The sequence below is a fragment of the Triticum aestivum genome, chromosome 7B (genome assembly GCF_018294505.1).
Source record: "Triticum aestivum cultivar Chinese Spring chromosome 7B, IWGSC CS RefSeq v2.1, whole genome shotgun sequence".
In the NCBI taxonomy this organism is placed as follows: domain Eukaryota; kingdom Viridiplantae; phylum Streptophyta; class Magnoliopsida; order Poales; family Poaceae; genus Triticum; species Triticum aestivum.
This window is the reverse complement of record NC_057813.1, coordinates 486,511,207-486,583,295: the sequence shown is the minus strand read 5'-3', so window position 1 is coordinate 486,583,295 and position 72,089 is coordinate 486,511,207. Positions and strand designations below refer to the sequence as shown.

At 46.1% G+C, this 72,089-nt stretch overlaps 2 protein-coding genes and 1 pseudogene across 2 annotated transcripts; 1 reads left to right on the top strand and 2 right to left on the bottom strand.

The window, feature by feature from the left end:
* The first annotated feature begins 14,368 nt into the window (after positions 1–14,368).
* LOC123161028 (probable LRR receptor-like serine/threonine-protein kinase At3g47570) lies at positions 14,369–18,082 on the top strand (annotated as a pseudogene).
* Positions 18,083–51,183: 33,101 nt separating this feature from the next.
* Positions 51,184–53,280, bottom strand: LOC123159614 (uncharacterized). Its single transcript, XM_044577430.1, has 3 exons — positions 52,891–53,280; positions 51,646–52,496; positions 51,184–51,533 (listed from the first exon to the last, which is right to left on the bottom strand). Exons 2-3 carry the CDS (start codon positions 52,473–52,475, stop codon positions 51,509–51,511), a joined length of 855 nt encoding a protein of 284 aa, XP_044433365.1. The 5' UTR covers positions 52,476–52,496; positions 52,891–53,280; the 3' UTR covers positions 51,184–51,508.
* Positions 53,281–55,890: 2,610 nt separating this feature from the next.
* On the bottom strand, positions 55,891–57,116 carry LOC123155918 (uncharacterized). The gene is made up of 2 exons (XM_044574071.1): positions 56,887–57,116; positions 55,891–56,791 (listed from the first exon to the last, which is right to left on the bottom strand). Exons 1-2 carry the CDS (start codon positions 57,059–57,061, stop codon positions 56,223–56,225), a joined length of 744 nt encoding a protein of 247 aa, XP_044430006.1. The 5' UTR covers positions 57,062–57,116; the 3' UTR covers positions 55,891–56,222.
* Between the last annotated feature and the right edge of the window lie 14,973 nt (positions 57,117–72,089).

Below are 72,089 nucleotides of genomic sequence, written 5' to 3'. Positions count from 1 at the left end.
TAACCTTGGCCTTCAAAGCAAGGTTGGGCTTCTTTGCCCTTTGAGAACGGAGCACCGCATTGTCGGCGGTCTTGTCCAAGATGCTCATTGCAACGAACTCATCCAACACTTCACTTGAGGTCATGGAGTGGAAGTCCGGTCTTTGACGGATGACGGAGGACATGGCCTTGTTGTAGGGCATCATGTCCTTGAGGAACTTGCGCTTGATCCAATTTCCATCCATGTCCTTGCTTCCATGATCTCGGAGTGAGACCGCGAGTTTGGTCACTCTTTGAAAGAGCTCACGAGGTTCTTCATCTTCTTTCATTGCAAACTCATCTGCTTCATGTTGCACCACTTCATAGTTGGAGCGTTGAATGCTAGCACTTCCTTGATAGAGAGACACAACACATTGCCATGCGTCTTTAGCCATGGCATGAGGTCGAAGATGAGGGAGATCTTCGGGAAGGATTGCATCTTGGATGATGAAGAGAGCACTCTCATTGAATTGATTATCCACGGCTTCCTGAGGGGTGAAGTTGCTTGGGTCATGAGGATAGAAACCTTATTCAATGATTCTACAAAGATTAGTATTCACATGTTTTAAATGACGCTTGAAATGATAAACCCAAGAATCAAAATCTTCATTTTTCACATACTTAGGAGGAGGACCGGCATGATTCAAATGAGTAGAGGGAATCGGTCCTCCATAAATTGGGGGTTCCACATGGGCAAAGATGCCGGTGCCATTTCCACCACTAGAAGAAGGACTCTTTTCACTGTTAGCTTCCCCCTTGTTGGGGGTAGCATCCTTCACCTTGTTAGTGGGATCACCCACGTTCATCGACGAGGTGGACAGTTTAAGCCCTTCAAGAAATTTAGCAAGCATGCTTTCAACCTTGGTCGTCATGGAGTCTTTCAATGTGTCTAGAGCCACATTGAATTCCTCACGAGAGACTGAGGTTCCCCCATCGGCCGTAGATGAGATAGGATTCACACCGGAGTGCTCCTCCGCATCGTCTGTGGTGTCAACCATACTCTTCGGACGGCAAAGTCCTTAATAAAGAGACGAGGCTCTGATACCAATTGAAAGGATCGATATGGTTGACTAGAGGGGGTGAATAGGCAACTAACAATGTTTAAGCTTTTCTTTACCAATTTAAAATTTGCAACAAAATAGGTTGTCTAGATATGCCAGTATGTGAGCAACCTATATGATGCAATAACAACTAGCACATAAGCAAGCAAGGGATACAACACAAGTAGGCTTGCAAAAGTAAAGGCACGAAATAACCAAGAGTGGAGCCGGTGGAGACGAGGATGTGTTACCGAAGTTCCTTCCTTTTAAGGGGAAGTACGTCTCCGTTAGAGCGGTGTGGAGGCACAATGCTCCCCAAGAAGCCACTAGGGCCACCGTATTCTCCTCACGCCCTCACACAATGCGAGATGCCGTGATTCCACTATTGGTGCCCTTGAAGGCGGCGACCGAACCTTTACAAACAAGGTTGGGGCAATCTCCACAACAATTGAAGGCTCCGAACAACACCACGAAGCTTCACCACAATGGAGTATGACTTCGAGGTAACCTCAACCGTCTAGGGTGCTCAAACACCCAAGAGTAACAAGATCCGCTAGGGATAAGAGGGGGAATCAAATTTCTCTTGGTGGAAGTGTAGATCGGGGCCTTCTCAACCAATCCCGAGCAAATCAACAAGTTTGATTGGCTAGGGAGAGAGATCGGGCGAAAATGAAGCTTGGAGCAACAATGGAGCTTTTGGGGGAAGAGGTAGGTCAACTATGGGGAAGAAGACACATTTATATAGTGGGGGAAACAATCCAACTGTTACCCCCCAACCAGCCACGCACAGAGCGGTACTACCGCTTGGACAGGACGGTACTACCACTGATAAGCGGTACTACCGCTGCCTCCCAGCGGTACTGCCGCGCTGACGAGGGATGCAGGGTCCTGGCCCCAGAGCGGTACTACCGCGGAAGTATTGGCGGTACTACCGCTTGGAGCGGTACTACCGCTACTAGTGCCGCTACTAGTACCGTAAAACCCGACACGAGAAACAGCGGTCTCGAGTCGAGGCGGTAGTAGCCCGGAACCACTGCGGTACTACGGCCGAAGACCGCAACTGGTACTACCGCTCGTGGAGCGGTACTACCGCTCGGGGAGCGGTACTACCGCTTGACGTGCTTCGGCGGTACTACCGCTGAGGACCGCAGTACTACCGCTGGGACAGGGCAGGCACAAATAGGAAAGGAAGCTCCAATGAAGTGGAAAGAAGCATCGGGTGTGATAAGGATGTGTACGTGTTGATTCCACCCTAGCCTTACCAAAGCGGATCCCCTCTTGATAGTACGGTGAATCCTACGAAACTAGTCCACCAACAGAGAAACGAAGGAGCTACACCGTCTTGAATAACACACCGAGGGGAGGTAATCGTCTCGTGCCAAAGGATGAAACTCTGAAAGAACTCAATGCACACGATTAGTCCGCAAAAGCATTGTGATCAATCACAAAAACACTTGGGGATAAATATGCCCTTACAAATGGTATCTTTTGGAATTGTAGGGGAGCAGGAAAAAGAGGAATGAGTGTCTGCTTCTCTGACATGATTAAAGATCATTCCCTAGATTTCCTTTGTCTTCAAGAGACTATGAAAAAAGTTTCCCTCCTAAGAGTCTCAGAAAAATAGACCCTACGGCTCGATTTGATTGGAATTGGATTCCATCAATTGGCAAAGCAGGGGGAATCCTTTGTGGTGTTAAGAAGGAGACCTTAGAAGTTATTTCCTGGGTCCCTGGTAGATTTTGTTTGCAAGCCATCCTATATGATGTTAATCTTAAGATTGTCTAGGCTCTCATTACCGTATATGGAGCAGCCCACGATGACAGTAAAGATGACTTCCTGGTGGAATTAGCCTCGATGTGTGCTCACACACATGTCCCATACATAGTGGGGGTGATTTTAATATCCTTAGAGAGGCCTGTGAAAAAAACAAAACCTTGAACCGATCCCCTTATGTGGATAAATTCAAATCCATCATAAGCTCGTTAAACCTCCGAGAGATTTATATGGGGGGGTGGCAAATATACGTGAACTAATAATCAAAAACACCCTACCCTGGAGAAGCTTGATAGAGTTTTGATGAGCTTTGAATGGGAGGACCTGTTTCCTTTGGTTACAGTTCGTAAATTGGTTAGGGATGTCTCCGACCACAATCCACTCCTCTTGTCCTCGGGAGAGGAAAGACAAAATAAATCCCATCAGCACGAGGTCAGGTTTGAACTTAGTTGGTTGCGTGACGAAAACTTTTATCCCACTGCCAAGAGGATATGGGAGCAACCAGTCCGAGCTGACGATCCTATTGATATTCTTAATATCAAACTGAAACGGCTCAAAAAGTACTTTAAAGGGTGGGGCTCGAATATATTTGGACATGCCAAAAAAAGAAAAAAAGAAATCAAGCTGGAGTTGGAAGAGATTGAGTGTAAAGAAGAGGAAGAACCTCTCGAACCTGAGTTATATGAGAGGAAAACAACATTACAAATAGAACTCTGCGAGATCCTCTTTAAGAAAGAGTTGTATTGGTTACAACAATCGAATGAGCGTTGGCTCTTAAAGGGAGATCGTAACACAGCCTTTTATCATAGAGTGGTGAATGGTAAAAAGAGGAAAAATATGATCCAGTCCCTTACAAAATGTGGGCTGATAATGAGAAGCTAACTGAGGATGATAATATCCTGCTCACTAGTAAATTTACTGAAGAAGAAGTGAAAAAAGCTCTCTTCAACATGAAGAGCAACCGAGCCCCAGGCCCGGATAACATACCTACTGAGTTCTATAAACATTGCTGGGAGTTTGTGAAAAAAGATATTATGCGTTTGTTTGATGCCTTTCATAGCAACACCTTAGATGTGGCTCGGCTGAATTATGGGGTGATAACTCTTATCCCTAAGATGAATGGAGCCAAAAAAATCCAGCAATATAGGCCAATTTGTCTACTGCGATGTCCTTACAAGCTTATTACCAAAGTCTTGGACAATAGAGCAATCATGTTTGCATATATCCTCATCAACAAACATCAAAATGCCTTCATAAAACATAGGAACATTATGGATGGTATCTTGACCCTTCATGAAATTCTTCACCACACGCAAAGGAAGAAGAAAATTGGTGTGGTGTTGAAACTCGATTTCGAAAAAGCATATGATAAGATTAATTGGGATTTCCTCCTTGAGTGCCATAGCAATAGGGGTTTTGGTCCTGTGTGGTGTGGTTGGATCCAGAATATCCTTAAGAATGGGACCATTAACATCAAATTGAATAATGAAAAAGGCCCTTACTTCCAAAGCTGCAAAGGAGTGCAACAAGGGGACCCGCACTCGCCTTTTTTGTTCAATATGGCTGTGGAAGCTCTATCCAAAATGATTCTGAATGCTCAAAAAGAGAAATTGCTAACAGGCATGGCCCCGGACTTGATCAATGGGGGGGTGGCTGACGGTGTCCTGGACTAGGGGGTACTCAACGCATCGTCTCCCGATCAGTTGGATTGGGCCGAGGACCCCCATGCCCGTATACTCATGGGCCAGTCCGGACAGCTGCCGCATACAAGGAAGAATCAACAAGACTTGGCGATCAAGACAAGGACTCCTCCCCCACCGGCGTATTCGGCTAGGACTCTTGTTATCCTAGGCCTCTGGTGCATTATATAAACCGGGGCTAGGCTAGTCGATAGACATATACAACAACAATTATACCATAGGCTAGCTTCTAGGGTTTAGCCTCCTTGATCTCGTGGTAGATCCACTCTTGTACTACCCATATCATCAATATCAATCAAGCAGGAGTAGGGTTTTACCTCCATCGAGAGGGCCCGAATCTGGGTAAAAACATCGTGTCCCTTGTCTCCTGTTACCATTGATCCTAAGACGCACTGCTTGGGACCCCCTACCCGAGATCCGCTGGTTTTGACACCGACATTAGTGCTTTCATTGAGAGTTCCACTGTGTGATCGGTGAAAGGATCAATGGCTCGACTGTAGGTCAACTGCGACGTCGGCTTCTTCGTCACCAGCTCGACTGGTCACCTTGGCTTGACCGAGGACTGCGCCCTACCTCCGATCGTCATGTTCGGATGAAGGCCTTCATCAACACCAACTTCGATCTCTATCAAGATCATGTTCCGCTGTGTGATCGGTGAAAGGATCAATGGCTCGACTGCAGGTCAACTGCGACGTCGGCTTCTTCGTCACCAGCTCGACTGGTCACCTTGGCTTGACCGAGGACTGTGCCCTACCTCCGATCGTCATTGTTCGGATGAAGGCCTTCATCAACACCAACTTCGATCTCTATCAAGATCATGGAGGAGTCATCCATGGAGCTTGGGGGCTCAACGTCAACATTGCCCTCAGGCGACCGTGCTGTTTTTCGGGACAGCAAACTTGTATCCGCCGCCACCGCCTCCTCGAGTGTCGCCTAAACGATTACTTCAGTGGAATTATGCGGAATTAAGTCTACAACAACCCTGCAAAAATTTTGTCGAATTCCGATGGAGGAATCTCCGGCAATCTCCGATATACCGGAGCCCTGTTGAATCTGGACGAGAATCCGGACAAGTTTAGGGCGGGGTATCCACCATCTAGCTCGGATGTCCTTTGGAGGATCCAACCGTTGATTTGCTGCGGAATTCTTATATCTACCACCTGCCAAAAATTCAGCTCGATCCGACCATCCAAACTCCGGAAAACTTCCGATTAGTGCATCACTTTTTGGATCTATTTTCTGCGCGAGAACGAATCCGACCCGAATTCATCTTCTTTATGAACGGGATCTCGGACATCCTTTTTGAAGGAAGTTTTCGTATGGGGTGTTGTGTTTTATTCTCAAACACATCTCGGTAGTATTAAAAGTATTCTTGCAATACGAACTTCACCGTCGCGCTGGTGTCAAACCAGCCCGACAACATCACTCCACGGCGGCCGACCTGCGTTAGACACGTCGTCGCTTTGTTGAGCCGAGCTCAATTTCTTCGAATCATCATCTCGGCCAGCCGAACAGTAGTTCGGCATCGCGAAGGATAAATCGTCACCAACATCGCCGCTCCACGGATTACACGGAGTGGGCACACCTGCATCGCCACACGGTTACTTCATCAAGCCGGCATCGACCACGTCACGACCTGCATCGCTGGACCGGGGGCTTCATCATCTCTTCATCAACCTGCTCCGGAGACTTCAGCGTCGCTGGCCGACGAGCTCCGTCTTGTTAGCTGGACCGAGGGCTTGGCCTCGGCGAGCCAATCTTTGTCAGCATCGCCATGCCGTTGCTTTATCGCCCATCAGGCGATAGGTGTGCTGATCGAGTCCCAATTTTGGGGATCACCTTTCTTTGGATTGCTACAACAAATAAGCCAGGTGCTATTAATCCTAGTATTTTTTGCTTGTTAGGGTTCATTTTTCCCAATGAATTATTACTCTGGTTTGTCCGTCATATGTACGCAGGTCTATCAAATGGTGGCCGCATTAACGACGGTCGTATGGTACTTCGGTCAGTTTCCGTACATAGTCCGGCGAACGCCGCATCCGGAACTCGAACCGACCTGTGAATTCAGGCCTTGCCATGCCTTTACCGCATCGCACCGCCGCCCTGCATCGACATTTACTTCGGCGTCAGGCCATATTTATTTTATTACTCACTTTGCATAAATTTTTTGTTATGCAACGATTCTTTTTACTATTATCTCCGGTTTGCACTATTTTTTGTGCACAGGAAAATGATCCAGCCGGATTATATCCTTTGGCGTCACCTCGGCTGGACGGGGGGCATCGTCAACACTTCATTACCCCATTCCTGCGACTTCGGCATCACCCTGTCGTCCTGCATTGACCATGCTATATCACCACTTCGGAGTGTCGAGCTCTTTGCTCCGCCACCTCGGGACCGGCTCGGGGATGGAACCTTGTCCCGCATCAAGCTCGGACCGCGTCATCAATACCGAACACATTAACCAGCTAAGTTGTCTTCATGCTCAAAGTTTTAAATTTTTAACTTGTGTTCGGCTCGGCCAAGCATTATACTTTTTTCGAAAAAGTTGCTTGTAAAAATTTCCTTGTCCAAACTTTGTTTGTGACGCGCAAATTCAAATACCCAATTCATTTGGGGGCTTCCTTCACGAAGCTTTTTCCTCTTGCATATGGTTATACTTGTACGGCTTCGTTCCTTGTTCGTGTATTACGCCACAATATGCACCATATTGACTTAAGTGATTTGCAAGCTGGGTTGCCTGGCTCCTGTGCTTACCCCTACGTTCCCGATTGTTCGGCTAGGGAGTAAAGGGAGCACCTCTGCGATTGTCACGATCGGATCACCCGAGCTGGACCTCAGACTGGGTGAAGCCGAAAGCTAGCACTCTTATTGTTTTCAATCATGGTCGACACATAACGGAACTCATGAGTACAAAAAATCTATTGCACAAGTCTCATAATAACAATGAGCACCGAAGAAAGGTATCAGTGGGGTACTATTTTCTTCGAAGATGCTTCTTACTCTTCGCACTAATATAGCATAAGTTCCCTGAGCGCGCTTTGTCTGTTACAGCCTTATGGCCTGATTGCCTGGCTATTGGAAACACCGTCGATATTCTCGACAGATGGAGTACATAACACTTTTCGGTCCTTGACCGAAGAGGGAGAAGCCGACGGTCGGTTAAGACGCGTTTAAAGTTCGGTTGAACATAGATATGATATAAGTACTTCGGTACATGCAATCATTCTTTTACCCAAGTCACTTGGGGGCTCTTAAATTTATATGAGCCGTTTTATGATAAGTGTTTTTCTTCTTAGTTGTTGCAAAGTTTTTATTATTATTTATCACTCCTTTTTTCGACACAAGTGTGCAGTCACTAGCCGGGGAGCCTAATTTCTCTCTCAAAGCCGCTAGAGTTTAGTTTGCTAAACTGGCCTAGTAAGAAGTACTCCGCCTTCGGGATAGGAGGTTGAAGCCGTAGGCTGGCCCGCTTGAAGTTTTGAGATAGGATGTGTCATGTTAAAGCACGGCAGAAGCACCTTTTTTTCTAAAAGTCCAATTTTCGGATTGGCACCGAACACTTGATCTAGTTCGGACATTAACCTTTTGAATAAGTTTTTTGGCTTTTTGAGCCCATGGCACTTTTAAACTATTTGTGTGTTTTCAGCACAAGTCTCGCAGTGCAACTCCGGACACCTTTAGAGATTCGGCAAAAACATTCTCGGATATTGCTATATATGCATCGGTTTCGAATTGTGTCTTCGGTCAATAGTTGGGTTGCCCGGCTCCTGCGCTTGCCTCCTATGTTCCGCTTTGTTCGGCTAGGTGTGCAAAGGGAGAACCACTGCGATTGTGCTTCCAGATCACATGGTTAAGCACCTCAGTGGAGAAAGCCGAAAACCGACTGTCACAATAAGCGTAAACTGGTCGGCGATCCGATGACGGCGTTAAACGACGGGCCATTCATAACAATGGCCGAAGTGTTTACGGCTTGACCTCGATTGTCGTCAAACACTACCGGGGGCTATTAACTGGCCTCCCAAACTAAATCCTCGATATTTTGCTCTTACATTGGAGCTGAGGTTTCATGATCATGCTTAGCATGACAACCCAAATAAAGGAACCGATAGTGGGACTATTTTCTTTGGAAGACATTCTTCTGTTAAACAGTAATATAACACATCTCTCTACGTACCTTTGTTTATAAAACCGTATGGCCAGATTGCCTTGTTTGTCATAAATCTTTGCCCTCATAAAGGCTTTATAAAGTAGGACAAACACTCCTCGGCTACTGGCCGAGGAGGTTGAAGCCGATGGTCGGTCAGCAAAGTTTTGTACAATGCGGATCCGAGCATTAATGACGTAAAGTACTTGGATACATAGAGTCATTACACATAATTTGTGATTTTACTATGGATATCGATCCTTAATTCAGCCTCCCGTGCCCGCATTAAGGCTCGGGGGCTACTGGGCTTCGGGCTTATTATTTACAAATATTAAAGGGGCACATCGATCCCCTGATCTGGTGTTGCCACCCGACTAGTGTCTCGGGGGCTACTGCATTGCCTGTTCTATGCAGAAAACTTTAAGTGCAATACAGTTTCCGAGGAGATTTTGATCCTCAGGTTGGTCGGCCGCACCCAACCTGAGTCTCGAGGACTGAGCACGCCGCTTTTTGTGTCCCGAAGTATTCTGCCGAGCTAGGACTTGATCCTCAGGCCGATTTTGCAAATCAACCTGAGACTCAGCGGTTACTGGGATCAGCGGTCTTATGTCATCCTTCAGGTGCATCTCGGGTTTTAGACCGATACACACGTTGAGGGCTACTGGCTATATATCTCGTCAGAGAATAAATTACATCAATAAAAAATATTGACCAAAAATCAGCCCATGACCGAGGTGCTGAACCACCTCGGAAGCAGTTCGGCATATAGCTCGGATGCAAGTGGCTGGCTCCCTAGAGGGAATTTCCGGCATTAAGCTCGGCTAAACTCCTTCAACTTTTTTGGACCAAGATGATCTATGACATCTTGGATATAGTCCGGCGTTGGAGCTTGGACACAGTCCGGCGTTGGAGCACGGATACACAGTCCGGCGTTGGAGCTCGGATACAGTCTGGCGTTGGAGCTCAGATACATAGTCTGGCATACATTTGGCGTTGGTGCTCGGCTGCAAAAGATATCTCGAATGCAGTCCGGTGTTGGAGCTCGGATGCAAGAGGACACTGCCTCCCGGGAACAACTTCGAACCCGAGGTGTGGCATAAAAATAATAAGGCATTGATAAAGGCCGGAAACTTAAAGGGGCTCCTCAGATACCCGACGTATAAACTCGTCGAATGCATTTCGGCGATCCTCAAAATAGAAGATGAGAAGATTTGTTGAACCAGTTTTCAAGACCGGCAACCGAAGATGAAGAACAGTTCGGAAGAATCGAGGAGCGTCCCTAACTTGAAGACCGGTTCAGGGGGCTACTGACGGTGTCCTGGACTAGGGGGTACTCAACGCGTCGTCTCCTGATCAGTTGGATTGGGCCGAGGACTCCCATGCCCGTATACTCATGGGCCAGTGCGGACAGCTGCCGCATACAAGGAAGAATCACCAAGACTTGGCGATCAAGACAAGGACTCCTCCCCCACCGGCGTATTCGGCTAGGACTCTTGTTATTCTAGGCCTCTGGTGCATTATATAAACCGGGGCCAGGCTAGTCGATAGACATATACAACAACAATTATACTATAGGCTAGATTCTAGGGTTTAGCCTCCTTGATCTCGTGGTAGATCCACTCTTGTACTACCCATATCATCAATATCAATCAAGCAGGAGTAGGGTTTTACCTCCATCGAGAGGGCCCGAACCTGGGTAAAAACATCGTGTCCCTTGTCTCCTATTACCATTGATCCTAATACGCACTACTTGGGACCCCCTACCCGAGATCCGCCGGTTTTGACACCGACAGTGGCTATCCTCCAATATGCAGACGATACAGTTATTTGCTTTGAGAATGACAAAGAAGTCGCGGTTAATTTGAAGCTCTTGCTTTATATGTTTGAGCTTATGTCGGGGCTTAAGATTAACTTCCTGAAGAGTGAAATTTTATGCATTGGAGGGGATGATGGCATACTTGCTTTTTATTCTGAGCTATTCAATTGCCAGATTGGCCACTTTCCTATGAAATACTTAGGGGTGCCTGTGAGCTACTCTACTCTCCGTTCGGTAGACTGGGACTTTGTAGATGACAAATTCCTCAAATGTTGTGAATCCTGGATTGGTAATGCAGCATCTTCAGGAGGGAGACTGACGTTACTCAACTCCTCCCTTACTAGTATCGTCTTTTACTACATGGCTATGTTTATGCTATCTAAGAAGAATATTGATAAACTAGATAAGCATAGAAAAAAGTTTTTCTGGCAAGAGACCGATGGTCGGAGAAGATATCACTTGGTCAAGTGGTCTAGAATATGCAGATCTAGGAACAAAGGGGGATTAGGAGTTAAAGATCTGCACAGACAAAACATCAGTCTCCTCACCAAATGGTGGTGGAAACTGGAAACCCAACAAGGCCTTTGGCAGGATATTATTCGTGCTAAATACTTCAGAAACGATACGGTCCCCTCGGTGAAAAGTAAGTTTGGGGATTCTCCCATCTGGAAAGCTATTATGAAGGTAAAGGAGATATACTTGGCAGGTAGAGTAGTGATATTAAACTCTGGGAATATAGCCAGAATCTGGAATGACCCCATTAGGGGCGATGCTCCCTTGTGTGATAAATTTCTGGCCTATTCAGCATCTGTAATTATCAGGAGATTACTGTTGCTGAATTAAAAAACTTTGAGGGTAGCGATCTTTTTAGAAGAAATCTTCATCCTCCCCTTATGGATCAGTGGGACGATCTGGTTAAGGTGGTAAACTCTTGGCATTTATCCGATGAGGCGGGTCATATTAGCTGGAGGTTGGGGAGGAAAGGTAAATTCTCGACCAAATCGGTCTACACTTATTTGGAAAGAACCCTGGCTGGATGTGATTTCAGATGGATATGGAAAGCAAAAATTCCTCTCAAAATCCAAATTTTTCTTTGGCAATTGTTCCAAGACGCGGTTTTGACTCGAGAAGTCATGAGAAGGCGAAAGTGGGCAGGCAATCCTAGATGCTCGTTTTGCGTTTTGCTGTGAGGTGGAAACCTCGCAACATCTTTTCTTTACTTGTCCTGTTGCTCGGGTGGTCTGGAGGACGGTAGGGTGTGTGTTGGGCACATCGCTGTGTCCAAACAACATTTGGCAGTACTTTTCCTGGTGTTACATATTCCTTCCTGATGGAGCAAAATTTTATACCTTTGGTTTGGCAGCTATCTGTTGGGCGATTTGGAACTGTCGCAACCAGGCTACCTTTGAGCACAAAATTCTTAAAAGTCCATTTAATGTGGTATATGCTGCTTGTGGCTTTTTGACATACTGGGAAGGTTTGATGGCTGGTGAGGAGCGGGAGTCCATGGAGCGCGGAGCCAAGATGCTCAGGTCAAATGCTTCGACGATGATGAGGATCTGTGCGGCTCCGTCAACGACGAACTGATCCTCCTCTGCCAATTCGAAGTTTCAAGTTTGCGTCTGCCAGGATGGTCTATCTCACTCCTGCGCGAGTGCTTTTGTCTTCCTGTTTGTGAGCCTACGGGCATGGTGGTGTTATACTGGTATGGGTTCCTGCTGGAGTCTTCCTGTTATGTTTAGGTCTAGACGTTTGCGTGATTCTCGGTGTCACTGGGTTTTCGCCCCGCGATGGGCTGCTCGATGACGAGTGCTCATGGTGGGTTTCCCAGTGGTGCTTTGATCTTGCCTTACCCCTTTCTAGCTTCCTTATGTTTAGACGTTATTCTGGGTCTGTGGTCACTGAACTTTGTATTTCCGTTATGCTTATAATGGAAAGGGGTTAAGGCCCCGGTCAAAAAAAAATTCAGGGGAATGCTTATTTGCAAATATAATAAATATGAAAAAAGAGAAAAAGAGAAGATGGAAAAGTACTAGTCTAATGGCCAATCTTATTATGAGTATAAGTATCGTTTTAAATCTTAATGCTAATGACTCAAATGACATGAGGTCAGCATATAGCTGTCTGTAAGCTGTTATATTAGTACAGTTAGAGCGCTGGCCGCTTGCTCTGTACGTAGGTCAGAAGTCAGATCCGTGATCAAAGACGAAGTGAGCACCTACTGTGAAGAAACAATTTTGACTCCTTCTCGCGACCGCGTCGCCCCCGCGGGCGACCGGCCGCGCCTCCAGCGCCTCCTCCCCGAGCCCCCCCCCCCCTTCCCTCTCTCCTTGCCGCTGTCGCTGGCGTCCGGCCGGGCCTGGCCCGGGCGGCGCTGGCGGCGGAGGCCTCTGGCCTTTCCCCTCGCGGGTCGCTCCGATGCGGGGCGGGGCGGCGCTGCGGGGTGCTCCCAGGCGGCGGCGGTCCGGCGCGGCGGCGGTGCTCTCCGGCGTGGTGGCGGGGGATTTTCTGGGCGGTGGCGCTGCAGTTGGCGGCGGGGCGGCGCGGCGATGCGATCTGGCGGCGCCCGCTCGGCCCAGATCTGGGCCCTTCGGGCCCCATCTGGGTCTGGGCGGGCCGGCGGCGGGGAGGGTCGTCGGTGTGGCTTCCGGGAGGCAGGGGAGCGGCGATGGGTGGGTGGATGCTGGCGGCGCTGGTGCCGCCCTGCTGCAGCGTGGCCGGCGGGGCTTTACGGGCCCAAATCGGGCCTGGCTGGGCCAGGGGTGGCCGGGTATGCCCTGCTGCTGCGACCGCGACGGTGCCGGAGACTCGGGCCTCCCGCACGACTGCGGTGGAGGTAGTTTCCTCCCGCGTGGCTCCGGTGCTGCTGCTCCTGTCGCCTCGTGCGTCTCTCTCCATCCTCTTGGCCTCGTGGTGGTGATCTCGGTGAGGCGACGTGGGTGGCGTCAAGACCGCGGTGGCGCATGCTGGTGGGCGGCGAGGTGGCTGGTTGGCTTCGGCCTGGTTGGGCGGTGGGGCTTGGAGTGCGAGAGAAATCCCTTGCCGGCTCTCTTCCGGCTCCGATGCGGTAACACCTGCGGTTGCCACCATCCCTTCTTGGAGGGTGTCGGATGTATCCATCCCTCACTTCCTTTCGCGTGCCGGGGGAAACCCTAGGACACGTCCGGGCAGCAGCGTCGTCGACTTCGCATCCCTTGCTGGAGGTGCTGCTTGGTACGCGGCGGGTCGGAGCCTGGGTCTGTGGTGGGTCAATTTCGGAGGGCGCAGCAGTGGCGGGTCATCCGCGCTTTGTCGAGCTGCCGTTGTTGGCATTTCTTTTTTCTTTGTTCTTTCTCTTTCTTTTGGGCTTGTTGTGCTTCTCGCCCGAGCACTCCTCTGTATCGGTGTTGGTTGCTTTGTAATACAAAGTGGGGGAAAATCCTTTTTCGGTAAGTCAGATCCGTTATTTCAGGCGCTTCTTTCTCTGGTCTCCACTTCCGGTGTTACTGAAAATGGAATCTGGTTAACTGTCAAGTGGCAAAGCCTTGATGACTTTCAAGTCTCCAAGCTTCATTCTGCATCGCAAGTTTCAAAGATTCTCCAAGGCAAAGCCTGGATGACTTTCAAGTCTAGATGGCTCACGAAGTCACCGGTCTTATATAGACTACTGATCCACTGATCACATCGGATCAAGCATGGATGCAAGTAGTGGATCAGTACTTTATTATACAGCCAAGGGAGTAGTTGTGTAGAGTAATACTGATCCAATGTCCACATGTAGATCAAGAATTCTAGGAATGGATATGAAAGTAGCGGGCGACTATAAAGATGCACAGGATGAATCACATCAATCACAGAATTAAACGTCTCAATCCACCTTACCATTCCCCCACGGCGCCTGCATCACCATCGTGTTGCTTCTTGTGCTGCACGCAGCTCACCGTCCGTGGAGTCGCGTCGTAAGTGCTGGTGCCGTGAAAGGACGACTAGCACGCTACAGCTCCCCAGTGAGTTCTCCTTGCCCTCTTGTTCGAGAGCCTGATCAGTCGTGAGTCCATTCCTCCACGAAACTGTCCAAGTATGTGTGATAGAAAATATATGCATCCTCTTGGCACTCTCAGTTCCACACTTCCCCTAGTCCTTGTCCTCTGCTCCCTTGTCCATGCATCTTCATTAGGTGCTACGGCACTCCAAAATGATTCGAACACCGATCTCCATGCTCTCCGCTGCCTTAAACTCCATCTCACCAGCTCTGCTGGACTCTTAGCCTCCTGGAAAAATGATTCGCTGCAGTTCTGCGGTTGGTCCGGTGTTACTTGCAGCAAGAGACACGCATCTCGTGTCGTTGCACTGGACCTCGAGTCCCTTGACCTCAATGGACAGATACCGCCTTGTGTAGGCAATCTCACTTTCCTCAGGAGAATCCACATCCCAAACAATCAACTTACTGGCCAAATACCACCTGAACTTGGCCGTCTAAATAGGCTGCGGTACCTTAACCTCAGCACAAATCATCTTGGTGGCATGATCCCGAGCACTCTGTCTTCATGCTTTCGCCTTCAAATTATTGATCTTGGGAGCAACTCCCTTCATGGTGAGATCCCCCCAACCCTGAGCGGATGTTCACATATCCAACAGCTCAACTTGGGTCACAACATGCTTAGAGGAGGTATCCCACAAGGGTTGGGGATGCTCCGCAACCTTTCCATTTTGGATCTTGCTAGCAATAGTCTGACGGGCAACATTCCACTTTCACTTGGAAGCAGCTCTTATCTTCATTCTGTTGTTCTCACAAACAATAGCCTCACAGGACCTATCCCGCCTCATCTAGCTAATAGTTCATCACTTCAACTTTTATCCTTGACAAGAAATAGCCTGGGTGGAGAGATTCCTTCTGCGCTGTTTAACAGCACGTCACTTCAAAAGTTATCACTAGGACTGAACAACTTTATTGGGTCCATACCAGCTTCGTCGAACATTGATTCACCCTTACAATACCTTATCTTGCAATCAAATAATCTTTCTGGCACCATACCTCCTTCTTTAGGGAATTTTTCTTCCCTTCGCCTCCTCTCGCTAGCAGATAATAATTTCCAAGGTAGAATCCCGATGAGTATAGGCAATATTCCATACCTGCAAGTACTAGATCTCACTTATAACTTCTTGTCAGGGACTGTCCCTGGCACTCTCTACAACATGTCAGCACTTACATACCTTGGCATGGGTACAAACATACTTGTAGGGGAAATTCCATATAACATCGGGTATACCCTTCCAAATATCCAGACTTTGATTATGCAAGGAAACCAATTCCAAGGCCAAATCCCCACTTCACTAGCCAACACAACCAATCTTCAGATGATTGACCTCCGAGAGAATCAATTCCATGGTGTTGTTCCTTCTCTTGGAACTCTTATTGGTCTAGTCGATCTAGATCTAGGTGGGAATCAACTTGAAGCAGGAGATTGGTCTTTCTTATCCTCATTGAGCAATTGCACACAACTGATGAAGTTGCGTTTGGATGAAAATAACCTTCAGGGTGTCTTGCCCAAGTCCATTGGAAGCCTTTCAAAAAGCTTAGGGTTACTGCTATTGAGATCAAATAAAATATCTGGCATTATACCACAGGAGATACAGTACTTGACAAGCCTCGAACTTCTTTACATGGACCAGAATTTGCTTACTGGATATATTCCTGAATCACTTGGAAATCTTCCAAACCTGTTTGTCTTGAGCTTGTTCAAGAACAAACTTTACGGATCAGTTCCGCTTTCTGTTGGTAATCTGAGTCAACTGACTGAGCTCTATTTACAGGAAAATAATTTGAGTGGTTCTATCCCAGGAGCTTTAGCAGGCTGCAAAAAGTTGGAACAACTGAACCTCTCTTGTAACAGCTTTGATGGAAGAATACCAAAGGAGCTCTTTACTCTTGTCTCGCTTTCCCAGTGTCTGGACTTGTCTCACAACCAACTCTCTGGACAGATACCTCTGGAGATTGGCAGCCTGAAAAATCTTGGGCCACTGAATATTTCCCATAATCAACTGTCTGGACAAATACCCCCCACTCTAGGTCAGTGCGTCCGTTTGGAGTCCCTCCGCATGGAGGGTAACCTCTTTCACGGGAAAATCCCTCACTCCTTCAAAAGTTTGGGAGGAATCATTGAGATGGATCTATCTCAAAACAACTTATCTGGTGAAATCCCTGATTTCTTCAAGTTCTTCAAGTCTATGAAGCTTCTCAATTTGTCCTTCAACAATCTCGAGGGTCCAGTACCGGCAGATGGGATATTTCAGAATGGGAGCAAGGTTTTCATTCAAGGGAACGTGAAGTTATGTACCAGCATTCCATTGCAACAGCTGCCATTTTGCAATGCAGAGGCATCCAAACAAAGGAATGCCTCCAGCATTTTCAAGATAGTAGGATTTACAATTCTCTCTTTGGTCCTGTTATCATGCTTTGCAACCATTATTTTGAAGAAGAGAAAGAAACTCAAACAAGCAGCTCATCCATCCTGCAAAGAGTTGAAGAAGTTCACATATGCAAATTTAGTGAGAGCAACAAATGGTTTCTCACCAGATAACTTGGTCGGTTCAGGAAAATATGGGTCTGTGTACAGGGGTAGAATTGAATCTGAAGAACATGAAGTTGCCATCAAAGTTTTCAAACTCAATCAACTCGGAGCACCAAAAAGCTTCATTGCTGAGTGCAAGGCGTTGAGAAACACTCGTCACAGGAATCTTATAAGGGTGATTACAGCATGCTCAACCATTGATCCAACAGGACATGATTTCAAAGCTATTGTTCTTGAATATAGTGTTAACGGCGACCTGGAAAGTTGGCTCCATCCAACAGCCCATGAGGTTGGTCGGAGAAAGCCATTGAGTTTCGGTACAAGAATAGTAATAGCAGTGGACATAGCTGCTGCTTTGGATTATCTGCATAACCAATGTGTGCCTCCTATGGCACACTGTGATCTGAAGCCTAGCAATGTCCTTTTGGATGATTTCATGGGCGCCCGTGTTGGCGATTTCGGGTTGGCTAAGTTTCTGCATAGTCATAATTCTTCGGACATTCATAGTTCTACGAGCTTAGTGGGGCCAAGAGGATCGGTTGGATACATTGCACCAGGTAATAATTTCTAAAGAGAGGTTGCTTTGTTTTTAATTAAAAAATATGCAAGTTGTGTTAATTGATTGTTTGAATAACTTATGCATACTGCAGAATATGGCTTTGGGAGCAAAATCTCCACTGAGGGCGATGTATTTAGCTATGGAGTCATCATCTTAGAAATGCTAACAGGAAAGCGTCCAACTGATGAGATGTTTAAAGATGGCCTGACCCTTTACAAATTTGTTGAAAAATCATTTCCTCAAAAGATTGAGGAGATTCTAGACCCTAGAATAGTTCCAGGTTATAGAGATGAAGGTGAAGATGCAGGCGGTAATTCAGACCGGGAAACTCATCCAATGGTTGCAATGAGCTGCATCATAAAGCTCATTGAGCTTGGGTTGTTGTGCTCTGCGGAGACACCTAAAGATCGGCCAACTATGCAGGAAATATACAAGAAGTTATCGCAATCAAAGAATCATTTTCAGCATTGCAGGGCTGAGGAAAAGAAAAATGCATATGGTGCCTTGAAGAAGACTAGTTTACGTTTCTTGACTAAGTACTTCTTTTGTCCAAAAGGGAAAGTCTGTTGTGAAGCTTTTCCTAGCCTGCCCCTCCCCTGTAGCTTGTGATTTTTCTTTTGCTTTGCCGCGCCTCATGGCATCACTGTAAACCCTACCTATCTAAATATAATGAAGCAGCCCAGCTGCATTCGTCCAAAAAAAAAGTCTATTGTGTATGCAAATTTCAGCCAACCTAGCTCCATGGAATAATGTGTTCAGCCTTGAAGCTTTCCTGTCTTACTCTGTTTTTTTTTTCTGACACCTAATAATAAACTAGTAGTACTATTTATTCCGTTTCTCTGTTTTTCAATTTGCTTGCTATTGCCAGGCATGCATATATTGCTCTCTGCTTAAAAGGGTGTATTGTACTTAACATGAAGATTAAGACAGTTAAAAGTAGCACGGCAGTAGATAAAGGTAGTAAGTCCATTTCATATATTGCCAGGCATGCATATATTTCTGGTTTTTAAATAACAGAAATATTGAAGCCCGCCATCTATAGAACTGGTTATATAATCTTAACGCGTTTAATATTTGAAAACCAGGTTAAATTGCCCCCAAGGCGGTGTGGCATGGTTCGGCTAGTTAACCTCCTAATATTCCAAAACCAGGTTGAATCACAGCCTAAGGTCGTTTGGCATGGCAGTGTTGACGGGGTGGATTCAACTCAACGTGGCTTTGATGGCTTTCCAAGTCTGTACATATACAAGATATTATTTTCACCGACCTATATGTACAAAGGGGCGGTGGCTGCTCTGAAACCTTTGGTCAAACGGGTGGTGGGCGTTCATGCCGATCCAGGGTCGCCGGTCGCCGTTGGACCTGCCGGCAAGCACACCGCTGGTGGAGGGCGCGAGCGCCTGGTCGGCCACTGGTCTTTCTCACGGTCCGCGCCCAACGATCCCGCATCTAGAAGCATCCTCGAAATCGGGTTCGAGGTCAGGATTCAGGATTGAAGAGAGCGAGAGGGTGGTAATATGCTGCGAAAGCAACTACGGAGGGGAATTTTTGGTGTATGGGACCCTATATGGGAAAAAAAATTAGTAATTCAACAAAAGGTCGAAAATTCCTGAAAATATTTTTGAAATAAACTTGACCTTCTATTGTACTCGTGAGAAATAAAATCCATAAAAAGAAATATCCCTTTGACTTCTTTAAAAAAAGACAAATTTTTGGCTAAAATAGTGTGAATAATGACCTATAATAGCAAATAAATTTTGTCTTTTTTGCTGTGAGGTCAACTTTTGTTTTTTTTTCTGCGAGATTTATATACTAGTGCAAAAGTAAGTCAAGTGTTTTGTCAAAATAGTTCTTACCTATTTTGACTTTTTATTAAAATATTTAAAAAAAATCCTCATATAGGGTGCATATATGACCAGGAACCAAAGTGTATTTCCCCTATATCTGTTTGTATTCAACTCAGTTGCGTGAGTGTTACAGACGGAAGAAATTTCAGGCCAGTTGATTGACCAGTGGCGGACTGAAACCTCGAGTGCCAAATATCCTAAAAAGCCAGCACGCATGTCTAGATATATGTATAGCCAGTCTCGGTTGGGAGGAGTCCAACCTGCTACCGTGCTATGTACTACTACAAGTGGATCAGATCAACGACTCACTCCAAGGAATTCATTCAAGTCGTATCAATCCCAGAGCAGAGCACGCGTTCATGGACGATGATGGATGTCAACGTCCCATTTCCCATCGAAACGTATGTTGGCTGCATGTAGTATATGTTCTTTTTCCTCCAAAAAGATCACTAACGTACCTACTCCTACATCATACGTACCTCTCAAAACGAAAATTTAGCGCACACCTTTATTTGTTAAAGTAGATTGGAACAGTACAAAGATCAATAACATGACAGCGCTGAGATTACGGAGGTGTTTGGTTTAGGAAAGGAAACGCAAACGCAATTGCAATCAAATAGCAGCGTCACTGTAAACGGTATCGACCAAAATCGCAAAGATTGTCGCTTGCCTTCCTGTCCACCTCCCGAAGAAATCTCCTTAGCGCCTCCTCCCCGAGCATGTTTCCGCCATGGGGCTCCGGCCGCCAGAGGGAGCTCGCTACCAGTGACGGCTGGGTCGTCCAATAGGTCATTCGACGTCAACGAGCCCTCGATGCGGAAGAATGCCTGGGTGGTCGGGCTAAAATATGGAAGCGTTCCTACTCTTCAAACAGGGAGAGCCACAGGTATATATTGATATCTGACGAGAGACGTCTTGTGGCGTTACAGAGAGAGGGATCGTTGGAACGAACCCAAGAGATACATGCGGGATAGGGAGAAGAGGTAGAAAGTTAAAACAATAAATCAACTCTATCTCTAACTACCTAGACTTGCCATACAAGACATACGGCGCAAGTACAATGTATCGTGACTCTATGATGTTTAACACTCCCCCATAATCAAAACCGAACTAGGTTGAGATTACGACAAAATTCTTCAAAGCTCCTGGTCGGTAGTGCTTTTGTGAACCCGTCTGCAAGTTGATCCTTGGATGGAATGAACCGGATCTCTAACTCTTTGTTTGCAACTCTTTCTCTGACAAAATAAAAATCTATCTCTATATGTTTGGTTCTGGCATGAAAAACTGGATTATCAGACAAATAAGTTGCTCCAAGATTGTCACACCAAAGAAGTGGAGTTTCAGTTTAAAATATTCCAAGCTCTTTTAAGATAGCTTGAACCCAAATGATCTCAGCGGTAGCATTTGCCAATGCTTTGTACTCGGCTTCAGTACTGGACCTGGACACAGTAGCTTGTTTCTTTGCACACCAAAAAATCAGATTTGGTCCATGAAAGATAGCAAATCCCCCCGTGGACCGACGATCATCCACACACCCAGCCCAATCCGCATCAGAGAAGGCACTGACTCGACTGGAGGAGGATTGATTTATCATGAGACCCACACTTATTGTATTCTTTACATACCTTAGGATACGTTTTGCTGCTATCCAGTGAGCTGTGGTAGGTGCATGCAGAAATTGACAAACTTTATTGACTGCAAAGGAGATGTCAGGCCTAGTAAGAGTTAAATACTGAAGTGCACCAACAATACTCCTGTAGCTGGTACTGTCTTCCTGATTCAGGAGGTATCCTGCTGTCAGGGAGAGAGGTTCTGAGTTAGACATAGGAGTTGGTGAGGATTTGCAATCCTGCATGCCAATTCTACGCAAAAGATCAGTAACATATTTTCCTTGTGACAGATGGATGCCATGCTCAGTCTTCTGAACTTCAATACCGAGGAAGTAGTGCAAGTCTCCTAAGTCTTTGAGAGCAAAGTTTGTCCTGAGATCATTTAACGGGGCTGTCACTGCAGCACTGGATGAGCTAGTAACAATAATATCATCAACATAAATGAGAACAAATATGGCAGTATGAAACTTATTGTAAATAAACAAAGATGTGTCAGACTTGGAAGGAGCAAAACCAAGTGCTTGCAATTTCATACTCAACCGTGAGTACCATGCTCGAGGGGCTTGCTTGAGTCCGTACAGGGCCTTATCAAGCTTGCAGACATGGAACGGTGCATTTTTATCCTCAAAGCCAGGAGGTTGTTTCATGTACACCTCTTCTTTCATAACACCATGAAGAAACGTGTTTTGTACGTCTAGCTGTCTGAGACACCATCCCTTGGGAACAGCAACAGAGAGCACAAGACGAATAGTAGCTGCTTTGATGATGGGACTGAAGGTGTCCTCGTAGTCAATGCCATAGGGTTGTTTAAAACCCTTTGCAACTAGGTGAGCTTTGTAGCGATCAATAGAACCATCAGATTTCCTCTTAATTCTGTAAACCCATTTGCAGTCAATGAGATTTGTACCTTCTCGACAAGGGACAAGATGCCATGTCTTGTTACGTTTCAAAGTAGAGAATTCTTCCTCCATTGCATGTTTCCAGCGCGAGTCACCAAGAGCTGCAGCTAAAGTCTTAGGCTCACCAGATTCTCCTGTTAAACATGTGAGACCATATTTGGAAATATTTTTGTAATTGATTCTTGTAGTGACTCCCTTTTGCAACCTGGTGTGTGGTGGCGTAGGAGACGCTGCAGTGGGCGCAGCCACAGAAGATCCAGTCGGCTGGAGCGAATCAGCCGCAACGGATCCCGAAGGCGACCCAGGGGCGCTGACAGCGTCCGATCCCGAGGGCGCGTCGTGGGCCAGGCGAACCCGCCTCGAGAAAGAGCGAAGCGTCTACCACGCGCGGGTGGTCGAGCGAGACCGCGTGGGTGGAGGGCCCGGGCGTGGGAGACTGACACGTGGAGGCCTCTGGCTGGTTGAGCCGGCGTGCATGCAGCGGGTGGGAAATCCTGGTGGAGGCCCCGCCGACCGCACGGATCCTGCGGTAGCTGGGTGCCCTGCACCGGACGCGCCTGGCGCAACCTCCTGGGAGAATCCCGCGGGCGATCGCGCTGCAGGAGGCAGCGATCCCGAAGCAGATACTCCAGGGGAATCCGTGCACATAAAATGTTGCAGTGTATTTCTTCTTGATTTTCTGCTGGATTTTCATCATTTTCTTCGCTGGGTCTCGCTGAAACAGTAAACTCAGGCACACCATTAGGAGAGTTGGACAAATATTGATCATTGCAATTATTTTCTTCCCCACTAGATGCACCGAAGAGATGTGAGGGCAAGAGAAGGATTTCTTTTCTAAGGAGAGCTCCCGCATTAGGATGAAGACTGGAGAAAGGAAATTGTGTTTCATCAAAAACCACATCGCGGGAGATATACACTCGTCCGGTGGAGACATCTAAGCACTTGACTCCTTTGTGTTGTGCACTATAGCCAAGGAAAACACATCGTTTTGATCGGAACATGAGTTTCCGATTGTTATAGGGACGAAGATTGGCCCAACAAGCACGCCCAAACACACGAAGTGGTGCATAGTCAGGTTTGACATGTAAAAGGTGTTCGGTAGGAGTTTCATTCTTGATAACACGACTAGGAAGAATATTGATAAGGTGTACGGCGGTGAGAAAGGCTTCGTCCGAAAATTTCAGTGGCATAGATGCGGCAGTAAGTAATGCGAGGCCTACTTCAACAATGTGTCTCTGTTTGCGTTCAGCAGACCCATTTTGCTGATGAGCGTGAGGACATGAAACATGATGAGATATTCCCAACTTTTGAAAGAATGAGTTGAGTTTCTCATATTCGCCACCCTAGTCAGACTGGATGGCGATGATTTTGCTATCAAACTTTCTTTCAACAAGTGCTTGAAAGTTGTGGAAGACTTGAAATACATCGGATCTTTTCTTGAGAAGATAAATCCACGTATACTTGCTAAAATCATTAATGAAGCTAACATAATATGCATGTTTACCAACAGAGATAGGAGCAGGACCCCACACATCAGAAAAAATGAGTTGTAATGGTTTGGTAGAAACACTAGTTGAGACAGGATATGGTAATTGATGACTTTTGGCTCTTTCGCACGAATCACAAATTGTTTCAGAATTATGCTCTCCAACAACTGGGAGTTTATTCTTGGTAAGTACTTGCTTGACAATAGTAAAGGAAGGATGACCTAAATGGGCATGCCATCGCTCTAAGGAGAGTCTAATGGTGGTACAAACTTGTTTATTGAATCTGCTAACTTTGGGAATCAATGGGTAGAGTCCATCCACGCATCTACCTCGGTAGAGGATTTGCCTCGTGACCTGATCCTTGATCAAGAAAAAGAAGGGGTGAAACTCTAAAAACACATGATTGTCAAGAGCAATATGATGAACCGATAAGAGATTCTTTGATGAACTATGGTAGTGATGAATATTATATCTCTATGAGGGGAATGAATAACTTAATGACCAATATTGCTTATATCCATACTTGTTCCATCAGCATTGTGAACTTGATCTTGCCCATGATATCTCTCATGCATTGTGACCTTCTCGAGCTCGTGGGTGATGTGATCAGTTGCTCCAGAGTCCACATACCAATTGGTGTCTACAACATAGGATGTGTTGGCTGCCGCAACAACCTTCTTCTTCTGAGAGTTGTCTTCAGCATACCTCCACTTGCATTCGTTAGCTATATGATTAGTTTTCTTACAGATCTGACACTTGCCTTCGTACTCATCATACCCACAAAAATTGTTGTTGTTGTAGTGGTTTTGGCAGCCCCTATTGTTGGTGTAGAAGGGTCGGCCTCCTCCCTGAAGATTGTTGTTGGAGTAGTGGCTGCCACGGCCGCCACCATAGTGGTTGCTGTGGTTGCCATAGTAGCCTCCTCCGCCGCCGCCGTTGTTGGGTTAGCCTCCGCCACCACCGTTGTTGGGGTACTGGCTGTCGCCATCGTTCCCAGGGCCACGACGAGGACCGCCGCCGCAGTAGCCCTTGGACGAGCCGCCTCCACGTGCACGTGATGCAGCGTTGGCTGAAGATTTGAAGGCACCAGCACCCGTGCCCTGGAACATCTCTACCCTCTGATCGAAGGTGGCCACCATGCCGAAGAGCTCATCGACGGTGATGTCGTCTGGACGGACATCAAGTGCAGAGATGATTGGCTGATAGTCCATGTCAAGACCGGATATGATGTGGGAGACGAGTTCGTTCTCTGTGATGGGTTTTCCCGCTACAGCCAGCTCATCAGCGAGACCGCGCATATGCTCGAAGTACACATTGGCGGATTGGGTTCCCTTTTGGGCAGTGGTGAGAGATATCCGAACGTGATTGGCTTTGGATCTGGATTGGGCAGAGAACATGTTGGCAAGAGCTGACCATATGGCGGTAGAGGTTTCTAGGGATGCTACCTGAACTAATACCTCCTTGGAAAGGTTTCGGAGTAGGTAGCCAATGATCTGCTGATCTTGGATCATCCAAGGCGCATAAGCAGGATTTTGGAACAACCTGATATTTTCCCTCGGAGTTTTTGCTGGTTAGGGTTCTTGGTGGTTCGGCTATGGTTTTGTCGATGTACCTAAAGAATCCGGCCCCCATGATCTGGGAGCGGGCTTGAGCATGCCAGAGTATGTAGTTGGATCGGGTAAGTGGTTCGGAAACATTGTTGTTGAGGCCGGAGGAAACGACGGATGAAGAGGTCGACATGCTAGAGTTTGAGGAAGGGGATGGCTAGACGAGATGGAAGAAGGTGGCTCTGATTACCATGTAAAATATGGAAGTGTTCCTACTCTCCAAACAGGGACAGCCGCAGGTATATATTGATATCTGACGTCTCGTGGCGTTATAGAGAGAGGGGTCGTTGGAACGAACCCAAGAGATACATGCGGGATAGGGAGAAGAGATAGAAAGTTAAAACAATAAATCAACTCTATCTCTAACTACCTAGACTTGCCATACAAGACATACGGTGCACGTACAATGTATCGTGACTCTATGATGTTTAACAAGACGGCCGTGTCGTTATTCCATTACGACGGGTACCCAGCGTAATCAACTTTGAATGAGTATTTAACCAAAAACTACCACAATTCACGGAACCGTGACAAAAAACTACCACTTTATGATTTTGTGCGAAAAACTACCGCTTTTTTCCTAAACCGCGGCAAAAAACTACCAAGTCTGAAAAGAGCCCGATTTGGCTCTTTTAAGCGCGTTTCTGACAGAGTTGGCCCACACTTAATAAGCAGGCTAAAAAAGCAATCGGGTCCCTGTTTTTTTTCAAAAAGCAATCCAGTCCTTGTGAGGCCGTCGGCCAGGGGCGCGGCTATGGGCACGACCAGGGGCGCTGCGGGGCCAGGCGAGCGGCCACGGGCGCGGCCAGGGGCGCGGCAGGGCCAGGCGCGCGGCCAGGGGCGCGCGGCCACGGGCGCGGCCAAGCCAGGAGCGCGGCAACGGGCGCGGCCAGGGGCGCGCGGCCACGGGCGCGGCGGGCGGGGCCAGGCGCGCAGCCGCGCGGCCACGGGCGCGACCACGGGCGCGGCGGCTGCGACTACTTCGGCGGGTCGGTCATGGCAAACTCACCGGAGGCGGGGCAGGAAGGGCAGGCATGTCCTCTCTGGCGGGGATGGGCTCGACGACCCAGTACATCATGGAGCTGACGTTGTTGTCGACGCTGGCGCCGGCGTTCCAGCGGAGGAACCTGCCGTTGGCGCGGAGGTAGCGGCCGACGACGTTGTGGAGCAGGACGATGTCGTCCCCGAAGCCCGACTCACGGCTTGCCACATGACGGCCTCCACGCCCAGCTGGTCGTAGTCGCACAGCTCCACGCGGAGGCCCCGGTGGCCGAGCCTCGCCGGCGTGGCCGTGGCGGCGACCAGCGAGGTAGCGGCCGTAGGCGGCGCTGTGGAGGAGCAGACGCGGGCCGCCGAAGTAGTCGCAGCCGATTGCTTTTCCGAAGAAAAACCAGGGACCCGATTGCATTTTTAGCCTGTTTATGTGTGGGGTCGGGCAGTCAGATTCGCGTTTAACCCAGGCAAAGCGAGCAGTTTTCACACTTGGTAGTTTTTTGCCACGGATTAATAAAAAAGTGGTAGTTTTCGGGACAAAATCGTAAAGTGGTAGTTTTCTGTCACGTTTCCGCGAATTGTGGTAGTTTTTGGTTAAATACTCACTTTGAATAGAGTGGGAACCGATACCAGAGTTATCCGATTACGGAGCGATCTAAATAAACACGATTCAGCGCTATCCGTTACCACCGTTATCGAATAACGTTACAAAACTGCAAACCAAACACCTCCTACATGGCCACATAGAGGCAACACGGCGGTAACCGCAGCAAGCATTTGCTCGTAGCGCCTGAACAGTTGGCAATAATTCAATATTCTTCCGGAAGAGGAGGGCTTCTGCAGTTCGTACGGTGGGTGCCTGATGAAGGAGTACATGTTTAAGTGCCGTAGGCGAACTCTCGGGACTTGCCGGGGTCTTTAGTATCTTTGGAGGATGCTTACCGACTGCCGATTGAATTGTGCTACTACACGAAGAATTAAAAACAAATTGTTTAGATCACTAGAGTAGTGATCTAAACGTCTTATATTTATTTACAGAGGGAGCATCTTCGAGGGTGTGCAGTTGTCATGGCATGTTAACGTAGATCCATAGTTTCAAGAGTTGGGCGTGGCGGACAATCGCGACAAGATCCACGCGCACCTTCGGGAACTGGAAGATCAGAATCTTTGCAAACTTTCTGATCAGGATGTGTTTCCGGCGAAGGTTCGCAAGTTACAGGTTGATGAAGCATGCTACATGAACCTCCATGAACTGAATGCTTAGGATCTTCCACGATGTGTGCTGATGGCTCGTCGACTACATGTTTATGCACCCGGAACTGCTGCACACACGATGAACAGTCCGGACGTCAATTGCATGATGACCCATCCTAGTGATGTGTTGTCGTCTATTGCATGCATGGACGACTTGATTGTCTCGTCATGCAAACATCGTGCATATGTTGTCGTGTGTATAGCAGTACTCTTATGCATCCGACCATTAGGCTCAGAAGTCAGGTGCGTACCATCAGGAACTGAATGTTTAGAAATCGCATAGCACTACCTAATTGAGTGGGCCAGCAGCAAGTTACCTGGAGCGGCTGGAGGCTGAACGGCAGGAGCAGCCGGAGTGCCAGTTCCTGGAGCTGCAGCCGGCATGTCGCACAGGCGGCCGGTGAAAAGCTATTGTCCAGATCCGAGAAAGTGCGGTGACACTAGATGAATCTGTGATTGATGATATACCTTAATTACAGGCAGCGGAGAATGATATTCTCTCTGCACTGTTTACTGAAAAAGAGGTTCTTCAGGCAATATCACAAATGAAACCGAATAAAACACTGGGACCAGATGGATTTCCAACTGAATTCTATAAGAAATGTTGGCATATTATTAAAGATGATCTTATGCTTATGTCTCACAATTTTTTCAACGGTCATTTCGAGCTATTTCATCTTAACTTCGGTACGATAACACTGTTACCAAAGAAAGATGAGGCAGTTCGGATCGAACAATTCCGGCCCATATGTCTGCTGAATGTGAGTTTCAAAATTTTCACAAAGGTTGGAACCAATAGATTCACACAAATTGCTCATTCAGTGATCCAACCAAGCCAGACAACGTTCATGCCGGGGCGACACATACTGGAAGGGGTGGTCGTTCTGCATGAAACGCTTCATGAGATTCACTCGAAGAAACTGGATGGGGTTATCTTCAAAGTGGATTTTGAGAAGGCGTATGATAAAGTAAAGTGGCCTTTTCTTCGGCAGGCAATGCGCATGAAAGGTTTCAGTGAAGCCTGGAGGAACCAAGTGGATACCCAACTCCAGAAGGGTAGTGTCGGAATCAAGGTGAACGATGATATCAGTCATTACTTTCAGACACATAAGGGGTTGAGACAAGGGGATTCCATGTCTCCTCTTCTGTTTAATATTATGGCAGATATGTTGGCCGTCATTATTGGCAGGGCTAAGAAGCATGGCCATGTAGAGGGGTTAGTTCCTCATCTAGTCGATGGAGGGGTATCCATTCTACAGTATGCTGATGACACTATCCTATTCATGGAACATGACATGGCTAAGGCACGTAATATGAAACTTATCTTATGTCTCTTCGAACAATTGTCTGGCTTAAAAATTATTTTTCATAAGAGCGAGTTGTTTTGCTTTGGGAAGGCCAAAGACGAGGAACACACTTATAGACAATTGTTCGGATGTGAATTAGGTGCTTTACCATTCAGTTACTTGGGTATACTGATTCACCACCGTAAGTTATCCAATAAAGAATGGAAGTGTATTGAAGAATGAATTGAAAAAAAACTTAGCTGCTGGAAGGGCAAGCTTATGTCATATGGAGGTCGGCTAGTCCTGATTAACTCGGTACTGACTAGTATGCCGATGTTTCTACTTTCGTTCTCCGAAATTCCGAAAGGGGTTCAGAAGCAACTTGATTTCTTTAGATCTCGGTTCTTCTGACAGTCTGATGAGGCGAAGAGGAAATACAGTCTCGCGCGATGGGATATTCTTTGCCGACCTAAAGACCAAGGGGGTCTCGGTATTGAGAACTTAGAAATTAAGAATAAATGTTTTATGAGCAAATGGCTATACATGCTAGAGACAGAGCCTGAGGGTATGTGGTCACAAATCCTGCGCAATAAGTATTTACACTCGAAAACACTAGCCCAGGTTACCATGAGACCGACTGATTCACCATTTTGGAAGGGACTTATGAGAACGAAGGACTTGTTCTTTCGTAGGGTCAAATTCTTGGTTGGCAATGGGATGTAAACAAGATTTTGGGAGGATACGATGTTAGGAGAGACGCCCCTGGCCATCCAATATCCCACCCTTTATTATATTGTGCAACGTAAGGAGAATTACGTAGGCACAGTCCTTCAAACTGTCCCCTTGAACATTCAGTTCCGACGTGTGTTAGTTGGTGAGAGATGGACTGCCTGGATGCATTTGGTTCGGAGACTGATAGAAGTTCAACTCTCCGACCAGCCAGATTCGACACGGTGGAAGTTAACTAAGAATGCGAGTCCTACGGTGAAACCACTCTATATGGATTTGATTAATTCTGGCCCAATCTCAATATCGTTGTACATCTGGAGGGTTAAGGTTCCTTTGCGTATTAAAATCTTTATGTGGTTCGTCCACAAGCAAGTGATACTCACAAAGGACAACTTAACCAAAAGGCGATGGGTAGGAAGTTTGCGGTGCTGTTTTTGTGATCATGATGAAATAATACAACACTTATTTCTTGAATGCCCACTTGCCAAGTTACTTTGGAGAACGATTCATATAGCTTTCAACATTAATCCTCCAGTCGATATTGTGTCGTTGTTTGGGACGTGGTTAGCTGGGGTTGAACATATTACTGCGGCTCGTATTCGGATTGGAATATGTGCGCTATTATGGGCTATATGGAACTGCAGGAATGATATGACTTTTAATAGACAACACACTTTAACTTGCTTGCAGGTCATCTTCAGAGCTACAGCTTGGATCCCTACGTGGTCCTTACTCACTCCTATGGACTCCAGGGAGCCTTTGGTTACTGGGTGCAACCAATGGAAGATGGTAGCTCGGGTTATATTCAACCGGTTCGGATGGCGCTCACATAACAAGATAGGAGTCTAGGGAGCTTATCCTTCATATTACCGTATGGGTTACCTTTGTCAGCATGTAATTTTCCTTTTTTTACTTTGCTCTGCTCCGTTTGCGAGCTGTAAGACTATTATGACGATACTTCGTGGATTTCTAATAAAATGGTTGCATGCATCATCATGATGCAGAGGTCAGGGGCAATGCCTCCATTTCCAAAAAAGAGAGGAGAAGATCAAGTCCAATTTGTCTATGTGACATTTTTCTTGCCAAATCAGCGCGACTGGTGGGTCCGGCCAATTAGTTACGTCATCAAATCGCTTAGCATTTAGCATTAGTGTTCTTTTGCCACTGTCATTTTTTTGTACAGTGCAAAGTGTCACGTTTTTTAAAGTGGCGGTTTCATCCATTTTACTTTGTCCACCATCTGGTGAAGAATGGGAAGAAGATTGCTAACTTTGTGCCTAATGATGGTTGCGTGAACTTCATGTAGCAAATTGACGAGGTGCTGAATACCAGATTTGGCCTTAAGAGGCACGTCGTGGGAGATATCTCCTGTGTCAGGTTCAAAGTTGTCATGGTTTCCGGTGTCTCCCAGCGAGATTTTTTTTTATTTTGCATTTTTCATCTACTTCCATTCTTTATTATCTAGATCACCACTTAAATAAAGCCTCATAACTCAACAACATCATTTCAAATATGAAATTGCTTACCACACATACCATGTGGTGTCTCCCAGCGAGATTTGTTCCTTCTCGTAACAGTATTTTAAGAAAAAGACAATCCTACTCTTTATTATGAAGGGGTATGGGATAATTTCCACCGTCGATGTGTTTAGGGGGGTGTACCGAAGCAGAAGTGTATTTTAATACGGCCTACACATGATTTGGTAGTTTCATCTTTATGGTGTGATAAGAAGATATTTATTCCATATTTATTGACTGTATTAACAGAAATATTTTTCGCATCAATAGAAGCATTATTTATAGGGAAACGCTCCCTCTCTGTAGTCTGATACGAAACAAACGTCAGACCCCACGCGAACCATCGATGCCCGATTAATCCCACGGCCAGAGAGGTAGCACATGCATGCAATCCTTGTCGTTGCTAACCACCCGTAATTGACGCGGGCACCATCGCATGACCCCTGACCCCTCTCCTTTTTTGACTCCCCCTAATCCCTCTGCTGTTGCATCTCTCCCAGACCTTCGTTCGTCTCCCATCCCCCGTCCCTCGTCGTACCTCCCTTCGAGCACGCCGTCAACCATGTTGCCCCTGTCTGCTCCAGTTACACCGCCCAGATTTCACCTCCTGCGTGCCATTGCTTCCTTTCCACTTCGTGCCAAAGATGCAATCCATGGCCAACGCTGCAGTCGACCACACCACCCAGATCCGATTCCATGTGTGGATGTGCCGACCTACTTCTCCCAGCGACCCACCGACCCGAGTGACATTGGTACTGTGTCATTCCGGCATTAGGTGGTCGTTCTCGCCATATCCACCGGCCGGGTTGCGGGTTTGTTGCCTCGTCAGGTTGACTCGAGGTTTGAACTAGGTGTCGGAGTACCACCCGCTGGCCGAAGAACCAGTGGATCTGATCCTTTTCCTCTCTTCCACCCACCTCCGAATCAAAGGTATTGCATGCGCCCACCGTTCCATCATCATTTATCTCCACAAACGTATTATTCTCTGTCCATGCTTCATAAGCATCATATATGTGCTTCGGCATTCCAGTTTGTTTGCACAAATAGATGAATTTGGTTTGTAGATCACAAAATAATGCACACACATGTTGGTAACATTGGTTGCAAATTTCTAGTAACAATATTATATGCTTCCGTTAGGTATAAATTATGTTGAGTTAACAAGTAATTCATGCTTCTCAACATCCATGCTTCCTAATTTTACTCTATGTTTTCTTCGGTATATATAGTTTACAGCAATATAAACATACTTCTACCTTTTTATAATACCTTTTCTTACATTGTCAAGAGCAATATTTGCATTCAAACACTATCATCATGCTTCATATATTTCATATATTTGGTGATACATGGAGGCGATGGGCACCGCCTGAGACATATATGGAGCCGACCGATGCATGCACCTAGAAGTGTGATGACACCTCAATCTTCCCTACAATGAAGATGACCACACAGGAAGTGAAGCAAGCCTACAATCTATAGGAAACATGTGATATTCACTTAGAAGTAGTGGAAGTACTATTGGCGATTTCGAAGGAACTAAATGTGTATCATGCCTTAAATTTAGTGTACGAACGAATGAAGCAGTAAACAAACTTATGTTATGTTGAAGTAAAAATATTTTTATCATGGAAACATTTCTATTTGATGGAAGTAAAAAAAAATTGCGGATGGAAGCAAAGTTTATATTGTGTTGGAAACAAAATCTTGATGTGAATTCTTGTTTCATGGAAGCAAAGTACTTGGACATAATTCTTCGTTATATCAAAACCAATTTCAATTGCGACAGCAGCAAATTATCTCATCGGTGGAAGCAAAATTTTGTTGCGTTGAAAACAAAATAAAATTTTACATGGGATTAATTTTTTAATTACATCGAAGCAAATTTGTAGTACAGTAGCAGGAAGTTTTACTAATATGTAGAATAAAAGTTGAACAACGTTTCTCAAAATAAGCAAGTATACGAAGCATTATCAAGTCGTTGGACACCACATTATAGTGCATCATGTGTTAGTTGATTCATTAAGTATTTAACAAAAAATTCGCCAGAAAGATTGATGCAAATATGTATCGTGTAAGAAACATGCTATAGGAACACATGATGCACTATAATATTGACAAGTTGTTCCTGAATGAAGCTAATATGTAAACTGTTGGAAGCATGGAATGCGAATGTATGAAGCGTTGTTATTTTTCAGTAAGCATGAAATCAAATTTATTTTCTTTCAACATGGAAAGAAAATTTCATTCAGCATATGGAAGCAATTTTCGGTGCATACGGAGGCAAAATTCCAGTGGACAGAAGCATCCTTCAGATGGAAGTAAATCGCATTAAGCAGAAACCCATTATGCTAGATTAATCCCTTCTAAGTATGTAATTACTTTCCCGAAATTGCTCGGCTTCCTGAAAATCCGGGATAGTTTCCTCAAATCACATGGTAATGACTTGTATTGCAGCACCATCATTTCCAGATTAACTCAATCCATGCATCCAACGTTCCACACGCTTCTGATCCAACGACAACGCATTGGTCTGATGGAACGCTAGGGATCAATAGTCTGATCCCTAGTGCTTATTTCTAGGCTATTGTAGCATTCCTATGATATGTAAATATATTTTGATGTAGCAAAACCAGTATTTCCGTTTGACGGAACATTTATTTTTTGCAAAATAAATTGTACAGAAGCAAAATAATAATATACACAGGCACAAAATTGATTGATAAGAACTATAAGCACTTTTATTCCTAAAAACAATAATTTCACTTATTCATAGCCATCATCCTTGGACGTTGAACTAGCCGACCATGCGTGAGCTCCACGTGCATCGTCCTTGGACAAGTTTTGCCTTTTTTGGAGTTTTTTGGGTAAAAAAAAGGCCAATGAATGGTCGGACGTGTCCTAACTTGCATACTGTGTCGGAAATTGTTCAAACCCGGCATGGATTCCTACCATGAGCATGCCCACTAGGTTACAAAAGTTGAAGTCATTTGAAGCATGTCCAAAAATAGACCATGTTGAATGACGGGTGTTCGAGGGCCACAAGGCTCTGTCTGAGAGCACGTTGTTTCTCGACATCGTTGAAATGTCTCCAATTTCTTTTCATGGCCTTGTATGACCAATTCGAGTCATCATGCCAAGTTACTTGGTTTTTGACAAGTTTTGCATTTTCTGGAGTTTTTTCGGTGAAAAAAGGCCGATAAATGGCCAGATGTGTCGCAACTTCCATACGGTGTCATAAATCGTTCAAACCTAGCATGGATTGCTACCATGTGCATGCCCGCCTTGCAGCAAAAGTTGGGTTCATTTCAAGAATGTCGAAAACAAGACCATGTTCAACGTAGGGTTCATCGGTAGGTTAGAAGACTCTGTGTGATAGCACAATTTTTTGACACTTTGAAATTACCCCTCTTTTCCATGGCCTTGTATGACTAATTGAAGGCACCATGCCAAGTTGTTTTTTTTTTTGACGAGTTTGGCATTTTCTGAAGTTTTCCTGATGAAAAAAAGTCGATAAATGGCTCGATATGTCGCAACATACATACAATGTCGGAAGTAGTTCAAACCAGGCATGGATGCCTGACATGAGCATGTTCACCAGCTTACAAAACTTGAGATCATTCCTTAGATTTCCAAAAATAAAATACCATGTTCAACTAAGAGTGTTTGGGTAGGCGAAAAGGGTCCGTTTGGGAGCACCTCATTTCTCGACATTCCTTAAATAACTCCAAATTTTTTCATGGTCGTGTATGACCAATTTAAGCAACCATGCCAAGTTGTTTGGGTTTTCGACAAGTTTTATATTTTATTATTATTTTCTCCTAAAAATCCGATAAATGACCAGGCATAGATGTCTATCATGGCCATGCACACCTACTTGCAAAAGTTGGCATCATTTGAAGGATGTCCAAAATTTTGATGGTGTCCGGGTAGGGCGAAAAGCGTCCGTCTGAAAGCACGTTATTATTCGACATCCGTTAAATGGAATTCCAGAATATTTTTTAAAATTGTAAACTATATTTGAAACAAGAACATTTTTGGTATTTCAAACAATATTTTAAAATTTGAAACAGGTTCCAAAAAGAATAATAAAGTTCAAAAAAAAGAACAATGAATTAACGAAAACAGAATTTGTCACTATTTCGCATTATATGGACATGGACCGAATATAAAATATCGAAGCAGTGTGACTAAAGCAAGTTTATGAATATTAGGGAAGCATATTTTCTATGAAACCGAATCACACTAGATCGAAGCAAAGTTCAGTGGTGTCGGAAGTAACGACGTTCGAGTAACACCGGAACTAAAATATGGTTCTTGACGGAAAATATTAAAAAATTGATACAACATTTTGTTTCTAAATAAACAAAAAAATAAATTGTTACATTGGACATAAAAGTTTATTCGCTCGAAGCAAATTTAACATGTACGGGAAGCTAACTTTAATAGGAAAAGAAACAAAATTTCATCTGGTATAAAATAAAAGAATACGTCGTCGCTTGATTTGTGGGTCTGATTAGTTTGAGAAACAGAATTACATGGAAACAAAGATGGACCAACGTTACCCCGCAAAAAAAAAAGATGGACCAACGTTCCATTCCAACTAACCGTGGTTTTCGGGACCAATTAATTTAGGAAGCAGATTAGGCGGGACCAATTAATTGCTTGAAGCAGATTCTAAGGAAACTAGCTGGAGAAAGACCCGGCGAGGTTCAGATTAATCCAACGGACAGAAGCAACTTCGTCGTGCCATGTTGGGCTAGCCTGACATTGCGATTCCGTATATATTTCGTGCTTTTGGGCCGGTCGCTGCCCTATCGTCCTATTTGCCCTATTACGACCGTCAGATCCGGGTCCTTTTCCTTCCTCCCCTTGTCAAAGCGCGTGATTTGGAAACAAAAAAGAAATCCTCCATGTTCGCCGGCCGCCGCGTTCGTCCCCCTTGCAACCCACGCTCGCCGGCGACCCCAAGCCACCCATGCCCGCCGTTTTGCCGCTCCTGCTCGCCGACCACCCATGTCGACCACGCTCGTCCCCGGTGGGTGACTGCAGCTCACCCACCGGCCGGTTCCAGCTCACACCCATTGTGGTTGCAGCATCTCCACGCATCACCGCCTCCGCTCGTCGCCGTCGTCCGCTTAGACCATCATGTTCCCTTGCAAAAAAGAAAATCTCAGCCAAAGCAAAAAATCTATTGATTTTGCCTGCAGTAGCAAAAACACATGCGGGTTGTAGCAAAAATTATCCATGTTTCCGGCAATAACACATCGCCGCCGCCGGTCATAGCAAGAACTCTCACCTGCCCATCCAGCAAAAAATCTTGCTGGTTCCAGCAATTTTTTTGCCAGTTTCAGCAAAAACGAACTCGACGCCGTCCGGTTCTAGCACCCGCCAAAAGTGGTTGCAGCTTTTCTACCGTCTGGTTCCAGCAATAAAAATCTCTAGTTGCAATATCGGAGCTCGTCATCTTCACCGCTGGCCGTGCTAGTTGCAGCACGCGTCGAGCCGGGACTCTGGTTCCAGCATCTCTAGAGCCCCCCTCCCCTCCCCCCGGTCTCCCCCGCCAATAGCTGCTGGTTGCGACAAACAATGGCCGCCGATGAGGGGAGCTTGTGGTGGTTCGTGAGCAGCATAGAGGAGAGAAAATCGTGGATCTGGAGAGCAGAGGATGCCGCGGCTGGAGGTTGAAGAAAAGCCAAAAGTTCGGCCGGAGGGAAAGGATAAGGATAGGAGTGGGGGCGGTTGTGTGAGGTCCACCACGTACACATGTCTTATGCGGGGGGTTGTTTCGTGGGCATTGGAGCCAGCGTGGCTCGCGAGCCGGCCGAAAGTTCGGCCAGTCTGCCGGCTTGCAACGTTTACCTTTCTAATATCACTAGTTGCAGCATAGGGAAGTGGTAAAAGGTGTAATCAGGAATTTCCTATCGGACGCTCGTTGCGTCAAATTATCTCCCTTTCGCATAGACCTGGTGATCAGGCGATGTCATGGGCTGGCCCACTTAATGTCTTTGCAGCGTTTCCGGTTGGGAACCTTCTAGAGTTTCCTAGACACTTTTTTTTCTGGTTTTTGGAATCTTCTAGAAGGTTCCTGAACCGGCCTTTTCTTTTTTAGTTTCTTTTTCGTTTTTCTTTTTCCTACTTCTCTTCTTTTCCATTTTTTCTTTTCAATTTTCTGTTTCTTTCTTTTTCCTTTTTTTCCTTTTTCTTTTTCCTTTATTCTTTTCAAGTTTATTTTTCTTTTTCATCTTTTTTCAAAAATTTCAAATATTATTCAGAATTTCAAAAAAAATTCGTGGTTTTCAAATTTTGTTCATAAATTTGAAAAAAAAATCGTGTTTCAAAAAATGTTCTTGGTTTCAAAAAATTTGTTCCGAATTTCAAAAAATGTTCTTGTTTTTCAAATTTTATTCACAAATTCAAAAAATGTTCCTGTTTTTCAAAATTTGTTTATGAATTCAAAAATGTTCGTGTTACAAAAAATTTCTTCTGAATTTCAAAAAATGTTCTGTTTTCCAAATTTTGTTCACAAATTCAAAAAATATTCGGGAGTTTCAAGAAATGTTCGTGGTTTTCAAAAGTTGTTCAGAATTTCAAAATAAGTCAAGAAAAATTGTTGCTCTTTTTTCCCCTGTTTTTTTTCTTTTTTCCTAGTTCTGTTTCCTTTTCTTTGTTTTTTCTGTTATCTTTTTTCTTTTTTTGTTTCTCTGTTTGTTTTCTCTTTTGTTCTACTTTTTTCATTAATATGTTCAAAATTTGTTCGCGTTTCTAAAAATTGTTCAGAAGTTTCAAATATTATTTCGCAAAATTGAAAAAATGTTCCTGTTTTCGCAAAAAAATGTTTAGAAAATGAAAAAAATGTGCAAAGTAATTGAAATTTGTTTGCCTTTCCAACAAGTGCCAGGGTTTTTTCAAATAATAGATTGTATTTTTTATAAAAAAATGTTCGTGTTTCAAAAAAATTGTTCAACAATTTAAAAAATGTGCTGGAATTCAAATTTTTGTTCACATATTCAAGAAATGTTTGTGCTTTAAAGTTTTTTCGGTATTTTCAAAATTGTTCGCTGTGTTCTCAAATTTAAAAAATGTTCTTGCTTTAGAAAAAAATTCAGAAAATCAAAAATTATTCACAAATTAAAAAATGCTCAAATTTTAAAAATAATTATACGGGAATTTGAAAATGTTCTTGATTTTAGCTTGGAATGTTTTGTTTTCCAAATTTTCATAAATTTTTGAAAAATATTTGTGACTTCCAAAAATATTCAGAAATTCAAAATAGTTCACATTTAAACAAAATGTTCTTGTTTTTTAGCTTGGAATGTTTTTCTTCAAATTTTCACAACTTTTCAAAAAGTGTTCAGGATATAAAAAATTGTTCAAAAATTTAAAATTGTTCTACTTTCAAAATTTGTTCGCAAATTCATAAAATGTTCATGTTTTAAAGAAAATTTAGGGAGTTTCAAAATATGTTCATGTTTCCAATTTTTGTTCTGTAATTTTTAAAAATGTTCGCACTTCATAAAAGTTGTTCATGATTTTCAAAAAATGTTTTCTTTTTTCGAAAATGTTTCTATTCTTCAAATTGGTTCACAAATTTGGATAGTGTTCGCGTTTTCAGAACACAATGTTTTTCCAAAAAAACCTTACTTTCTGAAAGCCCAAATAATTTGGATCTGCACTACGAGTTAGTTCTTTATGATTTCGCTCTGCAACATGATCGGTAATCACCGGTAGCTCAACTTAAAGCGCGTGTTTCCGCTGTTGGTCACTACATTCATGGGCCGGCCCATTCGGAGACCCGCCTGTGCGAAACGCCATCTCTTCGCCGCAGAGAGCGGCATATAGGAGGTGATTTCCTATTAGCCGCTCATTGCGTCGAACTGTCGACGCATGTTTCCGCTGTTGGTCACTACATTCATGGGCCGGCCCATTTGGAGACCCGCCTGTGCGAAACGCCGTCTCTTCGCCGCAGAGAACGGCATATAGGAGGTGATTTCCTATTTGCCGCTCGTTGCATTGAACTGTCGACGCAACGCACAGGCGAGCCACCCGCGCGCAGAATCTGAGCCGGCCCAGTCACAACGTGAGCAGTGGGCGCCGACCGGTTTTGGGAACCTTCTAGATGGTTCCCAGAACCGGGTTCTTCTTTTCTCTTTTCTTCTACAGGTTTTTTCGTTTTTTTGCCTTTTTTTCTTTTTTTTCTTTTTACTTTTCTTTGTTCTTTTTGTTTTCTTTTTTGGTTCTAATTTTCTTTTTTTCCTGTTTAACGTTTATTTTTCTTTTCAAGCTTCTTCTAATTTCTATAATGATTATTTGGAATTAGAAAAAAAAACCTGTTTTCAAAAATTGTTCACATATTTAAAATAATGTTCGTAGTTTCAAAATTGTGTTCACGTATTTAACAAATATCTGTGTTTTCAAAAATTTTGTTCACAATTATTTTTTTTGGAAAATTCCAAAAAATTTGTTCATGTTTTAAATTTTGTTTGCAATTTCAAAAACTGTTTGTTTGTATTTTTACAAGAAGTGTAGAGTTTCAAATTTTGTTTGGTTCCTAAAGATGGTTCAATTTTTCAAAATTGTTTCAGAATTTCTAAATATGTTCATGTTTCCATAATTGGTTCAAATTTGTGATTCTCAGAAAATGTTCTAAACTTTAAGAAATGCTCTCGTTTGATAATTTGTTCAGAAGTCCAAAAATGTTCATCGTCTCTAAATTTGTTCTCGAATTCAAAAATGTCCCCTTTTTTGAAAATTTGTTCACAGATTCAAAAATGTTCCGCTTCTCAAAATTTGTTCACAAATACAAAAAAGTCCCTTTTTTGAAAAAAATTTCGCAAATTCAAAAATTGTTCACAAATTGCCAAAACTTGTTCGTGATTATCAAACATGTTCGGGATTTTTATTTTTTTTTTCAATTTGAAAGATTTGTTCACAAATTCTGAAAGAATGTTGATGTTTTTAAGTTTTTTACAAATTCAAAAGTTGTTCACATTTTTTGAAAACTTGTTCGCCTTTATCAAAACTGGTCATAATTTTTAGAAATGTTCGGGGTTTTCAAAATTTGTCCACAACTACAAAAATTGTTCCTGTTTTTAAAATTTAGTTACAAATCCAAAATTTTCTTCACATTCTTTGAAAACTCGTGTATGTGTTTCTAAAAACATTCGCAAGTTTTTTAAAAAATATTCAGAATTTTCAAAAAATAATTAAAAACAAGAAAAGATAAGCCAATCGACCGCTGTTGCTAGTTCTAAATTATTCGCGTGGTCTTCTAACCACAAGCACGGAGTTGGCGTAGTGGCTAGCTACATGCCTCCACTAGATAGTGGTTGCGTGCTTGAATCCTAGCAGATACACTTTCTTTTGTCTCATTTTTTACACCTCCCGGCCTGCATGGGCCGGCCCAGTCCGAGCAGTGCCTCGTGTGGAGCCTCGACAATTTGCCGCAGAATGCGGCAGATAGGAGGTCTCCTATAGGAGATCCCGTGTAATCAGGAGGTCGAGGTTAGGAGTTCGATTCCTTATGCAAGTTCCTCATGATTCTTACTTCACACTTTTAAATAGCAATAGGCCTCGCGCCCGGTGGGCCGACCTAGTTGTGCGCCGTATCAGCGCGTTCGGTCGTACGCAGGCCACGTAGACTTCCGGCCCACAAGTTTGCCGCATAGCTTAGCAAAAGTATTCGCCAAGATGCTTGCCAACAGAGCTCGACTGAGACTGAAGGAAATCGTCATGACGAATCAGTCCGCTTTCATCATGGGGTGTAGCTACTGTTCCTGCTCGTGCGGCAAGTGGCGCGGAAGATCCATACCAGGAAAGAGAAAGGTGTGTTCCTCAAGTTAGACATTTCTCGTGCCTTCGATTCCCTCTCCTGACCTTTTCTCTTTGAGGTACTACGCCAGAAAGGTTTCGGCTCAGCTTGGTTAAGATGGATAGCTATCCTGTTGCAAACGACGTCCACTAAGATCTTGATTAATGGATCACCGGGGAGAAGCTTTGTTCACGCTTGCGGTTTACGGCAGTGCTCTTTGTTATTGCTATGGTAGCTTTGTCGGCACTCTTCTCTAAGGCCATGGAGGAAGGGGATGTTAGCTCGTTCAATGGGGTCTCAGCTACTCAACACCTCTCAATCTACGCTAACGGCCGACCACATCGGACCTCAATTTCATTCGATCTGCCCTGCACATCTTTGGAGAGGCCTCGGGTCTGCGTGTGAACTACATGCAGTCCTCTGTGATCCTCACACATGGCTCGGGGATCGACAGCAATCAGGTGGTCAGAATTCTGCAATGCACCTTGGCTCCTTCCCTTGTAAGTATTCGGGGTTTCAACTGGCCTTCTCCAATCTCTCCAAGTAAGACTGGCAGCCGCTCCTTGATCAAGTTAGGCATCTTGTATCGGCATGGCTGCATGGTTAATCCATAGATCGGGCAGGCCGATTCTTATCAAATCGGTGATTGCGCCGACACCGATCCACCACCTAATGATCATGGAAGCGCCACAATGGGTTTTCGAGGATACTGACAGTTGGCTTCGGTCCTTCTTTTGGGCCAGCAAAGATAAGTCACACGGAGGGCAATGCTTGGTCGCTTGGAACTCCATCTGTCGCCCTTACTACTTTGGTGGATTGGGAGTGAAGAACTTGCATCTTCAGGCAATTGCTTTGAGGGTGCATTGGGAGTGGCTGCGGAGAACAGATGATGCGAGGCCTTGGCAGGTACTGAAGCTTATCATGGACGAGGATGCCAAGCAGGTGTTTGCTAGTCTAGTATCAATCTCGACAGACAACGGCAAGAAGGTTCTATTCTGTCGCGACAGGTGGATTAACGGACGCACGAAGGCTGAAATCACCCCGGCCATTTCGAGCACGGTACCCACACATACCCAGAACCTACGATCAGTTTTCCAAGCAAAGTCTCTTTTACTGGTTCAGGTAGCTACCGGTGAAGCATCGACCGGTCATTTTGCTCGTGATTTCGTGCTGTGGTGTCCCACATCGTGGCAGCTAATGTTTTTATATAGTCAAATCAATGTCAGATGAATAGTGTCCGTGTCAATACTTTTTGCAGTGGGATGTACGTATGCATGCAATGTCTCTCCCCTCTCCCTCTTCCAAACAGATCCATGCATTTTATTTTTGTTTACATATTTGGATGGCCAATATTTTTTACAGTAATGCTCTATGATTTAATTTTTTCATATATTCAAATTCCTGAACATAAAATCTTTAGAATAAGACCAATCTTGAATATATTTAAACTAGTTTAATTTTTACTATTTCAATCATATCAAAATATTAATTTCACTCATTTCAAATTTGAATTTTCAAAATAATTGAAAGCACTTTTCTGAATATAGTTTTCTTAAGTTGTTGAAACCAGTTTGTGTGAAATTGATTAATTCAAATACATTGTACCAGAAAACTATGAGATGTGAGATTTCAAATCTATGAAATTGAATGATTCATTGTGTGAAATCGAACATAGTGAAATATAGTGAAACTTATTTGAATTTTATGGAAATCATTTTTTTTGAACATAGTGAAATTGGATATATTTTTGTGTAATTATAATGTAACTTTTCATTGAAATTAGTGAAATATGTTTTTTGAAATGAGTGAAATCATTTGAAATAAGTGAAATTGGTTGTTTCAAATGAGTGAAATCTGGTTAAAATTTGAGTGAAATATGTTTTTTCAAATGAGTGGAACTGAGTGTGAAAATATGTTATTCCGGTGTGTGAAAAGATGTCAAATTTGTTATTTACAAAATGTGAAACTTACATTTGTCGACATGTGAAAGTTATTTCACTCAACTTATTTAAATTTTAGGGAAATCATTTGTTGGAACTGAGTGAAATTGGATTTTGAATGTAATGGAAAGATAACAAATCATTGGAATGTCAAATGACTGAGAATTATTTTTGAAATGAGTGAGATCTTTTGAAATTAGTGAAATCTATTATCTAAAATGAGTGAAATCATTTGAAATTAGCGATTTTTTATATAAGTGAAATATATGTTTTGAATTGCGTGAAATCCGTTTTTTGAAATCAGTGAAATTAAAACTAGTTCAAATGTATCCAAAATTGCTCTTGTTCTGAAGATCTTCTCACTATGAATTCAAATATATATAAAATATCAAAAAATGAAGTTTTGATTCAAAAAATATCTATCATCCAAATTTTCACAATGAAATTAAATGAAAGTCTTTTGATGGGGGAGAAAGATTATTTTATCATATGCATGCAGGTGGTCTTCTCTCCATCCTTTCTCTCTGCTGACATAAAGCTGACAAGAGCAAAAAAACCACAAGTATTCCTATGTATTTCAATTCATCCTTTTATACACAAAACAAGGGCCCAGATCCCTAAAAGCTCTCCAACGGTTGATGCTCCACCGGTACCTCCCCTCATCGGTAAAAAAACTTAGTCGGTTTTCCAACCCCTAGGAAGCCATCGCTGGGTGCTGGCCATAGCAGGTGATTTGAGCTTCACGATGCAGATGCAGCTGTATATCCTGCAGCATGCCGTGTCTTTGGTTCAGAGGGAGGAGGACCGCCCAGACATCTTCTCTTGGCCTAGTGATGCCTCGGGTGCCTACACGACCAAATCGACCTATAAGCGGCTGTCTCTTGGCCTCACCTACTTCGAGCCGGCCAGCCTCATCCGGAAATGCTGGACACCTCTTAAGCGCAAAATATTCACGTGGTTAGCTGCTCAATACTGGGTCTGGACCAGCGACCGACGTGGGCGACATGGGCTACAGAACCAGACTTCTACATGTTGCACATGCTTGCAAGACGTGGACAAGGTGGACCACATTGTGTTTCAATGCGGCTTTGCACGGGAGGTGTGACATCTGATCTTTCTACACTTTAGGACGGACATCAGCATACCTTCACCACAAGATACTCTCGTGCACTGGTGGGAGGCGGCAAGAAGCACCTTGCAGAGTAGATTCAGACGAGGGTTCGACTCCTTATTCAACCTCACCGCTTGGCCGTTATGGAAACAATGGAATGCTCAAGTCTTTGGGAGAATTCAACAACAATTGAACCCAGCACAAGTCCTAAACAGAATAGTCGAGGAGATAGACGAGTGGAAGTTGGCCGGAGCATGTGGCTTAGATCGTTTACGGAGAGTATGGTTCTGGTATTTTCGTTGGTGTAGATGTGGGTGTGTGATCGACGCCTTGCTCGCATTGCGTTTCGATCTTCTTGTGAATGTCTTGCTTTCTTCTGTACGCCGATAAGTGTCACACGTGTGGGCGTTAGGGAGTCCGTCCACACATTTTGTGTGATGTATAATAGGAAAAGCCCACACACATACATGTGATGTATAATAGGAACAGCCCACACATTTCTCTCTCCAGATCCCTCTCACACGCGTGCGTGTGGGCGAAGTTGATAACGCCCACACGCCCGTATGTCAGGCCTCGTACCTCCTGGTCCCGCACGCCACGCGTGACGGTCACCGCACGCCCTCGTCCATGTTCGTTTAACTGCAGTTGCCACGTTGCTGAACTACGATTGCCATGTTCGTTCAACTGCAGTTGCCATGGTTGCTCATCTGCAGTTGCCATTTATGGTCTGATCTAATGTAGTTGCCATGATTTCATAATTTTAGGAGTTGCTACATACTAACACTAGGCAGTTAAGAGAGTTGTCATGTGCTCACAAGCATGCTAGGGCAGTTGCCATGTTAAAGAAAAGTTGCCATCTGCTTACGTGCATGTTAGGGAAGTTGCCATGTAGCACGCAAAAACACATGACAACTCGGTAAAAAAGAGTTGCCATCTGCTTACGTGCACACTAGGAAGTTGCCGTGTACCCTGCAAAACACATGGCAACTCGGGTACAAAGAGAGTTGCCACCTGCTTATAAAACACACTAGGGGCAGTTGCCATGTGCACTGCAAAACACATGGCAACTAGCAGCTTGGGTCTGGGAGAGGAGACGGACATGTGGGCGAGATAGCAAATGCCCACACACTAACCCTTGTGTGTGCGTGCAAAGTGGCGTGTGGGCGAACTGCTGAACGCACACACCCCAGTCCCTCCTGTGTGGTGAAACGACCGTGTGGGCGACCGGGTGAACGCCCACACACCAGGCCAGTCCTATTTGGCACTAGAAACATGCTAAGATTCGTGCGCTCACGAACGGACGCGGATCCACGCGTGTGGGCGAGATGCAAACGCCCACACGTGTGGGCGTTAACATTTCCGTAAAAATAAGGTATGCCTTTGGCATTCTCTCAAAAAAATATAATTATATGTTGCTGTGCTAGCTAGCGAGTTTTATCTGCCCCCGTGGATGCAGATTTCAGAATATATTCAGCTTTTCAGTATGCTAGCTTGCAAGTTGCAATGTACCACAACGCTAGCTTTTTTCTTTTTGCGGGTGCACAAAGCTAGCTATTAGCTGACCGGTCTATTCCATCTGGAACGTGTCTGATTTCCAACGAAACAATTTGTGTCAGTTTTCCTTTCTATTGGTTTTAGTTGCGGGAATTCTCACCGAGAGAATTTATCTAGGCCGGTCCTCGGACGGCAAGAATGCCTCGATGACTACCATGCCCAGTGGCAACAGGGCGATGGACTTCTCTGGCGATACCTGTGGTGGGTGTGGACTTGCTCTGGTCCGGCTACACCGTACTATGTTGGATGACGTGAATGCGTGGTGCCCGAGTTGAGGATGGATCACTGTTTCTACTCTAGACAACGTGGACGGCTGGGATTGATCACGTTTGTCGTGAATAATGTGGCTGTCATCAGCGATTATCTATATCTATATCTATATAGATATATATATAAATAAATATAATATATATATAAATATAATATATATAAAATATATATATATAATATAATATATATATTATATATAAGTATATATATATTTTATTTATTTATTTATTATATATATATATATTAAATAAAGGGAATTGGTATTCTTGGTTTGGCTCCGCTTTGTTTCGTCCCGTGGACATATATTTGTGCAAACCAAGGAAACAGGACGTATAAAACCCTAAAGTTTATCCGAATTGACCCGCAGTCCACCGTAGCCCAGCATATAAGTGAAAAAAAAAACGTTTCCTACAAGCCTTACAGGAACGCGAGGATTTTCTCTGCCGCCGCGCCCCCGCCCCCGCCCCCGGCTCCGCGGACTCGCTCCGCCGTGCCGTGCCGAATCTGTACGAGATCGACATGATCCGCCACATCTCACGCCTCGGGAGCAGAGAGACACAAAGAAACAGCTGGTACAGGCGGGAAAGGAACCAAAAAGACAGACACCGGCGGCCAACCGAAGCTCAATGACTACCTGAAGACCTGTGGCAAGAGCGGCGGGGGTGGCCTGCAGAGCAGGGCAGAGAGATGGACAACGACTTCGTGGATAGCTAGGCCGAGGAAGCTGCGTGGCGCACGCGGCGGACGAACGGGCGCTCATCTCGTCATCCTCCTCCTGCTCTGAGCAGGGCAGAGAGATGGAAGACGGCTTGGCGGAGAGCTGGGCTGAGGCAGGTGCGTGGAAGCTGCGTGGCGCACGCGGCGGACGAACGGGCGCTCATCTCGGTCATCCTCCTCCTGCTCTGAGCAGGGCAGAGAGATGGAAGATGGCTTGGCGGAGAGCTGGGCTGAGGCAGGTGCGTGGCCCACGCTGCGGACGAAAGAGCGCCCGTCTCGGTCGTCATCCTCCCGATGGCAAGCGAGGTAGGAGGCAGCGCTTGGCGATCTGGGCGGCGGATCCGGCTGCTCCAGCATGGATCCAGTGGCGGGGCGGAGCAGATCAGGCGAGGCGGTGGCGGAGGCTCGAGACGGAGAAGTGGCCGGAGGCGGCCAGATCCAAGACTAGGTGTTGCGTTGTCCATGACGGCGCCCCCTAGAGAGAGAAGAAGATGGAGGGGGAGAAGGTAAAGTTGAGAGAGAGGATAGGCTGCTCGGGGCGCAGAGGAGCTCCCCGGCGCGGTTGGAGCAGATGGATTTGCTTTGTGAAGAAGGGGGAAAGAGGCAGTAGAAACGAGAACGAGGATAAGATAGGCTGCATAGTGCGTTCACAATGGACGTGTGGCACAGGCAGAACTGATTCCTTCAGGAGTACGCCGACGTGTACATATATTCTCATACCTTTGTTCTCCAAACACGTTACTGTTGGACACAATACATAATTTGTCATTAATTTAATCCCTTTACCTAGTACGTACAAGAGCAGGTTAAACAGACAAATGGTTTTCTTCATAAGCATGCAGTATAGATTCACACAGGAGCAGATTGATAGCACCCATCCTTGTATAATTAGCATGCAAAGGAAAACATCACGAAACCAGCGAGAACCATCTACAATACTAGTGACGGCAGAGTAGCAATACAGACAAATTAACATAAAGATACTGAATCTACCGAACACACACGACATGGCTGAAAACACTAGCAGCAGGAACAAAAAGACAGTCTAAAGCACTAGATAAACCTGATGGAGAATCGGCTAGAGCATGGACAGATTTATCTTATACTAGTAATGATCAAATGCAACTTACAGTCTAGAGTCGGTGCACTTGGTGTTCGTGGATGGAGTTTGTCGGAGACGATCTCGTAGAGGAAGCAGCGGTGGCGGAGACGATGTCGACGAGGACGTCGAGGAAGCAGCGGTCGCCGGAGACGATGTTGTCGAGGACGTCGACGAAGCAGCCCTCGCCGGAGATGATGATGTCGAGGACGTCGAAGGAGCGGTCGCGCGGACGCTGCCCAGAAAACTCTAGACCGCCCCCGTGCAGGGTCGAAGGATGCGGCCGGAGTCACGGAGACACCGCTCGCCGGGCTGCCGTTGCACGACGGACAGCACGGCCGGCTTCGTTCCGACGGCAGCTCAGCACTTGTGATATGTGAGAAAGGAGATGAAGATGTGTTGTGTATTTCTCCCGATGCTCTCTACCATTTATAGAGATCAGGAAGGAAGCAGTCCAACGAGCAACGTTTCAATGAAACGTCTTGCCGAGCGAAGCGCGGTGCACTCGTTGGAACCAGGAGAATCGGGAGGAACAGCAGGATAATGCTCACGTCCTAGCAGAGGACTCGGGAAGGAGTTGCAGCTTGCCGAACGGCCAGCAACGTGTGTGCATGAAGTTTCAGTTTGTTACGTGACAGGATATGCCCAAAGCATCAGACTTGGAATTCTCTGAACCGATGCATTATTTCCAACAGTCCCCACCAATTCCAATGTCAGGTGCCAGAGCTAGAAGAAATAGAGATCATACCACAATGCTGTTTATATATTAACTTTTCAACGATAGTCCCTTTTCGGGTTGAACTAACGTCTAGAACTTGGAGTTTCACTCACTCGCAACTAGACAATGGACGAGACCTTGAATTGCTAGCTTTCTGCGACTAAGTTTCCCTTCAAGACTTTGCTAATACTGGGCCGCCAAGAACTAGGCCTCTGGTTGGAGCTTTAACGGTCATGCTCGTGTGTTTATTCGTGAGCTTTATAGAGAGTTCCCAAGTCTCATAGACTACGACCTCATAGTCAGGCTCATATAGGTGTGCCTTTTCGAGTGTACCCCGTAGGACAGTACCTCGCCTTTGTAAAGGACCTCAAAGCACATTAAGACATAAGTCATCCTACCATACAGTATGAGAGTACCGCATCTCCAACGGGAATGGGTTTTAGAATTGCACTCTCCAATTACACCGACAACTTGTTTTTCCCATTACCTACTTCACGGGATCTCCGATCACATAGGATGGGTTACCGCTGCAGTGTAACTCACATGGGTCTCATTCTCATTTCCCTTGATGCATTTTCAATCACATTTCGTGATAAACCCTTAGTAAAGGGATCCGCCAGATTTTTCGAGGTGTGGACATAGTCCACAACGATTACTCCAGAGTTTCTTAATTTTCTGACGGATTTCAGGCATCGTTTCACATGCCTTCTGGATTTCATATTGTCCTTTGTACTTTTAACCTTTGTGAGAACTGTTTGGTTATCACAGTACATGAGGACAGCCGGAATAGGCTTCTCGCCTACTGGTAAATCCATTAAGAGCTCACGTAGCCACTCCGCCTCAACAGTGGCCGTGTCAAGTGCTACTAATTCTGCCTCCATGGTTGATCTTGTTATAATAGTTTGTTTACAAGATCTCCATGAGACAGCACCACCACCAAGGGTGAATAAATATCCACTTGTGGCTTTGATCTCATCCGCGTCTGAGATCCAGTTAGAGTCACTATACCCTTCAAGTACCGCTGGGTACCCAGTATAGTGAATCCCATAAGACATGGTTCCCTTCAAGTATCTCAATACACGCTCAAGTGTTGTCCAATGATCATTTCCCGGTTTAGAAGTATACCGGCTTAATTTACTAACAGCATATGAGATGTCGGGTCTAGTGGCACTAGCCAGATACATAAGAGATCCTATAATTTGGGAGTATCTCAATTGATCCTTCCCTTGTCCATCATGCTTTCTAAGCTTTAGACTAGGGTCATAAGGTGTGGGAGCCTCTTTGCAATCCATAAACCCAAAGCGGGTTAGGACTTTCTCCACATAATGAGACTGCGTAAGAGCAATCCCATTCTCACCCTTGATCAATTTAATGTTTAGAATTACATCAGCCTCTCCCAAATCCTTCATGTCAAAACACTAGGATAAAAATGACTTTAAGTCTTTTACAACAGCAATGCTTGTTCCAAAGATGAGTATATCATCAACATACAAGCATAAAATCACACCCTCACCCCCACCAAATCTGTAGTAAACACATTTATCGGCTTCATTTACAACAAAGCCTGCGGATGTCAAGGTTTTTTCAAACTTCTCGTGCCATTGCTTTGGCACTTGCTTGAGGCCATACAAAGATTTCATCAACTTACACACCTTGCCTTCTTGTCCGGGTACTACAAAACCATCGGGCTGCTCCATATAGATCTCCTCATCTAGCTCGCCATTAAGGAAAGCCGTCTTCACGTCCATTTGATGAATGTGGAAACCATATGAGGCAGCCAATGACAACAGCACCCGGATAGTGGTTAATCTCGCAACGGGTGAGTAAGTGTCAAAGAAATCCTCGCCTTCTTTTTGGGTATACCCCTTTGCCACAAGCCTTGCCTTGTACTTTTCAATAGTACCGTCGGGCCTAAGCTTTTTCTTAAAGATCCATTTACATCCAATTGGTTTGCAACAAATGGACGGTCAGTGATCTCCCAAGTCCCATTTGCAATGATGGAATCCATCTCGCTACGGACTGCGTCCTTCCAGTACTCTGCATCAGAAGATGCATATGCCTCTGAAATGGACTTTGGCACATCATCCACGAGATACACAATGAAGTCATCACCAAAGGATTTTTCAATCCTTGGTCTCTTACTCCTTCGTGGAGCCACTTCACTATCATTCTCCACATGCGTGTGTTCACAATTTTCATGAGTGGGTAGTTCCAGAGTTGGATTAAAGTTTGCTTGACTAGATGATGCTCCTGTATTCTTCATGGGAAATATGTCCTCGAAAAATGTAGCATCTTTAGATTCCGTCACCATGTTTACCGGCACATCCGGTACATCGGATCTAACTACTAAAAATCTATAGGCAACACTATTATGTGCATAACCAAGAAAGACACAATCAACCGTCTTAGGTCCGAGTTTGCGTTTCTTGGTTATCGGTATATTGACTTTCGCCAAGCATCCCCAAGCGCGCAAATACGAGAGATTAGGTTTCCTTTTTCCCCATCCTTCATATGGAGTCACCTCACTATTTTTAGTGGGAACCCGATTAAGGATATGACAAGCGGTCAAGACAGCCTCACCCCACCATGCCTTAGACATACCTGCACTATTTAACATGACATTCACCAAGTCCGTTAGAGTGCGGTTCTTTCTTTCGGCAACCCTGTTCGATTGGGGCGAGTAGGGCGGTGTCACTTCATGGATTATTCCATGCTCCGCACAAAATTGGGAAAATTCACTTGAAACATATTCTCCACCTCGATCGGACCTTAGACGTTTAATTCTTCCATTTAATTGGTTCTCGACCTCTGCCTTGTAGATTTTAAAATAGTTCAATGCTTCATCTTTAGTTTTAAGTAAGTACAGGTAGCAAAATCTAGTTGCGTCATCAATAAAAGATAAAAAGTATCTTTTCCCTGCTTTAGTCAGCACTCCACCCATCTCACAGAGATCGGAATGAACTAGTTCTAGTGGTGCCGTACTTCTTTCCTCGACCGCCAAAGAAGGCTTCCGAGGTTGCTTTGCTTGCACACATATCTGGCACCTAGAACCTCTGACTACGGAAAATTTAGGAATTAAATTGAGGCTGCTCATGCGGGAAATACTACCAAGATTAACATGACATAATCTGGAATGCCAAATGGATGCATCTTTATTTGAATTAAGAACACTAATAGTGTTGTGAACAAATTTATTCTCAGCATCCAACAAAGATGTGCGGAACAAGCCTCCACACTCATAGCCTTTCCCTATAAATAAACCAAATTTGGAAATAACAACTTTATTCGACTCAAAAACTAATTTGAAGCCATCTCGGCATAAAAGAGAGCCACTAATCAGGTTCCTATTTATTGAGGGCACATACTGCACGTTCTTTAAGGTAATGATTTTTCCTGATGTAAACTTCAGGTCAACCTTCCCTACTCCCAGAACAGCAGCACCTGAGCCATTTCCCATCAAGATGGGGGAACCGCTTGTAGCCTGACAAGAGGAAAATAAATTAAGGTCAGCACATACATGAATGTTAGCTCCCGTGTCAACCAGCCATTCAGCGGATTGACACGCCATTAAAACAGCAGGGTTCGAATCATACCCCGCAGTACTAGGCTCGCTAACAACCACGTTGACAGTGTTCTGTCCGTTCTGCTGCCCACCCTTCTTGCCCTTCCTGTTGTGGCATTTATTGGCCTTGTGGCCAGGCTCACCACACACATAGCAGATTATGCATTCCTTCTTCTTCTTAAAGTTGGTTGTATTCTTGGCCTTTGGATTCTGTTGTTTGCCCTTGTACTTAGCACCAGATTTCTGCACAAAGTTGGCGTTTGAGGTGCCGTCATTTGCCATGGAAGGTGTGTCTTTAGCACGTGCCTTCTCTTCCACATCAAGGTGAGCAATCAGGTCATCAACCCTCATTGCCTCCCTCTTGTGCTTAAGCGTGGTGGCAAAATCTCTCCATGAAGGAGGGAGTTTGGCAATGATGCCCCCCACCACAAACTTGGCATTGACGTTCACATCAAACTGAGCCAACTCACTCACAATCGATGTAAGATCATGAGCTTGCTTGACGACGGAGACGCCGTCCACCATGCGGAAATCGTGGTACTGTTCAACCACATAAATCCATCGCCCTGCGTCAGAGACCGCGTACTTGCGATCCAGCGCATCCCAAAGCTCTATTGCAGAGGTGTACCCATGGTATACATCATAGAGCTGGTTCTCAAGGAGCGACAAGATGACAGCCACAACAGTGTCGTTTGCTAACTCAAAGTCCATTACCTGCTGACGAGTCAGCGGCCTAACCTGTGGGATAATCCACCACAGGCCCTTGGACAGGAGGTAGTGACGCACCTTGGACTGCCATCTCTTGAAGTTGTCACCGGCAAACTTTTCAGGTTTCATCAGTTCCGCAACATGAGCATCCATGACAAATTGATCTAGAGTTTTCTGGATTGTTGGACACAATACATAATTTGTCATTAATTTAATTCCTTTACCTAGTACGTACAAGAGCAGGTTAAACAGGCAAATGGTTTTCTTCATAAGCATGCAATATAGATTCACACAGGAGCAGATTGATAGCACCCATCCTTGTATAATTAGCATGCAAAGGAAAACATCACGAAACCAGCGAGAACCATCTACAATACTAGTGACGGCAAAGTAGCAATATAGACAAATTAACATAAAGATACTGAATCTACCGAACACACACGACATGGCTGAAAACACTAGCAGCAGGAACAAAAAGACAGTCTAAAGCACTAGATAAACCTGATGGAGAATCGGCTAGAGCATGGACAGATTTATCTTGTACTAATAATGATCAAATGCAACTTACAGTCTAGACGTCGGTGCACTTGGTGTTCGTGGATGGAGTTTGTTGGAGACGATCTCGTAGAGGAAGCAGCGGTGGCGGAGACGATGTCGACGAGGACGTCGAGGAAGCAGCGGTCGCCGGAGACGATGTTGTCGAGGACGTCGACGAAGCAGCCCTCGCCGGAGATGATGATGTCGAGGACGTCGAAGGAGCGGTCGCGCGGACGCTGCCCAGAAAACTCTAGACCGCCCCCGTGCAGGGTCGAAGGATGCGGCCGGAGTCACGGAGACACCGCTCGCCGGGCTGCCGTTGCACGACGAACAGCACGGCAGGCTTCGTTCCGACGGCGGCTCAGCACTTGTGATATGTGAGGAAGGAGATGAAGATGTGTTGTGTATTTGTCCCGATGCTCTCTACCATTTATAGAGATCAGGAAGGAAGCATTCCAACAAGCAACGTTTCAATGAAACGTCTTGCCGAGCGAAGCGCGGTGCACTCGTTGGAACCAGGAGAATCGGGAGGAACAACAGGATAATGCTCACGTCCTAGCAGAGGACTCGGGAAGGAGTTGCAGCTTGCCGAACGGCCAGCAACGTGTGTGCATGAAGTTTCAGTTTGTTACGTGACAGGATATGCCCAAAGCATCAGACTTGGAATTCTCTGAACCGATGCATTATTTCCAACAGTTACTTCCTCCACGAGTATGCGGACGTGTACTATATTTTGTCCGAACCTACGCACGCATGTCCAACGAATATAAATTATCTCCAAACATTGCTGATCCTGCTTCATAAAAATGTATAATAAATCATCGACGCTAAAACGGAGACGTTTATTATATAACGGTGACCACCTATTTTCTGGGTGTGCCTAGAGCTCCTCCGTTTGGGCTGCTGTTGGTCATCGGCCTGCGCCGGAACGGTCGAGACGGTCCTTGCTGCTCAGCCGCCCTGGACGTGTCGCAATCTGCCTGTGAAGCTGCCCCGGTAAAATCTTGTGTTTCTGGCGTCCCCTCGGTTTTTGAGATAATAATCACAAGCGGTGGGGAGTTTTTCCCGTACGACTCAAAAAAAAAAAAACCATGCAATAAGGCCAACGGGTGACTCTATTTGGTCCTTCTGTGTTCGTTTGAAGCAAAATGAAGATGATCCACGACCAAGAGCAAACCCAAAAAGCGTTCGGCTCATGTCCGTCGGACCCAAACCGGGCGCATTTTTGTGCAGGCTTTGCATCTAGACAAACACTGAAAGGACGCGCTAGACCCCACGACACCAATCCCCAACAAGCGGCCAAGAAAACAAAACACAGTCGACGCGCGACGCGTCAACGACACATCGTTGTCCATATGTAGCGTTAGTAGCAGTCACTCTGCGGACGAAGTACACGTGAAAGACATGGGCAGGTAGCACCTTTTCATTTAGTATTGTTTGCGATTTGGTCTTCCAAATTATTTTATTTATGGATAAGTTTCTACTTTCTCTATTCTTTGAAAACCTCATGAAGGACTTCGGCTCTCCGACCACTTGACTATGCCACACACCTGTGGGCTAAACCACGACAGTGTCTCCAACACGAGACTTGAGCCCTGCAACACATGATTTTTTTTCTCCCCTTGCAACGCATGGTCATGTTTCCTAGTATGACTAAAAAGAGAAGCGGCAATACAAATAAAATGCCTAATGTGTGTAAGGATTTTTTTACCCGTTCCTCCGCACAAGAAAGCTGGTAAGTTCCACGTAAGATATCAAGACAAACAGCATACACCTTCCTTTGCTATTTTTTTTAAATAATACATTTTTTTATTAATTTTCATAAATATTACGCTGGATAAAAAAATTTCAAAAATAATACACCGTCGGCCCGCTGCAGGCCGACTGGGCCTAGTCGGCCCACAGCAGGCCGATTGGATTCCAGTCGGCCTACAGCTGGCCGACTGGCCCCTGTCGGCCCACTGTGGGCTGATTGCGTCCTGTCGGCCCACTGTGGGCCGACTGGAGCTAATTGGCATAAAAATATATGTTTAAAAAATGTTAATCATGTAATTAAAAAATGTTAAACATGTATAAAAAATGTTCCTGATGTATACAAAAAATGTACAATATATATGCAAAGATGTTGACATAAAAATATGTTTTGAAAAGTGTTAAGCATGTATTTAAAAATTGTTAAATGTGTGTATAAAAATGTTCCTTATTTATACAAAAAATATAGAATGTGTATGAAAAAAAGTTGATACCAAAAAATTATGTTTGAAAAGTTGACATTTATTCAAATACATGATTAAAAATTGTTAAATGTGTGTATAAAAAATGTTCCTTATCTATAAAAATAATATAGAATGTGTATGAAAAAAAGTTGACACCAAAAAAATATGTTTGAAAAAAATGTTCCAGTTCCATACAAAAAAGAGCAACCAATCATATTTTTTTCCCAACCTTGATTTATTTTTTGTCACCAACTCACCAACATAATTTTTTGGTATCAACTTTTTTTCATACACATTCTATATTTTTTGTATAAATAAGGAGCATTTTTTATACACACATTTAACAATTTTTAAATACATGATTAACACTTTTTAAAACATACTTTTTATGTCAACATTTTTGCATATATATTGTACATTTTTTGTATACATCAGGAAAAAAAATTATACACGTTTAACATTTTTTAATTACATGATTAACATTTTTTTAAACATATATTGTTTATGCCTATTTTTTTGCAAAAACAATTAGCCCACAGCGGGCCAATTAGCTCCAGTCAGCCCACAGTGGGCCGACAGGACCCAATCAGTCCACAGTGGGCCGACAGGGGCCAGTTGGCCAGCTGTAGGCCGACTGGAATCCAATCGGCCTGCTGTGGGCCGACTAGGCCCAGTCGGCCTGCAGCGGGCCGACGGTGTATTATTTTTGAAAAAAATTTACCCAGCGTAATATTTATGAAAATTAATAAAAAAATGTATTATTTAAAAAAAATGAGCCCTTCCTTTCAAAACAAAAAACTAACGTACACCTTTATTATTTGATAAAGTTGATTCGAAGATCACTCGATATGACAGCATGGAGATTACATGGCCCCAGTGGTAACACGGCAGCAGTAACAGATAATTTAAGTTTATTCAATTATTCTTCCGGAAGAGGACGACTTGTGCAGAGGAGGGTGCCTGATGAAGGCCTGCTCACTGCATTGTTGAAGGTGAATCCTCCGGAGTTGTGACCGGGTGATCAGTATCTTGAGAATGCCTAGCGAATGCTTGCCGACGGCCGGCTGAAGTGTGCGGCTACATGAACAATCAGTAACCGGGTGTTTAGGATCTTCCAGGGTGTGCGTGGAAGACTCGTCAGTTTCATCTATCTTCGGTCAGGAATTGAGCGTGGTGGATCGTCCTTGGGAGTGCTTCGCAGCCCAGGCTGATCAGGATCTTCACAAACTTTGTGGTTAGGATGTGTTTTCTTCGAAGGCTTGTAAGTTACAGGTGGAAGTGTGCTACATGAACCATCTTGATTCGGGTGTTCAGGATCTTTCAGGGTGTGCGCTGAAGGCGTGTCGGCTGCAGGTTTATGCATCCTATTCCTAGGTTGGTCGTGCGAAGAGCTGCGTCTGCGTGAGCCCAGAGCAACTCCGTGACCAGGATCATGGGAAAGTTTATGAGTAGGATGTTTCTTGGGCAAAGGTTTGTGGGTCGGAGGCTGAAGTGTGTTGCATGAATCCTCAGGAAGTAGGCGTGTAAGATTTTCTGGGGCGGTGCACGTCGAAGGCTTTTCGGTGAGGGGTTCAAGTTCAGTGTGCTTAGGATCTTGGAGGGTGGGATGAGAAAGCTTGTGGATTGGGATTTTAGGTGTGCTACTACATGGAAATGGATGAATAACTCGTTCTTCCGGGGCAACCGACAGGTGACGACTCGAACCTGACAGCGGAACTGCAGCGCCATGAAGAGCAGTTGTAACAATTAGCAGATATCGATAATAGCTACTGTAGAAGTGTCACCATGGAGAGGGGTAGAAGCTAAGTTACCTGGATCGGCTGGAGGCTGAACGGCAAGAGCAGTCGGAGTGCATGTTCCTGGAGGAGCGGCGGCGGCAGCAGAGGAGGAGGAGGAGGAGAAGAAACAGCTCCGATGTGGCTTCCTGTTCGACATGAGCAGCAGCAGGGAGCGCAGAGCCAGAGACGAGCGTGGAGCAAGTGCCATTCTCACTAGCTAAGGCAAAGGACAGTCGATAAGTGGTTCTGTCACAAGGAAGAAGATCTGCAATGGCTGCCTCCCGTCGAGCCGCTTGTGGGGGTATTTATGCATTTAACATTAGAAGTGTCGTACCGACCATCAAAGAAAAGAAAATAAATAACAAAAATAGAAGATGCGTGTGCGTTCACACCACTAGCATTCCATAGTATCATCTACATGACACTACTCTATGTAGTATTACCTCTGTCCCAAAAAGCTAGTCTTAGATTTGTTGATACCGTATGTATCTAACAGACAAGCTTTTTGAGACGGATGGAGTATATTCAAATTACATGCATAGTATCATATTCATTAGCCGTAAATTCTCAATACGAAGTTCGAGTATGATCAACTTTTCTGGTTCGATGCGTCTATGATATCATATCATAATATGATATTACAATTTCCTACCACCATCACCGTAGCCGTGTCGGTGGTAGCTGTAGGTGTCGCGGTAGGGCTCGCCGCCACCGCCGCCGAAGCAGCCCCCCAGAGACGTGAAGCGCAGCGGCGTACCGCCGCTCGGCCAGAACTCCGCCTTCTTCCCGCTCCGGCGCCGTACCTCCCGCAGCACCTTCCCCCGCTCCACGTACCCCGTCACCCCCACCTTCCATGCTGCATGCGTGGTAATCAGCTACTCGTGAGCTTGACAATCAATCTGAGTGGGGTAGCCACCCCCCCCCCCACCGCGTGCCTCCCTCCCCCCGTGCCGCTGGCCGCTCCGGCCGCGACGGCCACCCACCTGCCTTAATGGCGACGTCTCCTCCGCCATCACCAGCTGCGAGCGCAAGCTCCGGACCGGATCCACCAGCGTGGGATATCCCTGTTTCCCCTGGTCCGTCCGAGGTGCCGGAAACACAGCTCGAGGCTTCCCCAGATCCGGCCGACCGGCCGCAGATCCAGCAGCAATCCTGTGGCCCTCGCCCCTGTGCAACTTGTCCCCCTTGTCGTCGCCACCTAATGGCAACACATCCCCATCACACTGCCATCATCCTGTGGCCCTCGCCCCTCTCCTCTCGCCACTATTAATGCCCGCGGGTGGACTGGTCCTAAAGCATGCCGCCGATGAATTGGGTCTAGGCGGCACTGTGTTTTGAGTTTTCTCTTTAGTTTTTTGGGTTTGATCTTTTCAGAAGGCTCCTAGTAAATATTAAATGAGCTTAGGAAAATTCAAAGAACTAATTTAAACGATTTCCCACCCAAGAAAATTATATTGACCCATGTACAAGTCTAGACGATCCTAAATCACTTATCAAATTTGATCCTAAATTGGTTAAGTGTATTAATTCAAGAAATATTTTAAAAGGTCCCAATTTTGGGATGTTACAACTCATATAGCTTTTACCGTGCCCTGTATCACATTTTGTTTTGTTTGCTCGCGGTGTCCTCTGAGCTGTTTTTGGAGATGTCAGTCGTAGTTGTTGGTTGGCTTGTTTCTTTGGTCGGAGAGTTTAGCTGTGTTTCATATTTGGGTTGAGTATCTCATGTCTCTTTGTTTCATGTATCATGTTCATGCCTCTTGCGTATGTGTCATGTGTTGTACAATCTGTTGTACTCATTCTAACTCCTTCTATCAATGAAATGATACGCAAGCTTTATGTATTCACAAAAGAAAAAAGTCACAACTAATCTTCAGATTTCAAAACCATTTTACCGTATTTTGTAGCAATTGGTTCGGCATTGGATGGGGATGGAACCACGAATTCAGGGTTACCATGCTTTTTTTGCAAGATATTACCATGTATCACATCTAAATATCGATAGTCTGAAAGGTCAAAGCTGAAGTAATATTGGACACCTTAGAGCATCTATAGTTGGACGCCTCAAATCAATCTCAAACGCCCGGACAGCCCACCCGGTCACGTTTTTCTGACCCAGCCGGGCGCCTCAAACACCCCTCAAACGCCCGAGCTGTCCAGCGCCCCTCGTATCCAGCCCAAATATGGGGTGGATATGGGGCACCCAGGCATGCCTGCCATGTTGGTCCGGCCCACCCTGACCCCACTCCGTCCCAACAAATATCTCCAATCCAGAAACCCTAGCTCACTCCACTCTCGATCCGTCTCTTCTTCTTCCCTCTGATTTCTCTGATTCAATCCACTCCAACCACTCCGGTGACTGTTGCAACCATGTCGAGCGCAGGAAACCGCTCCTTCTTCGACTCTGACGAGGCCTAGCCCTCCGCAGTGCCCTCGAGAGGTCCAAGGTGAACACAGGTAGAAGTTCCGAATCGACCTCGACTCTCCCCCGCCGCCGCAGCGAGGAAACCAGCGCTGGCTCCTCCCGGCCCGGTCTTGGTGATACGCGGGCTACACAGTCCATGCCTCCCACATGCCGTCCCCTGGCCCCGCCGTCTGCTACTCCGCCACGCGGGCAGCGCTGGGTGCTTGTGCCCACCCCGCCAGCCCGAATAGGCACGCCAGAGTCAGAGGCGCGCACCGCCCGCCACGAGAGGCAGTGGGCAAGGGAGAGGGACACGACGGAGAGCACTGTCCGCCAACACCTCGGGTTACCCGTGGAGCCCAATGAGGACAAAGGGCTCCTCGCGTGGGTCTACCGCCGGTCGCCTACAACGGTGGAGACATACGCTCGGTGGCTCCGCTGGAAGAATGTGAAGGCTCTCCGACTAGCTATCGAGTAGTCTGAGCGTGAGGCCAGGGAGAATATAACAGAGGCGGCTCGGCTGGCGAAGCTCAAGCGGCAGTAGCACCGGGTCGTCCGATGCCTCAAGGGTCTCATCATCGTCTCCTCCTCCTCCGATAACAACAACGACGACGGTTCCTCGTCCGACGACTCGGACGATCCACCATCAGCCGCCGACGGCTACAGCTGCGCCTGCGACCGGACGGGAAAGGGGCCAGCCCGAAAGTGGTGAAGATCCTCTTTTCTTTACTTTAATTACAAGTTTTAGATATAGTTTAAAGTTGTTTGTCGTTCATGTGAACTTTAGTGGTCGTTTGAACATCTGATCTTTTGGTGAAAGTAATGTGCTTGCCTATGTATGTTTGCTGATCTACGTGGTTTGATCGACATTGCATGGTTTAGTATGAATATAGGGGATCAGATATGAGATACACAGATGTGGACGACGCTATTTGAGGAATTCTCGATCAGTGCCTGCGGACGCGTCTACGGGCGTTTAAGAGGTATTTGTCCTCTGTGGCTGTAGATGCTCTTAGCGCCTTAGTGTCAATCGATGCGTTGCATGTAGTTGTCAGCCTAAGAACTCAAAATTCAAAACTTGATATTTTCTTCCTCTATAAAGCTATGGTTGCGTACTCTCGAAAAAAAACCTCGACCTAGTGTTCATCATCGTATTGCCAGTCAGGATAGATGGCATGCAATGTCAGTCTCAAAAGTGAAAACTGAGGCTCGTTGATTTCACCTCCTCCCCCACCCCGTGTCGCACCTACGCAGCACTGGGGGCGAGACCGCTGCCGCACCAACCTCCACTCCCATGTGCTCCTCGCCGCCGCTGCCGCGGGCTCCTTTCGCCATGGTGGTGGTGGAGAGGCTCTTCATTGTGGCGTCTGCGGTCGTCGGGCTCAATTTGAGGCGGCGATGGTAGCTCATTGCTACTTCTTGAGCTTGCATTGATTTTTTCCTTGAAGAGGAAAGAGTGATGCAGCAAAGTAGAGATAAGTATTTACCTTAGTTAAGAACCATGGTATCAAGGAGGTACAAGAAAGTCCCCAATAGATGCACCTGCACAAACTAACGAACACTTGCACTCAACGCGAAAAAGGGGTTGTCAATCCCTTCATAGTCACAAACGAGAGTAAGATCTAATAGAGATAGATATACTCCCTCCGTTCCTTTATATAAGGTGTATTTGTTTTTTTGATGAAATTCCACAATGTAAGGTGTATTTCTTCGAAATCCTCTTAATTCCCTTTTTATCCCTCCAAAAACAGGGAAGTATCTTTATCCTGATTTCTTATATCTCTCCCTGTATCAAAAGAAGGAAACTATGTCTCTCACGATTGCATGTATATCTTACTTTCCTGGAATCACTGATTTACTTGCCACTAACCAAGAAATTTGCCAAGGGTACTTTTGTCCTAACCCCTCTATAATTGTGCGCCTTGGTCAATGTGCCCAAAATAATACACCTTACAAAAAGGAACAGACTGAGTAAAAGATAAGTAAAAGGAAAAATAAGGTAAATATAAATTACAACAAGGTATTTTTGGGTTTTTTTATTTTATAGATCTGAAAATATGTAATGAGAAATAGACTCGGGGGCCTTAGTTTTCACTAGAGGCTTCTCTCTTGAAAGAACACATATGGTGGGTGAACAAATTACTGGTGAGCAATTGATAGAAAAGTGGAAAATTATGACGATATCTAAGGTAATGATCATGAATATAGGCATCACTTCCGTGACAAGTAGGCCGACTCCTGCCTGTATCTACTATTATTACTCTACACATCGACCGCTATCGAGCATGCATCTAGTGAATTAAGTTAACAAGAACGGAGTAACACCTTAAGCAAGATGACATGATGTAGAGGGATAGATCCAATGAATATGGTAAAACCCCCAATTTTTTATCCTTAATGGCAAGAATACAAATATGTGCCTCGCTACCCTACTGTCACTGGATGAGGACACCGCAAGATTGAATCCATCACAAAGCACCTCCCCCATTGCAAGAAAAACCAATCTAGTTGACCAAACCAAATCGATAGATCAGAGAGAAATACAAAGCTATCTTAATCATGCATAAAAGAGCTGAGAGAAGACTCAAAAAATATTCATAAATAATCTGATCATAAATCCACAATTCATCAGATCTCAACAAACGCACCGCAAAAGAAGATTACACCGAATAGATCTCCAAGAACATCGAGGAGAACATTGTATTGAAGATCAAAGAGAGAGAAGAAGCCATCTAGATACTAGCTATGGACCCATAGGTCTGTGGTAAACTACTGACACATCATCAGAAGGGCAAGAAGGTTGGTGTAAAGAGGCCCACCGTGATCGAATCCCCCTCCGGCAGAGTGCTGGAAAAGGTCACAAGATGGGATCTCACGAGAACAGAAGCTTGGTATGGCGGAAAAGTATTTTTGGTGTGCCCTGTGACGTAAGGGGAATATTGTTGGGGAACATTGCATGGGAAACAAAAAAACCTACGCACACGCAAGATATATCTATGGAGATGCATATCTACAAGAGGGGGAGAGCATCTACATACCCTTGTAGATCACTAACGGAATTGTTTATCAACGCGGTTGATGTAGTCGCATACCTTCACGATTCGTCTCGATCAAGTACCAAACATACGGCACCTCCGTGTTCAGCACACGTTCAGCTAGATGACGTCCTTGCCTTCTCGATCCAGCAAGAGAGGCAAAGTAGTAGATGAGTTCCGGCATCACGACGGTGTGGTGACGGTGGTGGTGAAACTATCCGCAGGGCTTCGCCAAGCACAACGGACATGAACGGAGGAGGAACTAGAACTAGAGGGAGACGGGGCGCCTCACACGGCTTGGGGACTCATGGTGTGTCTTGCCCCTTGAAGGATCGATACGATTGACTAGAGGGGGGGGGGGGGTGAATAGGCAACTAACAATTTTTAGCTTTTCTTGACCAAAATAAACTTAGCATCAAAGTAGGTTGTCTAGATGTGCAACTAGGTGAACAACCTATATGATGCAACAACAACAAGCAAACTAGCAAGCTAGGGAAACAACACAAAATAAGCAAGCACAAGTAAAGGTAAGAAGTAACCAATAGCGGAGCCGGTGGAGACGAGGATGTGTTACCGAAGTTCCTTCCCTTTGAGAGGAAGTACGTCTCTGTTGGAGCGATGTGGAGGCACAATGCTCCCCAAGAAGCTACTAGGGCCACCGTATTCTCCTCACACCCTCACACAATGCGAGATGCCGTGATTCCACTATTGGTGCCCTTGAAGGCGGCAACCGAAACTTTACAAACAAGGTTGGGGCTCTCTCCACAATCGAATTGGAGGCTCCCAACGAAACCACGGAGCTTCACCACAATGGAATATGGATCCGAGGTGACCTCAACCGTCTAGGGTGCTCAAACACCCAAGAGTAACAAGATCCGCAAGGGATTAGTGGGGGAATCAAATTTCTCTTGGTGGAAGTGTAGATCGGGGCCTTCTCAACCAATCCCTAAAGAGTCAACAAGTTTGATTGGCTAGGGAGAGAGATTGGGCGAAAATGAGCTTTGGAGCAACAATAGAGCTTGGGGAAAAGAGGTAAGTCAACTTGGGGAAGAAGACCTCCTTTTATAGTGGGGGAAACAATCCAACCGTTACCCCCACTTCAGCCTGCACACAGCGGTACTACTGCTCAGTGGGGCGGTACTACCGCCGGTGCCAGCGGTACTACCAGGACCCCTAGCGGTACTACCGCGGAGACTGAGAGTAGAGGCCTCAGAAGGGGAACGGGAGGGAGAGCGGGGGTTTGGGCGGCACTAGTAGCGGTGGTAACAGCGGTACTACCGCCCATGGGTGGTACTACCGCTGCTACTGCTGCTACTACTGCCGCACAACCCGACACGAGGAGAGCATCCTCGAATCGAGGCGGTAGCAGTGCCAAACAAGGACGACACTGCCGCCCATGCACCCAAGCGGTACTACTGCTGTGGAACAGCGGTACTGCCGCTCCGGGCGGTACTACCGCTGGCCCCTCAGAACCTCCACTTTTGATGAAATGGCAGATTCCAATGAGAGGAATGAGCTGGGGGTGCAAATATGAAGTGTACGTATTGATTCCACCCTAGCCTTTCCAATGCGGACCCCCTCTTGATAGTACAGTGTCTCCTACGACTCAAGTACACCAAAACCGAGACGAAAGAGACTACACCGTCTTCACTTAAATCTCCGAGGGCAACGAATCGTCTGTTCCTAGACATGAGATATCTGAAATGTTCAATGCACATGATTACTCCGCAAATGCATTGTCATCAATCACCAAAACCACTTAGGAAGAAATATGCCCTTATACCCCTCTCCCTCCTCATGTACATATAGGTGGAGGGGAGGGGGAGGCTGCCTAGGCGCACCCCAAGGAGGCCGGCAGCCAACCTATAGGGCGCCTGCGCTAGGCGCGCCCCTTTCTTCCTTCTTGGCGCGTGTGTGGGGGGGGGGGGGAGGAAAGGGGGTTGGCTGCCTTATGGCGCCTCCCCTTCTTTCTCCCTTTCGTTGAGAAAGGCAGGAGGGGGCTGGTCCCTCCTCTTTCCTTCCCCTAGGGCCGACGGCCAGGATGGGGCGCGCCAACCCCCTTATGGGCTGGTGTGCTCCTTCCCCTTGGCCCATTTAGGCCCAATAACTCTTGTTGCCTTCCCGGAACCCCTTCCGTGATCCTATAAATACTCGGTGCATTATGAAACCTTACTGGACACTAAATAGTATCATCCTATATATATATATATATATATATATATATATCAATCTTTACCTCTGGTCCATTCCGGAGTTCCTCGTCATGTTTGTGATCTCATCCGAGACTCCGAACAACATTCAGTCACCAATTCACATAACTCATATAATACTATATCAGCAACGAACGTTAAGCGTGCGGACCCTACGGGCTCAAGAATGATGTAGACATGACCGAGATGCTTCTCTGGTCAATAACCAATAGTGGGGCCTGGATGTCCATATTGGTTCCCACATATTCTATGAAGATCTTTATTGGTGGAACCTTTATGACAACATACGTAGTTCCCTTTGTCCATCGGTATGATACTTCCTCTAGATTCGATCTTCGGTATCTCCATACCTAGTTCAATCTCATTAGCGGCAAGTCTCTTTACTCGTTCTGTAATACATCATTTCATAACTAACTCCTTAGTCACTTTGCTTAGAAGCTTCTTGTGATGCTATATTACCGAGAGGCCCAGAGATACCTCTTCGTCATATGGAGTGACAAATCCCAATCTCGATTCACGCCAACTTAACAGACACCTTCGGAGATACCTGTAGAGCATCTTTATGATCACTCAGTTATGTTGTGACATTTGGTAGCACAGACATTTGATAGCACACAAGGTATTCCTCCGGTATTTGGGAGTTGCATGATCTCATGATCGAAGGAATATGAATTTGACATTAAGAAAGAAGTAGCACAATAAACTGAACGATCATATGCTAAGCTAATGGATGGGTCTTGTCCATTAATGATGTGATCCCGTTATCAAGTGACAACACATGTCTATGGTTAGGAAACCTTAACCATCTTTTGATCAACGAGCTAGTCTAGTAGAGGCTCATTAGGGACACGGTATTTGTTTATGTGTCCATACATGTATTTAAGTTTCCAGTCAATACAATTCTAGCATGAATAACAAAACTTTATCATGATTAAGGAAATATAATAATAACCATTTTATTATTGCCTCTAGGGCATATTTCCAACAGTTTCCCACTTGCACTAGAGTCAATAATCTAGTTCACGTCGCCATGTGATTAACACCCAATTAGTTCTAAGGTGTGATCATGTTTTGCTTGTGAGAGAGGTTTTAGTCAACGGGTCTGCGATATTCAGATCTGTGTGTACTTTGCAAATTTCTATGTCTACAATGCTCTGCATGGAGCTACTCCAGCTAACTGCTCCCACGTTCAATATGTATCCAGATTGAGACTCAGAGTCATCCGGATTGGTGTCAAAGCTTGCATCGATGTAACCCTTTATGACGAACTCTTTATCACCTCCATAACCGAGAAACATTTCCTTAGTCATCTTCAGGTACTTCAGGATATTCTTGACCGCTGTCCAGTGATCCACTCCTCGATCACTTCGGTACCTCCCTGTCAAACTTATGTCAAGGCACATATCAGGTCTGGTACACATCATGACATACATAATAGAACCTATGGCTGAGGAATAGGGAATTACTTCCATTCTCTGTCTATCTTCTGCCGTGGTCGGGCTTTGAGTCTTACTTAACTTCACACCTTGCAACACAGGCAAGAACCCTTTCTTTGACTGATTCATTTGGACTTCTTCAAAAATTTGTCAAGGTATGTGCTTTGTGAAAGTCCTATTAAGCGTCTTGATCTATCCCTATAGATCTTGATCTATTCCTATTCAAGTATCCTTTATGCTATCGAAAAATTCTATATCATTTCCAATCAGTAATATGTCATCCACATATAATATCAGAAATGCTACGAGCTCCTACTCACTTTCTTGTAAATACAAGCTTCACCTTAAGTCTGTATAAAACCATATGCTTTGATCACCTCATCAAAGCGTATTCCAACTCCGAGATGCTTGCACCACTCCATAGATGGATCACTGGAGCTTGCACACTTTGTTAGGGCCTTTAGGATCAACAAAACCTTCTAATTCTATCATATACAACTCTTCTTTAAGAAACCCATTAAGGAATGCAGTTTTGACGTCCATTTGCCAGATTTCATAATCATAAAATGTGCCAATTGCTAACATGATTCGGACAGACTTAAGCATCCCTACGGGTGAGAAAGTCTCATCATAGTCAACCCCTTGAACTTGTCAAAAACCTTTTGCGACAAGTCGAGCTTTGTAGACAGTGATGTCGGCGTTCTGGGAACGGGGGTCCCCAGACTTGCCTGCCTGCGGTCCGCGGCGTGGCTTTACCAGTGGCCCAGTACGGCCCGTTTTCATCAACAAACACTCAAGACCCTCGTGAGGGGCCAAGCCTCACGGGGCGGACGACACAAGGCCTTCTCAGGGGCGGCCTCACCAGGCAGGCTCGCGAGGGGGCACAGAGATCAAGGCAAAGGGTACCTTGCGAGGTTCCCATTATGCAAGCCATGACGACGAATGCCAGGCAGGCGCCAGCGCGCGCAATGTCCTTGTTTCCCCTTTGGCCCCAAGGGGGAAAGCATAGGTGCGGAGTACCGAGGCATCAGGCAAATGTTTCCATATCGGTGCAACAAGACCAAGACCAGCAGGACGGCAGGACGGAGGTCATCGTGGAGCCCAAGACGACGTCATCACCAGCGCCTTTGACAGGTGGAGACCACCTTTAGTCAGGATAGCTTGTACTAGCTGCCCCCTTTCAAAATGGTCGTTGTTAGATCCCTTCACGCTCAATATTTGGGAAGAGGACCAGGGCCTCTATAAATAGGGCTAGCCACCACAGTAGAAGGGACGGACCAACTTCCTCCCCAAGCAACCCACCAAACACAAGAACACCTCTCCTCGCGAGGCTGTTCTTCCCTTGTACTGTTCATCATCATCAGCCCAAGAGGCAATCCACCACCACCACATAGGAGTAGGGTATTACACCACAACGCTGGCCCGAACCTGTATAAATCTTGTGTCTCTTGTGTTGTGAGTTCATCGATCTAAGCTTAGGGATCGAGGCGAGGCTGAGAGCGAGATACGGCAGGGGGAAATCTTCGTGCGCACCCCAGTGTTTGAACCTTAAGGGTTTTGCCGGAACCCGATATTCGACATTTGGCACGCCAGGTAGGGGTGCGACGGAGCTCTTCCTTCCATCGACCCGCGCTCCACCAACACCACGCTTCGCCCTCATGGTGAACATCGCGCTTTCGGCTTCGGCGACTGGCGCCAGTGCTGGGGCCAGGGGCTCCGAGCCTTGGCCCCCGCCTTGTGGCAGGTGCAGTGGCCGCACAAGTTCAAGCCAGAGATGCCGCCGCACTACGACGGTGCGACAGGCCCGAGTGTTTTCCTGTCGGTGTATGAGGAGGCCGTCCTCAAGGCCGAGGGCGACGACAAGGTCATGGCCTACTTGCTTCCCTTGGCCCTTACTGGTGTCTCACGCGCATGGTTTCTCAACCTGCCGGCTTCTTCCATGGCCTCCTGGGAGGAGCTGCGCGACCTCTTCCTCGCCCACTACGTGGCGCCAGAGACCCCGGTCGTCGCAGCTCTCCTGGGCGGCTCGCAGGCGCCACCCTCGGACCGCCAGCCAAGCCGTTCTTTCGCCAGATCAGCACCACCCTCGCGCGGCAAGGAGCTCCCCCGGGTTGGGTGGCGCCCAAGGCCGACCTGACCTTCAACTCGGAAGATCACCCCGTCAACACCGCCTGCTCGGGTGCGCTATGCACGCCCACCATCTGCCAGGTGGCCTTCACCAAAACCCTCATCGACGATGGTGCCGGCCTCAACGTGCTCTCAGTGGAGGCCTTCAGCCTCCTCCACGTACCGTTGGAGCGGCTCCGACCCAGCAAGCCCTTCTCAGGCGTCGGAGGCGGTTCCTCCAGTTCACTAGGGCAGATCCGCCTTCCCGCGACCTTCGGCACCCGCGACAACTACCGCACGGAGCTGGTCGACTTAGACGCTACTCACATCGGCCTCCCGTACAACGCCATCCTCAGGTATCCAACCCTGGCTCAGTTCATGGCGGTGCCACCACTTTCAAGGACGGCACAGCCTCTGGAAGAACTTCCTTAGCCACCTGCCACAGGAGCCCCGGCCCGTGGCCCGACCTCGGGAGCGCGCCTACTCTTGGCGCTGGAGCCTCAGGAGGGATGCTGGACCAAGGAATTCAAGGAATACCTGACGCAAGGGACGCTGCCGGACAAGGAGGAGGACGTGGAGCGCGTGGCCCGGTAGGCCACGACCTACTGTATCCAAGATGGTGAGTTGTACCGGAAGCAGTCAAATGACGTTTCTCTGTGTTGCATCTCCAGGGAACAGGGGAAAGAGCTGCTGGCCGACATACACGGCGAAGATTGCGGATGCCACTCGTCGTCATGGACCCTCGTCGGCAAGGCATTTTGTAGTGGGTTGTACTGGCCTATGGCACTCAATGACACGACTAAGAGCTGGTGAAGTCCTGTGAAGCCTGCTAATTCCATGCCAAGCAGATCCATCAGCCAGCGCAGGGCCTGCAGACCATCCCGCTCTCATGGCCGTTCACGGTCTGGGGGCTGGATATCTTGGGCCCAATCCCTCAAGCGCCTGGGGGCTACCGCTACCTCTACGTCGCCATCGACAAGTTCACGGTGGAGGTGGAAGCTGTCCGCACCATCCCAGTCGGTTCCGCGGTCAAGTTCATCAAGGGCCTCGTGAGCCAGTTTGGGGTCCCTAACCGCATCATCACCGACAATGGTTCACAGTTCACCAGCAATCTCTTCAAAACGTATTGTGCTAACCTTGGAACACAGATCTGCTACCCTTCGGTAGCACACCCCCGGAGCAACGGCCAGGCCGAACGCGCCAACGTGGAGGTCCTGAGGGGCCTCAAGACTGTCACATCCCTAGAATTTGTTTGCAGATAGTTGCATAAGCATCCATGCCTCATGTTTAAATTTATTTGAAAATTGAAATGGGGATTGGTCAAACCCTACCACCAAATGAAACTCAAATAGGTTCAAGTAAAATATTTTTCAATGAATCCAAAATGCTCTTGGAAAAGTTCATGATTTTTGTTAAAGGTGAAAACCTCTGGCAAAAATGATGCTCATATTTCTAGGACATTTCTGCACTCATGAATTAAATCGTTATGTATTTGAATTTGGGCATTTAATTGCTATAACAATTATAAATGCTCAAATAATTCTGGAACTAAATGTGGGTTGTTGGAAATAATTCAACAGACCCTCACAATTTATTTCAGGATTTTTAGATGAGGTTTAGTATTTTTACTAAATCCAGAAACAAATTTAGAAAATAGAAAACAGAAACTAAAAATAGGAAAACTAGAGAGAGAGAGAACAACACCTGGGCCTCTTACCTAGCACCCACCAAAGCCCACCTGGCTGGCACAGCTGGCCAGCCCAGCCCACTAGCCTCCCCCCTGTCGTCTTCCTCGCGACAGAAGGACGCCGGGCGTGTGCCCCGTGCGCGCGGCCACGCGCCCCGGCCACCTCCTGCTTGCCGCTCCCCCTCGACGCCTGGACGCCTCTGGGAGACGCCACGCACCCCTGGACCTTTCGCACTCTCCCCCGTGCTTTCCCCTCCTCTGTCTCGTTCTCCTCCCCACAGCCGAGTGCTGCCATCGCCACCGACGCCGTTCACCGTAGCTGCAGCCACCGCCTCCCCCTCGCTTCTCTGACCGGCCCAGAGGCTCCGCCTCGACCCCCTCTTTCTTCCACCCCGAGCCACGCCACCGCGGGAGCCCCACATCGCCGCCAGCGCCGCCGTCTCCGTCCTCGGGTGCCGGAGATCCCCGCCGACGTTCCGCCGGACCCCGTGTCTCCCCTGCCTCTCCAGCAGCACCAGAAGAACCGCGGTGAGCCTCTGCACCGTTTCGCCCATACCCCGTCGCCTAATTCATCCTACAGCCGCCGTTTCCACCGAAGCCGTGAGCTCCTCGCCGCCGGCGATGGTGCAGACGAGGCCATGGGCACTGCAGCCCGTATCCGAGCACACCAGCGTGCTCGGCGCGCCTCCAGGAACCTGCAGCCACTAGTAGCTCCCCCTCCCATGCCCTCTAGCACCATACTCGATCGCTCCCGAACGCCGACCGCCGCCACGAGCTCGACTCCGGCGAGCTCGTTCGACCCCAGCCCCTCCCACTTGGCTCTCTGGATGCGCAAGAGCAAGGGCTATGCCCTGGAGCCCTCAGCGCGCTAAACCGACGCTTCTAGCGCAAGTCCGGCGTGCCCCCGCCGTGTTCTGTGGTCGCCGTCGGCTCGTCTCCGACGTGCTGACGTGGCGCAATCATCAGGGGCTAATGACCCTGCTAATTAAGCCCTCTCTCACTGACATATGGGCCCCACGCCCTTAATTAATCTTAGTTTATTTTCTTTTAAGTTTAACTAACCACATGGGCCCCACCCGTCAGCTTTGACCGCGCTGACATGGCTGTTGACTGGCCCCACATGTCATATTGACTTTGCTGACGTGGCCGTTGACCGGTCCCACTTGTCATCCACCTAAACCAGCCTGAGACACTGACGTATGGGTCCCACTGGTCAAGGTTGACCTAGAGCTGGAGTGTTGACCTGCTGATGTCACACTGATGTCATGCCGACGCAATAAGCTATTTTCTGGATTTATTTTAATACATGAAATTCCAGAAAATGTCCTAAACTTCTAAAAATCAAATGAAATCCACCGTAACTCCAAATGAGATAAATTATATATGAAAAATGATCAGAAAAATCCAATCTATCCATCTGTACCATTTTCATGCATGTTAGAACAACTTAAAGCTGCTGTATACAACATTTTGAATTAATGGCATTTGAAATGTCATATATGGAGTTTGAATTGAATCTTGGATTCAAGCCAACTCCATTTAATCTGCTGCTAGTTGCATTAGCTCAAATCATAGCATTTTGACATGTTCATGATCATGCATCATATTGTGCATTGCATTGATTGTGTGTCTTCTTTGTTTGTCGGTGCTTGTCCCCTCTCAGTAGACGTGTACCGATGATGTGATCGATGACACTGATGAAGAACTATATTATCTTCAGAAGTGCCAGGCAAGCAAAACCCCCTTGTTCATTCCGATACAATCCCACTCTCTCGCTCCTGCTCTCTTTTACTGCATTAGGACAACAACGATTCATCTGTTACTTGCTGCGGTAGCTGAACCCTTTATCCTTTGCATGACCTGTCATTCCACAGTAAATAGATGAAACCCACTAGCATGAGTAGGAGTTGTTTGAGCCCTGATGTGCCTACTCGTTCATGCTTGTTTGTCATGCCTGCTATTGCTTAGAGTTGTGTCAGGTTTGATTCATCCGGGATGAATCAGAGGTGTGTGAACATGTCCTACTGTGTGTGAGCTAAGTGTGTGAACATGATTTGGTAAAGGTATCGGTGAGAGGCCATGTAGGAGTACATGGTGGGTTGTCTCATTGAAGCCGTCCTCAGGAACTGAGTTCTGTGTTTGTGATCCATGATTCAGCTACTACCATGCATTGGGCCCTGAAATATGACCCCGCTCGACTTCTTAATCACCCTCGTCCTCTGTCCAGGAGTTGCAAGTAGTTTCTGGTGTTTGTAGTATGCTGGAGGCCGTGCACAGCGCTGACCGGAGGGGTGGGCTGTGATGCGGTAGGCACGTGGCCGGGTATACCGGGCGCCCGTTTGGTGTCACGGAACCCTG

Bases quoted from the DNA above. Each gene is read 5' to 3' on its own strand.
- LOC123159614 (XM_044577430.1), bottom strand. From the start codon at position 52,475: ATGGATGCTCATGTTGCGGAACTGATGAAACCTGAAAAGTTTGCCGGT. The intron at 51,534-51,645 runs GTATGATTCGAA...TCCTCTTGTCAG, and splicing joins AGCGAGCCTAGTACTGCGGG to GCTACAAGCGGTTCCCCCAT.
- LOC123155918 (XM_044574071.1), bottom strand. From the start codon at position 57,061: ATGGCACTTGCTCCACGCTCGTCTCTGGCTCTGCGCTCCCTGCTGCTG. The intron at 56,792-56,886 runs GTAACTTAGCTT...ATGGCGCTGCAG, and splicing joins TCAGCCTCCAGCCGATCCAG to TTCCGCTGTCAGGTTCGAGT.